Here is a 71,503-nt window from a genome sequence, read left to right as displayed (position 1 = left end):
TGTGCGACAGGTGATATTCCAATGTCTCACCTAATTGCCAATATTTGATTGTTCTCAGGCTTCAGATGTTCACGAAACACGTATTCAGCTGCATTTCAGGTTTCCACATCCTTGCGATAGAAGACATTCGCCTTTCCGTATCACACACATGTTCTTTAGCGAATCAGTTAAATGATGCTATGAATCGCTTACGCCATTTTACACTGGAATAAAGATTTATTCTCTCCCTTTCACACGGCTCTTCGTTCTTCTTCGACGCCATCTTGCTGCCACAAGTTGCGTCCGACAACACATTGCCAGGGAACGCAGCGTGTTGTGTACACTGTCGCATATCTGCCTCAATCCGTATTGCGCACGCGCGCTGCCTCGTACCGCTGTGAGGCGCGCACTGTCACGAACCATTTAATTTGCAAGCTTGCACAAATGAGCGAATTAAATACGTAGGTTAGTTTAAATGGCCTTTGGTTTCATGAAAGCCAGCGTCCGACTGCGGTGTCCGATTAAATAACCAATCATCATAGCATTGGCGCCACCTGAGGCCGCAAGAGCAGAAACTGCCGGACCATTCGTTTTAATTAAGTTTCTTCTTCTTCACTATATAACGTTTTAATTGGTGACTCTAAGAGGCATGTTGTGATTGCAACGTCACAGGTCCAGTACTCAAAAGAAGGGCTTTTGTTAGCAACCCTGCGCCTCGTGCAAGTTTAGATAAATACATATGCTGCTGCAGACGAATTGCTGTTTAGTTTTACGGCATTGGGAAACATGGAAACTATAGGTGGTGTTGTATGCACTGTGGCACTGCGACGATCTGCTAGAGAACTATGAGTCTGCAGCTAAGTACAAAACGCATTCACCACGAACTATCACCTTAACTTCGAACGCTAACAAGCTGAAAGCGAATAAGCTGCATTATCGGCGTTTCCAGCTGCCGCTGCATTTGTAACATTGGCTAAATTCAAGCTCTACAAAGCGTATGATGGGTGCACAACAAGCTTAAGCACCAGCTACGAATTGATTGAACATAGCTCTCAGCTGCGGTTGCAAGAAATAGGTGTTCTGCTGTGTATTTTAAAGCGAAGCTTTCACTGCTTATCGACCCATGTTTGGGGTAGCTGCGGCTGATTTGGTCGGTACCTCGGCGGATATCAGTGTGAAACATATAAATACGCCTGTATGATATATAAGCGCCTCGTCCTGATCATTGTCTGCGTTCTCGTCTTTGTGCGCGTTTACAGTTACAAGATGCAAGTAATGCAACTAGCCCAGTCATCAAAACTGTTATATATATATATATATATATATATATATATATATATATATATATATATATATATATATATATATATATATATATATATATATATATACATATATATATGTGTGTGTGTGTCCACTATCTCAAATTTGTCGTAAAGTTTACGAATTGGGTCTCGTGGGGGTGCGGGGACAAACCTCAAGACTTAAAGACGCCTACCACTTCATTAGAGCGGTGGGTGGTACAGTTTACCGGCGATACCCTGGCGGGACAAGAAGGTCTCGTCCAGCAAGTACGTCTAGCAGCCATGGCCAGTGGAGTCCTGGAATGAGGATTCTACCTACTCGACCTCAAGAGCAACGACCTCGATGGTCTAATAAATGTTTTCTCTTACGAATTTGGGCTACGAATGTTACGTGAAGGTTTAGGCAAAATATATCCTGCGGGTAAAAATTTCTTAAACAGGTTGAAATATGATGCGAGCAAGGTTGAGAAAAGGCATTGGACCGAGCTATCAACGATGTCTATTAATTTTGACATCCAATCCATGGCCTGTCCCCCATTGTGGGTATGCGCCACGGTACCACTAGGGTCAACAGCTGTAACGACGACAGTCCAAGCGTGCGAAAGTGTAAAGACGTCATGCGGGAGGCGCGTACTTCAGCCGGGCTTCTCTCTCTCTTGCTTCCCTGTGGACGCGCTGTTTTCTGGCGGGGCCTTCGTGAAGTCCGCGCATAACAAGTGGCACACACGCAATGACCCAAGATGGTGGCAAGGGCGCTCATTGAAGAGCGGCGCATTCCCAAGCGAACTGCCCAGATTGTTAGACTGTACTGCTTTCGGGATCGGCGCACGTTATTAGACTGCACTATCTCCGGGATCAGCCTATATTTATGTCCACTGTAGGACGAAGGACGATTATCCGTGTCCTGCGCCAACCGATTCGAATTAGCCCCCGCGAATTTTCTAATTTGATTGCTCCGGCTAGTCTTCTGCCTTCCTAGACTCATTATTCCAAGGATTATGTTCGAATTAAAAATACGTAAAAGAAATAAATTGCGATGCTACCTGCTTAAACTTCTTGTGGCAATGCAAAGCTCTCAAGAGATGGCTATTTCCTTCGGTCAAGTTGACCTGACGTGTGCTACATTGAAAAAGTCACTACACTGAAAAAGTCGCTACACTGAAAAAGAAACTAGGATCTAGATGAACTACATGCATCGTACGCGTCTGCCTTTGCTATGCCTACCTTGCTCCTCCTTATGTCTACGGCTAAACGTAAATAATCGTTAATAAAGTGCGTACGCGAATCACACAAGAAATGTGTGCTCATGGAAAACATAAACGAAACTGCCTGCTTCTTTCTCCCCTTCCCCCTGCCCTCTATCCCTTTGTTTGCCACGACGGTAAGTGCTATTGCAATTTTGATAGTTCACAAGTTGGCAGGTACACATGTGTACGAAGGTTACGTGTGCGCCGAATGCAAGTCGGCGAAAGGGCTTGTAGAGCGCCTGCATGCTGACCGCCAAGTGCCATTTAGCGCACCTCTCTTAAGCGTAATGAAAAACCAATTCCCACGTAAAGCCTGAACTTATAATGTCGACTCGCAGACATCTGTGAAAGCACGCCGATTTCTTGAAGGAATAAGGAATCATAATTAACGGATTCTCTGATTGATATTATTTTGTGTGTCTCCACTCCATCTTGGCCAACATCATTCATAATGGGTAGGTCCCACTGTGACACAAGAGCTAGAGAGTCCTTAAATGTTAGCGATATAAGTGTCGTACTCCTCAGTGCATACACCCGTCACCACCGTTATTTCCTCGAGGAGCATTGCGCACAGCCTTCGTCTTCGTGACGTGGCTGCGTAGCCGTCTCGCACTGCGCAACCGCATGATTTGGTGTCTATGTTTCCGAATAGTTTGTGAGCTGTGTGGTGCGTAAAGATTAAAATTGCACGAGGTTAAAGTTGGAACCGTGGTCTTGAGTGAATATAAACATTCACAAGATTACACGTTTACATAAGATAAATCTAAACGCAAATATTTGAACCGCCATTAGTTGTATATAGCGTTTAACTAATCGCCTCACTACGGCTTCGCTTCCCACAGATTTCCGCAATCCGCTTAGCCATTTATTCTGATGATACACCTGACATGGATATATGCCGTCTCCTTGAAAGGGTTAAATGTATCGAAGGAATGTATGCAACCCTGTGACGCGGACAAGCGTATATATACGGTATATATACACCGGGTTGCCGTTTAATGCTGGGGAAATTCGTCCACAGCTTAAACGCATTTTGAAACAAATATCGCTACTGCTCAGAAACTGGTATTTCTCCCAGCGTGGCTGTGCCAAACGATATCTCTGGAAGATCAGCAGCACATATCGGTACACATCCAGCGAGCGCTGGAGCTGTGCAGAAAGAAAACGCACTGGGCTAAGGGCATGGTGTACTTGACGACAAATAAAGTTTTCATCACCGTCGCCGGTTACTTCGCCACGCTGGTCATAGAGCACTTCTTGCAGCCATTTGATATTCCTCCTGCGAATGCGAAACCACTTGTCGCACTGAAGTTGTACGCAATTCGTGTTTCTCGTAGAGCGAATCCGACATGCACGCTACATTTGCACAGGCAGAGAGAACTGATGCGCGACTGCGTAACGTTCGGAAAATGCACTCGTCTCCGGTAGAATGACGTGTGTAATAACGGTGAGCGTTAGGATTGATCGCTCTTCTCCTGTTAAGCGGGCACTATAGCAAACGTTCCGTCATAACTTATATGCCACGTCCCTCCCATCAGCGGAGTCCTTCGCACTGACTCGCATGTACTCTCACTTGATAGCCGTATTACTCCACGTATGTCCATATAAGGTCGCCCGTCATCCTCTCCTTCGCAACGTCATCGCTGGGCTCAAGTCGTGTGAACACTTGCATTGCAGCTCTAACTTTATCCTTGACCTTAAAGGACTATGCTGAAGCTGCTGGCCTATTATCTCGCTGGCCTATCAGTGGCCTTTACGCGTAAATCGTTCGTGTATACATTTCTGCCCTTTGTGACAATGTAAATGCACAAATTTTTAGGGCTAGTAATTTTTAACCATTGACAATTTTCGAAAGAACGTGGTATTATGTGTAAAAGGTGACCCTTTTAAATATGAAATGTAAGGCGCACAGGTGACACAGGATAAACCTTTGTATCGTCAGGCATTGTGCCGAAGGCGGTTGTCTTCGTGCCTTTGTGATAATTGTTGCACCTTAAAGAAAGTTTTAATACCACTTTGATCCCTGTTGTCACGACGAAGTTTCAGTTTGCATATACAAGTGTGCTTGTTTTTATCGTGGTAAGTGTGGTTGTGTTGTGTGTAAGTTGAGCATTTCGGGCAGTCTGTGTGCAGTCGCCGACTGATAATTCAGGCCCTATTCAAATCGCAAAACAGCACGGACCATGGAATGTCTGAAAAAACAAATTGGGCAAGAAAACACTTACCTTTTTACCTGTTGGAGCACTTGAGGCCAAAAAAACTGTTCGATGCATTGTTGAACGGTATTCTGCTTATGTAGTACCAAATATGCTTGAATTTGGGCAAGCGCCATGTCCTCACTGAAGTACAACGAAAGCAGGTCCCCATTCGATGGCCCTGCAGCGCATGGTACGCTCTCCTCAGAGTCAGAGTCATCTTGCAAGGGCGCGAGTACTTGATTAACAATTACTGCATCATTAACTTTGGCATAGGACACTTTGGCGTTGTCCATATCACCAAAGTTTCCGAAGTTCACTGTGGCTCGAATCGGCACACCGCTTCACAGATCTTCAACCATCTCAACTCCGCTCACGTCTGGCATAGTTGCCAAGGCTCCTGCATGGCGGAAAGAGCGGTGAATAGTGCCTGCCATCAGTTCCTTCTCTGTATCGACACGACAAATCCACACTGACTTTTGCCACTGTTGATGCACAGCACCATGTGACGTAGCAGGTGTGATCAGTAAAGCACTTACAGGTTCTTGATGATGTCCTGATCCTAAGCTGGAGGATCCTCATGGTGTTCGGTGGCAAAAATTTGATTTCCGTTGCCTTCAAATTATTCATTTGGCCATGGGAACTGCAGTTGTCAACAAAAAGCAGCTCCTCGCACTTTTGCGCCTCAAACATTTTATCCAGCCTGCGCACATAGCCTTTGAACAACTGATGTGTAATCCACGCTTTAGTGCTCGCTTCATACCACACGGGCACATTTATAATGGCTTTCAAGCATCTTACGTTTCAGGACTTTCCTATAACCAAAAGCGGTAACTTTTTAGTTCCGGACATGTTCACACCTAACAGAAGAGTAACCTTTTCCTTGTTATTCTTCCCACCATGGCGGTGATCTCTGGAAACAGCAAGTGTATTCTCTAGCAGAAGCCTGTAGAACAGTCCGGTCTCATCACAGCTAAGGACATCATCCGGCAAGTAGCGGCGGAGCAAGGTCTGCAGCTTGTCAGTGCAGTAATTTGCGACCAACGTGTTCTCCACAGCACCACATTCACTGCAGATTTTCTTGAAGACGAGGTCATATCGCTGCTTAAAGTTGCAGAGCCAGCCGTCACTGAACTTGAAGCTTATGATTCCCGTCCGCAGCGTGAGGGTCTTGGCCTTTTGCTTCAGCAGGTCACGAGAATGCGCTGCACAACCATGGTGCCTATCGAGATATTCAGTCTCTTCAAGTTGGGATTATGTGCCTTGGCGGAAGAGGCAGCCATCGCCCTAGCCATCGTACATACTTCAAGCATGCCGGCACCGGATGGACACATTACTGTGGTCACTGATTAACAGACCGCCTGCAGGACTTTGGCACAAGGGAGGGTGTCACCCTACACACACCACATCGTTACATCATTACACCCCACAGCGTTACCTGTGTGTATGGACACCTGGACACACCTCTCTACACGGTAATGAACGCGCTAATGCGGTAGCACGAGAGCTCTCTAACCGGGCACCATTGGAAGAGCTGCCCAACCCAGACGACGCACCGACAGAACCACTGAACTACACTGAAACTCTACAATATAACAGAGATACCAGGAGATACATCCATCCACGACATAATTCCGTTAACCGAGAAGATGCCGTCGCGTGGCGACTGCTACAAACTAATTAATTTTTCTGCCTCTTTTATCTTCACTTCTTCCACCCCACACAATATCCCTCATAGTGTCCCTACTGTGGACCAAATCCCACTGTATATTATTGCACCTGGGAGTGCCCACAACCTCCAGGTTACTCCCCTATTCCTTCACCTTCACCTTCCTCCTGGAAGACTGCGCTGACCAGCTCAGACCCGCAAGAGCAGCGATGGCTGGTCCGACAGGCACGTGGATTGGCGCGAGCCAATGGGGCCCTGAACTAAGGGCTCCACCCTACGAGGAAGTTAACCAATCTCATTACAAATAAATGTTTTCTCTCTCTCTTTCTCTTTCTCTCTTCTGGGCCGTAGCACATTTCTCAGTCGCTCCAAGAGTGTTGCTTTGTTCTTGACGTAGCCCAAGCTAGACTGCTTCGAAATGCCGAATTCCAGGGCTACATGAACCTGTGATCGGCTGTTCTGTACAAGCTGTACAGCAGCAGCTTTCTGTGCCATTGTCATCGTCTTGTACTTGCAGCACTTCATCACCGGTGCTAGCTACGAAGCGGGAGTTGGCAACACACTCCCCTTCTTGTAGATAGATACACACAATCGTACGTACTGTCAAAGTTACATAAACACTGCGTAAAAGACGGTGACGGAACCGCAAAACGATGATGATAGCGATAGCAATGACCTACTAACCTCAGAGATTGGAGCATCTTTGAGCATCTGCGAGGCTCTAAATTCACTCGACAGTTTCGTGGCATCGCTGGTGTTAGTTGGTAACAGCCACAATAACACGAAGTTTGGCATGGACGGAGTCCTAATAATCCAATGGCGAGCCCTAGATGGTCCAAAATTTCTGACTTTATGCATGGCATCTATGGGCAGAACGGTCATGCCGAAAAAAAGTACAAATTACCAAGCATGTCCAAATTTTTGGTCGGTGACTGTAGTTGTGTCATTTTCGCTTGTTGCACTTTTATTTGTGTGTTTGTTTGGAATGGTAATGAGTTTGTCACTATTTCTTTTGTGTCAGATTTCTTAGGTCATTTTCTGTATGTCTTCCATGCATATTTATTTTGTTAAACACTTGCACATTTTATTTTGACTGGTTTGCTGCAGTTGTAATAGGGTGCTTTAGACACATAAGTAAAGAGTTGTCCGTGTCCCCTACAAAGCAGGCAGTATAATTATATTGATCTCCTATGTGAGAAAACCTTCAGTCGCTCAATAATTTGTATGCTACCATGTATTGATATCTTTAAAAATTATTTCTCAAAAACGTAAGTTTATTTTTTCTTCCGGTGAAATACTTCTAGTCAAGGTCTTCTTGAAGTGATTGCATCACGGCGTAGTACACCTTGTCTTGTCACAAATTGGTTACGTGTTTTGTCGGTGCTTTTTTCGGTTTGTAAGAATCCGGTGCAGTAGTTTATTGAGTTGTGCAGTGTGTAATGGCCTACCACTCTTTTCAACTGTGAAATACTTTAAATAAAGGCGGTCTGCCTAGGACATTTAAAGGTGTTTTATGATACGGTTCTCTCTCGAAAGATGTCACAAATTTTGTCCAGAAATTGATTAGGAACATATTTAATCTACTTTGGAACTCCTGGCAATGATACTGCATGAAACAAAAATGTCCTTCACGGCACGTTTTGGGGGATGTATATCTCAAAGCTAGTGCTCACCTTAGGATTCTAAGTGAATTAGCACTGCCTGGCTTAAATTCTGCAGGGATCATAAGTCGTTATTGCAGTAAAGCTTAAGTGCTTAAAATGGCCAGTGTTGCCAGTTGCTAGTACTTTGCACACACTTCTTATGGTACGGCGTACACTGTCCACCCAATAAAATTGCCTTTGCTTTCTTTGTTGCCTTGTGGCAATACTACCACTTTATTGCCTATATTTGCCAGGATAATTGTGGAATGTATCCTGCAGGGACCCTGATAACCTTTCTGCAAATACAGGTTGTTAGCAAGTTTTTTTTTAGTCGGGTGACTGGTTCGTAATGTGCATAGTTTTGTTGTTGTTCAGTGGTTCACTTCTGTCTACCTTAAGAGAATAAGAATGTTTTGTTGTTTAAAGGGGCCCTGAACACTTTTCGAACATAGTAAAAAGGTGTTGCCGATCTGTAGAAAAGGCTCATGTGAACATGTGAGCCAAATATTATTGCACTGCATGCAGCAAGGAACTTACACTCTCGTGTCAAAACAGTGAAAATCTGCTGAACTCTTGCCTCCGCAATGTCGTCATACAGCATCATCGCATGCAGCGATGCCCATCAACAGCTGTTGGTTCGTTTCACTCATTGTGAGAACATTCTCAGCAATGCTTTAATGGCAAAGCTTTAGTTACATAAATGAAAATCATATATGTCTGTGATGTCAAAAAGAGAAAAATCATTTCGTGTTCGCACTGCTGGTCTGCACATGACTGTTGCACGTAGCGGCACCTTAGTTCAACAAAATTTCGACAAAGTGTAACTACCAAGTTTACGACTCTGTAGCTCTGCAAAGAAAAATGATATAACAATTCTGAAAACTACAGCTAATAATACATCTAAAGAGGACAAAATTGATATATTATACACTCCTGCAAAATGTATTTACCAATTCGTGAACAGGACTCTTGCAAAACTCTCGTAAACACTTTAAGAAATCATATTAGCTGTAAATTAATGTACCAAATTTATCTGCTTTGTGTGATCTAATGGATGCAGTTTGCAGATCTGTGATCTGTTTTTGTCGATGCAGAGCTGGGAATTTGTAATCATTGGCTTTTTTCCATGTTTTTCTCTTAGCAAATTTTACCAATATTCATAAAAGTATTCAGGTCCTGAATGAAAGTTTGGCCTTCTGCAGTCACTAGATTTGAGCTTTCTGTTTCAAATGCAAAACATTTCATTCAAATCGGTCCAAGCTTAATCTCAGAAAAACATTTCAGCGTTTTACGTGTAATTGAATAGGTGGCATCATAGTTCAGAACCATAAAATGTAGCGAGCTGCAGAATGGATTAGTAATTTCAAGTTCTTCAGTGACATTTGTCAATTTACAGAATGTGGACCGCATGCGAGAACTCCCTATAAGAATTTCAAATCTGTGAGCATCAATTTTAATATACTTGGAGAGCACCTGTTGATCTAGCAATTATAGAAAAATATGCCTGATGGAAAACGTTGTAAAAGCAATTAAAAAAAGTTGTCCCCAAATGACCACCGAAAGACACTGAGATTGAATACTTAATCGTCTACCTTCGAATTATTGCCTCGTTTTAGTAAAACCACAGTTATTTATTAAGAGACTTTGCTAAAATGATTTCTACAAATTATTCAACACTTGCAGTGCAGATACATCATGAGGAGATTCAAGACGTCTACAACACGCTTTAATTTTTGTTAGTTTTATATGTTTTATCTGCTTTTGTTAGACGTCTAGATGTATAATCGCATAACAACCAACTGGTGCTTTAATTGCTTTTTGACAGCAAAATCACTGATGCGTAGTTGTTTTTTTCTTTTTTTGTTGAAATCAAGAGTTCGACGACAACTCGTCTCTTCAGGATTGCTCACAATCAAGGGCCATAGTCAGACGCTGACCAAATACATTGAAAGAAAATAAACTAAGACGTTCTGGCTCCCATACGGGGGCCTTGTCCACAAATCATCTTGTGAATCTTGTGAACAAGGCCCCTGTATGGCAGCCGAAACGTCTTGATTTCTTTCCTTTTAATGTATTTGAGTGGCGTCCATTTTACTCTTGACTTTGATCTGTGTTCTGTGCTTTGAAATTTAGCTGTTCATTCTCGATCTTAACAAGCAAGGGCACCGAAAGTTAATTAAGCACGAGCGGTGCCTTTAACTGCACATGCATATGCCGGAAAGAAACAAACAGTAATGCGGCTTGTCTAAGCTTCCTCTTCCTCGTCGAAATCACTTAAACAAAGTTCTACCAACACTGGACTTGTGGTTCCTGAGCTCCTTCACTGTGACGAGCAAGTTCTTGAACCCGCTCGCACCTATGGATTCTGCAGCCGCAACGCACAGCTAACGCCTCGATCGACACACAGTGGCTGACACCTCGGAATGGGTTTAAAATTGTAATGGAGGCTAGTTCGTTTACCGCTTGAGTGACATGCCACATTTTCAAGCAGCAAAAATAGTTCACTGAAGAAATAAGACAGACGGAAGACGCTGGATCGCAAACGGAATATACAGAGAACAGAGCGAGTTGACTTTTCTCTGGGGATGGTAATGAAGAATAAAAGGAGAGGATTATTTGCCAACGGTGCTGCCATTGTCTGTGAATCGGGCTTCACCTGCAGCAATCGCACATTTGCTACGTGCACTGGCATGCTGCACTTCCCCTCGCGGCACCCAATCTGGCTCAATCTCGAGTTTCGCACTTGCCGTTGCGGTGCATGGCGAGAGTGCCACGTGGACCAAAGTTGAGAGCTTTTAAGCGCTCCGTGCTGCTAGTGCCGCACCGCGGAGGAAAGAACTCCATACATGCGTCACGCCAGGCACAAACTGTGCTATACTCCCCAACAACTTTTCTTGGCTATGAAGCGAAGGCTACGGAAACTAAGCGCCCCTCTTTCTCCACTGCTAGAAGCAGTCCCAGAATTTTCTTTTCATTTTCTTACGTGGGAAATAGAAAACTATACATTTTGTTTTTTTGCGCACTTAATTTTAAACAATACGTAACGTTCACCAGTCAGATTTCGGTATTTTATTTTATTTTAGTTTGCTCATTCAAGTTTTTGCACACCTGAGACCTCACGTTTTGCACCTTCATCAAAGGCAAAATGATGCCCGTGTTTTCTGGTGAGTGTTCGGCTCTTGATTAAGCGACGAACACTCCCCTGAAAGTCTATCGACCAACTTTAACAACAAAAGAGTGTTGGAGCACACAAAAAGTTTTTCCAGCGTCTGTGCTGTAAATCGCAACCATCGGCATGTACAAATGAGTGAGCAAGCTAACTCTACCGATGCCAGCATCGGTTGCACATTGAATTCCTAACCGACGCCATACAGCTGCTTCGGAGATCCGACGCAGGCTGCAATGCTCGCTGTTCAGAACTTGGTACACATTAGATGTGAATAAAAATTGATTCACGCCAATTTCATTGTATTTGCCTTCACTGAAGAGGTTGTGCAAGGTTACCGAAGCCAGTGCCGAGCGTGCTCGTACTACATTGTGTGCAAATACAGTCATCTGCAGAAGCTCCGCCCCCGTAGCTTTCGCTTCATAGCCAAGAAAAGTTGTCCACGTGTATAGCACGACTGGATCACTGTTCAACTTCTTTGTTATATACGCCTCTGCCATGGTTTTACAGAAGCCACTTGGACCACCTAAACCAAAGCTCTTTAGTGTAGCGTCAGCGACGCTGTGATGGTCAGAATCTGAATTCTGCTTGGGTCAAGTAATTCTGAACTCTTTCTGTGTCTTTAGCCCACCCTGCCATTAACGTCGCCTAAGTTTGGGCAGCCTATTTTTTAAAGCTTCCTAAACATTATTGTCCGGGTATAGGTGTACACCTAGCCTTATTCAATGAGCTCTTTCTTTCTCATGAGCATTCAATTGGAAAATAACATTGGCTCACTGATGTAGTTAGGCCATAGCTGGTTGTACTTGAATAAGGGGGTACCAGCGAAATACAAAGGACGCGCACACAAAGAAAAGGCGTTAGACACGGACGGACGCTGAACTTTCAACTGTGCGTTATTTTTTGTTTAATCTAGTTGAAAAACTGGTACTCTTTTGCCTAAGAATTTGCTGATGCTAGTTCTTCACAGCGCACTGCTGGTGCGATCTCATATTTTAGCTTTTGAAGGGAATGCACGGCACCATCTCTCTGTATCGCTCTGATTCACCGAAGTCAATATGGTTATGCCAAGCGTGCACAAAATGGTGCATGGTCCAAAACATTGCTGGCCACGGCAGCTTTAGTGCACTCCGCCAAAGTGTGGATGATGGACCAGCTGTGTATGACATGCATGTTGTTCACATGCTCAGGCGTGCATCAAGGAGGTTGAGTGCGTCAGAAGTTCTCAGTCTACGTAGAAAGTTAAACTTATTTCTGTCTGTCGCTTCTTTTTCAGAAAACAAGATCATTCGTCATGCCAAGTTCGCCATGCCGTCGTCTTGCTGCGGTATTCACGCACATGACCGCACGTACACATGTTACTCACCTTGTACGAACACGTTAGTCCACCTTGTAACGTTTTTGCAGAACCCCTAACAATGCTACATAACAAGCAAATTGGAAAATGCTTTGCATAACATCGATTTCCACAGTGCGTGGAGTCTGTGTAATTTTCACCTCAAACATCTTTCACTTCGCTCAACATATAGGGTGTTGCCTGTTTAATAGTACATGTAATGAAAACATGTCATGCTATCATCGCTTATCTATTTGCAACCGAACTACATGCGCGCCTTACATTGGTATTTTGGGGTAGAGGAAAGAAGCCATTGCTCAATCATGCATGGCTCGCATGCACAGAAGGCACCGTTGTCGTTCCACTCATGATGCAATCGGAGTTAAATTTACTTTCTCGCTCGGCATTCAGAGAGGCATAGCCCAGCAGTAAATTTGTCGATCCTAGTGGGAGTGCTCGTGTTTGATAGTTAGTGCTCGCTCAGCCACGGTATAGCATATATATGTCGTCCATCAAACTCAAAGCTGTTCTCATGAGGCATTATGAGGCTTACTAGTGTGCAATCGTCCGCTGAAATACGACTGTAGCTCGGCTATGGCGTCACCGCTTTCGTCATGTAGAATCTAGAAATTACGTGATGAGACTCGGAACAACAAGACGGATGGATGCCTGTTTGCTCCCACAACATTTGATCATGGCGGGATCGCTAAGCATAGGGAGTGAGCACGATTGCAAGATTAGACCATAGGACCTCAACTATCTGTATTGTAAGTTAAGCATGTAAGCTTTGTAATGCATGAATAAATAATACTTGCGCATTTGCTTACGTCATTGTTGTACCCTAGTGTCGATGCACCCCAAGCACCATGCACAAGACGCTTCACGTCGTACCCCATGCGACTGCGTCCCCTGTACAGCCTACAAATTGTGCGTGCGTGTGTACGTCAAGCATTCGTGTGTGACGCAAGCTTGTGCATCACAAGAGGAGCAAGAAGGCGGCGATGACTTCATTATGTTGGAAATAACACGAGTGATCTTTCTCACTACGCCAAAGAAGCATTAGAACCTGTTTCATTACTAATAAGGCCTATCCCGAAAGCGATGCAATGCAACAGAGTGTCTCAAAATGTTAAATGAACCACGAGAGAAGAATGTGAGAAACTGGTGCTCGCTTTTATAGGCAACTTGTTGGTATGTGCCGTGACGCATGGCACAAGTATTGGCAACATTGATTGTCAGTTGAATGCTTTAGTCGAGCCACAAGGGAAACTGGCACATGGTCCGGGCTACCTCCAGGCTTCCCGGGCTACCGCGCGCGCCCTCCCAGGGCGCTGTTTTTTGAAAGGCTTTTTGAAAACCATATGCGACGCCGTCAGAGCCCGTGCTGTGCTGTGTTGTCGCGGCATACTTCGCGTACGAAGGTCAATTCGTACGAATTCATCAATTCGCATTCTGTGCGAAGGTCAATTCGCTCGCGGCTGCTGCCACGATTCCTCACTCCAGCGTTTTGACAGCGAGTTTCCACTGTCATCGAATGAGACGTGTTCACGTTGGCTTATGCGCGCGTGACAACATGCTTGTTAATTTCTCTAGTGCGCCTATATGTTTACATGTTTGTACGACCCATAAAAACTACCATCCTTACGTCGTACAGCTGTCCAGTGATTTGCTATCGCAATCGATGCTACGCCTTCCAGGCGAAACTGTGACTTTTTGCGTTGGCAGCACCGGCAGCGTATACATACCGGAACCACAAATTTAAATAGCTCTTTCGCTACATCCTTCTTTGCTAAACAGGTTGAAGTTCGGGGCTTTTCAAGGGATTTCGGGGCTGAGAAGACCGAATACAGAGGTATTGAAAGTGAGAAAAGTACAAAACCTGTAGTAAATCTTTTGCTTTTCAGCCGACATAAAAAAAAATGAGCACATATTTAAAGGCGTGCATGTTCTGGGTTTATGTTTCTTCCACCACGATTATGCATGCTGAACCTTGCTTCTTTTTTCCTTCGTAGTGGCAATTGTTTTCTTTTTTGCGATGTTTCAGTTTTAATGCGGTAGTTTTTCCATTGAGCAAAGAGTCGGTGAATTTGGCTAGAATTGCTTAGCCAGCAACAATTAACGCACGTGACTCTTTAGATATGTTAACCTTGCTTCCTCATGTTCTGAATAAGATAGTATTATTATAATGTGCGTTATTAAAGAAAAGAAAGAGACCTCTCTTATAACCAAATGCTGCTAGTTTCAGCCTTTAAGCTGTCATCCAATCAGCGTATGTTATAATGAGCATTTCCGACTCACAATAAGTGAAATCACTTTTTCTGAATATTAATAACCCTTTTCTTGTAAGTTTCCTTTTAAAATTTTTTAACGTCCTTTTTTCCTGAAAGAATAACGGAAATAACTTTTTTTTTGCTGTGGTTGAAACATTTATTCAGCTGAGCTATGTTGTGACACCGCGTAGAAAAAAAAAATTGCTCAATTACCCAATTTGCTCAACTCGTCATTACCAGGCTGAATGAACGAAATGCGGATTAGTATAAACGCAGGCATTGCTCGGTTGCACAATTATTTCCGGGGGAAAATAAAAGGGTTCTTTAACCTACACGTCGAAACTGTTTTACAGTTCAGCGCAGCTATCGTTGTCAATTGCATTCGATTTCTCATGAATGTTGCAAAGAAACAGCACGATGCAGCAGACATGCAGAAATACATTTTTACATGTAGACATGTAGAAAAAACACCTTTTAATGCAACGGAATGATGCAAAAACGTGCAACCTTCATTTTGAACACATCGCGGCCAGAAATGTCTATATCTCGCTACAAGTTGCAACTCTCGCGTTGATGCCGTTCTGAGACATATCACCGATTCTACCTGGAACCACAGTTCCCGCGACCCTCGAGCCGTGTTTCCGACGTTCCGAAACCACTATATTTTTCTTCTCGCTGCGCCATATTGCGCTTTTGAAGGAGAAGTTTCGGAATCCCACGCTGACTGGTGACGACAAGCATTGCAGACGCACGGACAGCAGGGTTACTATTGTGCTTTTTCTGTTGCTTCATTGCTCCCCCTACTTGACATGATTCTATGCCTGAGACAGGGAAAAAGAATTAAGCAACACAACATAAATTCTCAAATGAAGTTGGATTTACATTTAAAAAAAAGATCTTTATTCCTATTTAAATGACACATCGATCTCGCCGGGAAGGAACGTCGGCTACGGCGACGCGCCCACGTCTCGGCGCACACCTCTAGTTGTATGTCTCGTTGTACGAGTCTGGAATTCTGCTTGGCGCTTGCTTGACTAGAAATTTCCTGTTGCATTCGATCTGGATGCCGCTCTCCAACGCGACGACATACGACCGCGGCCGTTTTGCCCGCTGACAGACGACGCCTTCCCGCCTGCAGTCGTTGACCCAGACAGAATCACCGGGTGCCAATGGGACAAGGTGTCGGGCCGCATGACCGCGGTCAGAATCTTGCCGCTGCTCTTCCCGGACAACTGCATCCTTCTTCCGTGCCTCTTTCAGGTTGGGTGTCTTTGGTACCAGCTTGTTCGGATGGAGAGGCAGGGTTGTACGAAGCCGCCGCCCCATGAGCAGCTCCGCTGGCATCTTGCCTAGTGGTCCCGGGGGTGTCCCTGTAGGCTAACAGAGCCAAATAGGGATCATGAAACCTTAGCAGTAGCCCTTTTACCATTTTCACCATTCGTTCTACCTCTCCGTTTGCCTGCGGGTACCGAGGGCTACACGTCACACCTTTGAATCCATAGGCCTTCGCGAACTGTTTAAATTCTTCACTGACAAATTGAGCACCGTTATCCATGACAAGCACTTCGAGTATGCCGTGCCTAGTGAAGACGTCTTTGACATGACCAACAACACAAGTGCTGGTGAGCGATTCCAGTAAGCACAATTCTGGAAGTCAAGATAGAAAATCCCCTAAGAGCAAGTAGTTACGGCCGTTGAGATGGAAGATATCTGCTGCGACCCTTTGCCAAGGTCGAATAGGTGTCTGGGTTGGGATCATTGGTTCACTCGGTAGTTCTCGGAACTGCGAACACAAGCTGCAATTGACAACCAATGAAGCTAGTTGAGAGCTCAAGCCCGGCCACCAAACAGACTTCCTTGCTCTCGCCTTGCACTCACGATACCTTGATGACCTTCGTGAAGCAGACTTAACATTCTATTCTGGAGCGAGAGGGGCACAACGAGGCGAGTGCCATGCATGAGAATCCCTTTACACACGCTCAATGTTGCGCGATACTGCCAATATGGCCTCATAACGCTTGATAGCGAAGTTGGGCCCGGCCAGCCTTCACGAAGGTAACGGCACAACGTACGGCAGGTCTCGTCCTTCGCCTGCTCTTCGGCGACCAGTCCAAAGTGATCAGATTCACCCAACTCGGATAACGCACCAGTAACAAAGGAGTTCACTTCATCCACAGAAAGGAAGTACTTGGTTTTTTTTTTTGCCCTCGCACTGGCGCTCTAGAAAGTGCATCAGCAGTTTCCAAATTTTTCCCAGGAACATATACGACATCAAAACTGAATCGCATCAGACGCATTCGGAATCTCTGAATGCGCGGCGGTACCAAATCTAGGGGAGTCGTTCCTAGCAAAGTCTCTAGCGGTTTGTGATCCGTCTCCAGCGTTATGTGTAGTCCACGCACATAACTTTCGAGACGCTCAGTCGCCCAAGTTAGAGCTAGGGTCTCCTTTTCAATTTGCGCATAGCGCATGTCTGTTCGAGTCAGTGATCTTGAAAGAAATATAATTGGCCGTCTTTCTTTGTTTGGTTGTACCTGAAGTAAAACTGCACCTAAACCTTACGACGACGCGTCTGCAGAAAGAATGGTTTGATTCCGTGGATCAAACTTTGCCATACACCTGTCAGAACAGATAGCGCGTTTTATGCTGTCAAACGCCATCTGCTGAGGCGTTGCCCAAATCCACTCACTGTGCTTGTGCAGCAACTGACGTAACGGCGCAGACTTCTCACAAAGTCTGGAATAAACCGCGAGCAATGATTTGCAAGACCAAGGAATCTCCGCATATCGGCAACATTTTCAGGTGGTTTCATATCAGTGATCGCTACAACTTTTGCATGATCTGGCAGTATGCTATCTTTGCTCACTCGGCATCCCAAAAACATAGCTCTTTTACAATGAACTGACATTTTTCACGATTCAAAGTGATGCCGGCTTCCGTCAAACGTTCTAAAGTCTGAAACAATGGCTCATCATGCTTTTTCTGTGAAGAACCAAAGACTAACACATCGTCCATTGAGTTTACGACCCCCGGCATTCCATCAAGAGTTTCACACATTTGCCTTTGAAAATATTCAGGAGCAGAGGTTATGCCAAACGGCAGGCGTTCAAAGCAATAACGTCCAAAGGGGGTAATAAACGTGGTCAATAGCTGACAATCCTTGCTTAGCTTTACTTGATGGAATACCGAGTTCGCGTCAAGTTTAGAAAACACAGCTGCTCCGCTTAGTAACCCGAGTGTCTCATCAACAGTGGGGAGCACAAATCGCTCACGTTTCACCCACTTATTGAGTTGGGTTAGGCCAACACATATTCGCACTTGCCCGGAGGGCTTCAAGACGGGCACTATGCCAGCACACCACTCGGTTGGCCCTTCGACTTTACGAGTGACCCCGTTCTTTTCCATTTCTTCTAGCTCGCGTTTCACGCCGTCCCTCAGCGGGGTGGGTATACGACGAGCGATGTAAATGGTATAGGGCACCGCGCCTGCTTTGAGATTAATACAGTATTCTCCTTTCATGGCACTCAAATCGCAGAACAAAGAGGGGAAGCACGTTTGTACGGCTTGGTGGATCGAAACTTCGTTTACAAATTTCACTATTCCCAAAGCTTCTATTGCTGGCAAGCCTAAAATGACATTACTCCCCGAGTTAATGACGAAAACGTCCCGCCTAACCAAACATCGTTTCCACAGAATGTCTGCAGTGAACTGTCCTTTCAGATCTAACGCTTCATTGCCTGGCCCTTTTAAAATTACGTTGGAACGATCTAGTCTTGGGTACGCCAGGAAACGATGCTGGAACAAAGTTTACCTCTGCTCCTGTGTCAATCTTAGCAGACACTGTGGCCCCATTAATAGTGACCTGAACAAAACGAGCTCTTGCAATTGTACCAGCTAAAGTCCCAACAAAATAGATGGCACACTCTGTTTGCTCACTCTATGTAGCTGTCCGGGGAACACTGCACAAATCTACCTCGGATGTGCTTGCTTCGGCGATCGTGAAGTTCCGCTTTTGTGGGCAGACCGCGGCGAAATGTCCCCGTCGTTGGCACCTGCAGCAGATTGCCCCCCTTGCAGCGCACGATGAGGTTAAATGACGGGCCCTGCTGCAAGCCGCACACTTTCGGACGTCTTCTTTGGCCCATTGGTCCTCTGGACGTCCCTGGCTTGCTCGTTGATGAATTCCGTCAACCTCTACGCTGGCTGGTTGGTGGTATGGACTGCTGTGAAGTTCCTGTTGTTGCTGTACCGCTTCCTTCATCGTTGCCTTTGTCAGTGCCGTTTTCAGAGTCAGTGCAGCGTCCATTTGTAGGGCCTCTGACAACTTTGTGTCATGTAGTCCAACCACGAAACAGTCGAGGATCATCCGTTCTTTCATCACACCATAGTCACATTTATCTGCCATGTAGGGCTGTTACATACTGGTCCATCAATTAGCCTGAAACTTGGTGTCGACGATAAAAACACGCACTTTCGTAGACCACATTGCGCGTGGCAATGAAGTGGGCGTCGAAACGTTTTTTTCACCACTTCATAGTCCTTTGACTGTTCTTCCCATAGCTCAAAGGTCTTGAATACGTTGCGTGCCTGCCGCCCCATGGTATACAGCAGCGTGCGTACCTGAGACTCTTGAGTTCGCTCATTAAGGCCGGAAGCAAATCGATAATAATCGAATTCTTGCAGCCACGCCGGCCACTCTGATGCCTTGTCAAAGTTGAAGCTCGTTGGTGGCTGTACCGGAAAAAGCTGGCACGAAATTCTTCACGCGCCATGGCTCGAAGCTCTTGTTCCGTTATCGTGTCCGAGCCGAGGACGCCAACGATGAAGGTCAGCCGTACGTCGCCCGTGGTTCCACCCAATTTGCGAATCCCACTTCTGACACCATGTCGTGTTTCCGCGTCGAACGACACCGTCTTGAACATGAACGGGAATGAACCCCCGCCTTTATTGCTCCCTAGTATATATACATATGTGTGGATGTCACGCATGCGCAGGGCATCGCATCAAGGGCCGTGGCATGACAAGAACTAGATAACACAGCAAAGATTATGGCGCAACAACGATCTCGCCGAGAAGGAATGTCGGCTACGGCGGCGCACCCACGTCTCGGCGCACACCTCTAGTCGTGGGGAAACAGCCACGGTAGCTTATATAGTCACAGACACTTTTATGGCTTAGTGGTTATGGCTCTGCACTGCTCAACATGAGGTCATGGGTACGATCCTGGCCGCGGCGGTCGCATTAGGATGGACGCGAATTGCAAAAACGCTCGTGTACTTAGATTTTAGGGCACATTAAATAACCACACGTGATCGAAATTAATCCGGAATCCTCCACACATGCCGTGCAACATAATGACATCGTCATATTGGCACGTAATATCCGAGAATTTAAGTACTATTTTGTAAATTTGAAGATGTAGAAATGCTTAAGATTAAGTTACACATTTACGCCACTTGAAAATGATGTTTTGCAGGACATTAACTTTGAAAGGGCATGTTCTTTGCACGTCCCCTCTTCCGAAGCCTTCAGAATATAAAGTAAATAAGGGTTCTAGATCACAAGACACTGTTGAATTGAGACTGAAGCTACGTTTAGTACGCAGGCACAACTACGAGGGGGTCCTTATAAGTTTTGAGACTTAGCCAAAAAAAATATTGAGCTAGATGTCACGGTGTATCAGCTAATTAAACCATATTGAATGTTCAAAAATTAGCTACCTATATTTTCGGCTCATCATTCTCTCATTATCTCCAAATTGAAGATGGCAGCATGTCCAGAAAAGTGCTGAAGAGCATAGGACCATAATCAAGTTCCTGTTTCGCCAAGCATAATATGTGCCGAAATTTGTGCCGCTATGGTCCTTCATGTGCTGCCAATAAACGTTGCATTGTCAATGTTAAAATAAACAATTTCGGTGTTGAAAGTAAAAACGAGTGCGAGACCGAAAATCAGCCAAAAGTATTGCGATGCCTGGGAATACCACGTGAGTTGGTGCCGTTATCTATGACGACCTAGAACTGTAAAAAATGTTGCAGCAAAGTGGACCCTAATACTTTTGACAATTGAGCAAAAGAGCAAATGCCTAGACACATCGGCGGCTGTTCAGGACATTTTTAGAAAATGATAGTCCGATTTTCTGAACAAACTGGTAAAACGGGAAGGGATATGGACATCCTGTTATGTCGGTCGGTTGGTCGGTCTTTTATACAAGGGCGAATCAGAAAGTCTTCACCCATATTTTTTTACCTGCAAAATAAGGTATACATACAAGAAATTACAAATATACGTACTATTCTGCATACATTACACTATTTTCCCACAGAGTCCCCAACCCGATCCAATCGCAGCACTGAATTTAAGATGCCCTAGTCGTCAGTCAGCGACGGACGCGGCCTCCCCGAATGCTGATTGTCACACAAGTGTTCACGGCCTTTTGCGAACTCGCAACACCTCAGTCTTCTCGAAGCGAGACACTTTATCCATACGTGGGCTACATTTCCCTGTGGATTTCGACGGACGTTCGTCCCTTGCTCCACAGAAAACGCATCACACTTCGTTGCTCGCACGCCGTGGACGTGTGAAGCACAACCGCCATCTTCGATGGATGGATGTTGGATGGATGCTATGAGGGTCCCCTTTGGAACAGGGCGGTGGGTTGCGCCACCAAGCTCTTGCTATTGTACTGCCTAATGTACTACTTAGGTTGAGTAAGAAAAGGAAGCAAAACACGCACGATGAATTCCCATAACCAAATTTTCTGACCCCTGTTGTGAACTTTCTTTTTGTACGTCTCCGTGTTTTGCCCTTTCCCTACTTCCTCCAATTTTTCAATCGCCTCTTACTGATCTTTACTGCGGACATGTCTACTTCCCCCTGCTCTCGCTGAAGCCAAGGGCTTCAAGGAGTCTAGTAGTGCGTAAATCGACCACTGGGCAGCTATCTCCACATTCTGATAAAACATGCTCCATTGTTTCTCTAGCTTTATCGCAGCAAGCACATACTTCTTCTTCATTCATATATCTTGGCTTATAGCTGTGCGTTCCAAGGCAACGTGATCTCGCTTCGAAAGGTAATGAGCTTCCCTTTGAGTTATCATAAATTGTTTCCTTCCTGATTTTGTTTTTTCCTCTTAAGTAGTTACTCATGGCAGGTTTCTTTCCATTGCCGCCACCCATGAGATTATTTCGGCCTCTCTGACTTTCCGCTTGACGTTCTTCGTTGCTGTGTTGCCCAACCTACAGGCCGCATACTTGCTGGTAAGCTTTCTAGTTCTTTTCCTCCACTGTGAATCAATGTTTTTCCTGTACAGTTACCTCAACACTCTCCCAACCCATTTACTTTCTTCCATATTCCTCAGTCTTTCTTCATACTCAACATTACTGCGAGCTTCCGTCACTTCAAAAGAAGTCCAGCCCATATCACCCTGCACAACTTCCTTTGTAGTCTTCGCGTGAGCGCCCAATGCGAGGAGACCCACTGACCTTTGGTTCACATGGAGTCCTGATTGTAGCCCTGATTTCAAACAAAACCGCATTTCCGCACTTCAACAACTGACAGCAGCGCCGTGCCGCGGCACTACCGGCAGATAAGGCGTGCCCGGCCCAAGAAAGGTCCACCGCTGGGAATGGATATACGTTGACTTCGCATTTACAATCGTAATATGGCTGAAAAAATAAGGGCAAAAACTTTCTGTTTCGCCCTCGTATAATGCTTACACTCAGTATTGGGAGTGACGAAGAATCTAGTAGGCTTAAAAGTATAATTACCCAAGTCTAAACAGAATAAACACGGATGGAAACGTTTCATAATATCAAAGGAAAAGGTACCACAACGTAGCGTTTCAAGAATTTAGCAAGGAAATTATTTTTTTGCTTTTCATGGCTTCTGCGAATGCGATGCGCTTGAAACTGACTCAAGGGCGAAGAGGACAAGGCGTCGCACGAGGCACGAGCTCTGGGCTCTGAGCTCTGAGCGTTCATTATTTCGGTTTTTAAAATCCCAAAAAATTATTCCACGTCCCTTGAACTGGGAGTCGGTAGTTTTAACCACAAGTGAAAAAGCTGACACTCTAAATGTAATCGCGCAAGGGTTAGAGACCCGCTTCGCTACCTCTCTTCCCTTCTCTCCTTACGCGCAGGGCAATTCAGAAGATTTCGAAGAGTTTTCCATGGCAGAATTGTCCCAAGCCGTTTCCTGTTTATCAACTGCAGCCCCAGGTCCCGATGGAGTCACTACCAAGATGATTAAGCTTCTCTTTGAAGTCGCTCCTAACGGCTTGTTAGATACCATAAATTACTCAGTACAATATGCATGGTTCGCTCCTGTGTGGAGAATTGCGAAGGTGATTCCTCTGCTGAAAGACCAAACCAAAGGGTATGTCCTAGACAATATTCGGCCTATTTCTCTCACATCAAATTTCGTAAAATTAATAGAAAGATTATTAAACGCACGTATGGTTCAGTTTGTGACCACAAGAGAATTATTGAGCCCCTGCCAAATTGGATTTAGACCTGGGATGTCCATTTGGTGCGCACATATCGACCTAGAAAGCCGAATTCAGTTGGCTCGTTACCAAAAACAATATGCTGCCCTAGTCACATTAGACATTTCTAAAGCATACGATAGTGTGGAATACCCTTTATTAATAAAGAGGATGCAGGATATTGGATTGCCAGACTACTTCGTGACGTGGACTGCCGAGTTCTTGCAGGGCAGGGAGTTTTACTGTGCTCAAAGCGGAATTTCATCGGGAAAATTCAGACAAACACGCAGGGTTCCTCAAGGGGTAGTTTTGTCCCCGCTGCTGTTTAACATCCTACTCAGCTCTATTCCTCATCATCAAAATGTAAGCACGTACGTTTACGCTGATGATATAGCGTTTTTTGCATCAGCAAGGGATATTCAGTCTCTGTACGAATGCTTACAGGAATACTTATGCGAGCTAGAAGCATGGCTGGACAGTATTCGCTTGTCCCTTAATGTAAATAAGAGTGCCGTTCTTGTCTTTCCTCTACAAGACCCAGTTACTATATCCCTTTCATACCGTCATTCCACTATCCCACAAGTGGAAAAGGTCAGGTACCTTGGAATTATTTATGATAGTAATCTTGATTGGCGTCAGCATATTGACCATATATCTTCGAAAGCTTCTCGTGCAAAGGGGATATTACGAAGGATAAGTAATTATCGATGGGGCATGCGCAGAGACACACTCATAATGATTTACCGCATGTATATTCGACCTATAATAGAGTTCGGTTGTGTGTTATTCTCCGGCGCCGCGGCTTACAAGCTACGCCCACTAGTTTTGCTGGAACGGGAAGCGCTTCGCTTATGTCTGGGGCTACCAAAGTTTGTAGCCAAAGCTGTGCTCTACAAGGAAGCACGATTACCTTGCCTTGAAATGAGATTTAAAATAATTACCGTCCAAACATTTATAAGGCTCTATGAATCCCCACTAAGAAGATCCCAGTCCATCTTCATCAAACAACGAGTCCAATTTTTTGGAGTCAGATGGCCACGGTTACACACGCCACAAGTCATTGTATCGCAATCGTTATTGAATCCGTTAGACGTAAATATAAATGACATAATCACGGAAAACAGCATCTCAAATTCACTAGTTATTACTTATGATGACCTATACCCTAATAATGCAAAGCAGCTTCCCTCGCATATTCTTAACGGCTTACTCCAGGATCACTTGAATCAACTCCACACTAACGTAATTATAGCAACGGATGCTTCGCAGAGTGTAGAAAAGGCAGGAGTTGGAATCTTCTCATCATCATTGGACTGGTCTTTTTCTATTCGGCTTCCCGACTTCACTCCAATATACCTAGCGGAATTCCTAGCTGTTGTCCTAGCTTTACGAAAGCTACAATCTTCCAGGACAACGGCGGTAATAATCACAGATTCTTTGTCGCTGTGCACCTCACTTACTGCTCCCGGCGAGTCACACATATTGAAAACTTTTTACTGACTGGCTCCTAGTCATTTGAGAAGTTTACGATTAATATGGGTACCTGGGCACAAAGGCATATTTATGAATGAGGTGGCAGACAGCTTGGCCAAGGCTTCTATCAGCGGCCCAGTGCTTCCCCTTCTTCCAACGATGGGTTTTATCACGTCCGCCAGGTTTAGAAGATACATCCTTTTAACATCACAATCGAACCTTAAATCATCCTTGGAACTACGCCACTTACAATTCCCTTGGAGCAGGAAGTTTTGCAAAACAAGACAAACGGAAGTTACATAACGAGACTACGTTGTCGAGTCCCATCTCTAAATTTTTACATGCACCGATCTGGTCTGGCAATATCCCCATTGTGCCATTTTTGCAATGCATTAGAGACGATTGAGCACTACTTGCTGGAATGCCGGCGTTTCTCCTCCGTGAGGAAAATGACATTATATATTACAGTGCGACAGCTTGGCCTGCCATTGAACACTCCGGTACTACTGTCTTTCGGAGCGTCTGTGCTTGGGCACTCACACAGGAATGTGTGCTTCGCCTTAGAAAAATTTATTATTGAATCAAACCGATTTCATTGATGACCATGTTATTCTATTTATTCCTCCTGTATTGCCGCATTGATATATTATAGATAATTTTTTTTCCCTCTACGTAGCATGACAGTCTACTGAACCGTTTCGATTTTCTCTCGGCTAAATTCATGTAACAAAATTTTAGGTTGTTACCTCCATTTTCTGCACACTTAAACAAAGTCTGCCCGACTCTTGGCCAATCCCCGCGAGTGGGTAAGCGCCAAACTCATCAAGGACATCATCATCATCATCAGAGGACGAAGACGACGGCGAGGAGCAGAGAAAAAGACATCTAGAACTTCCGTTCGCAAAATTAGGGTTAATGTTATCACCAGAAATTATACTATCTTTCGGTGCGTCAGTTATAGGGGGCAGCCACAGGGACGTTTTTGATGCCGTTTACAGTTACATCCAGTCAACAAAACGAATAACTTTTTAACTTTGCCTTGTTTTTGTATGTTTTCTTATCTCTCTTTCGTTAAATTTTTTTTTCTCATCGAATAAGTGGCACTTCAAAAGAATAGGTGAACGTTTCAGCACCCAATTCTTGGCCAATCCCCCAGTGTGGGTATGAGCCATAACATGAGGCCATCATCATCATCATCATCATCCTCATCAGAGCGCAGCGTCCGCCATAATTATTTTCGACCATCGAGCTCGCAAGTTACGCACTCAGCCGCTCCTCCGCCGGTGCCCCTGCCTGTCCCCAAGAGACTGTCCGAGACTGTCCGTCCACGCGAAACCGTAGCGAGATGGCGATCAACATACCGGGCCTGGTGGCCATCGTATTCTTCTACTTCATCATCCTGGTGGTGGGCATCTGGGCCGGCCGCAAGAAAGATGCGCCGCGTCGAAGCACTTTATCAATAAGCATGGACGAACAATCCAACATCATGCTCGCCGGCAGAAACATCGGGCTGTTCATCGGCGTCTTTACTATGACCGGTAAGCGCCGCTGAGATGCCAGTAAATTTTGATCGTGCGTCGATTTCACTGTCTCCGTCTGCTGGCGCCAGCGGCAGCCGGAGACAGACGGAGACAGCCCCAAGTCTATAATTATGATAATTGTTGGAGGTACGCGGCAACAACTACTTTAATGTGGCGCCAAGAAGTGTGTGTTTCCGAAAACACTTCCCAACAAAGTGTTTCTCTATAGCGAAACCGTGCTAGAACTTCAATGACGGGACCTGTGAGAGCGCTGAAGTTCTGATTGGCTGGCCTTGGGTATGCCTCAGAAGGAGACAGGAACCACCTGCCAATTAGCACTTCAGCAGCGAAAAAAAAAGGACAGGTCCACTAGGTAGACACATACCCCAGGGGCGCAATCTTCTTACGGTTCGGAGAATGAACCGTTCGCTTGCCCTCGCATGTCTGGTCAGCAAAAGCCCCATTCTGACCAATCGCAGGACTAAAACGGCCCGCTTTCCGGACCATTATAATATTGCACCCCTAACGTTAAGAACGAAAGAGCAGATATGGCACACCTGGCGGGGGTGTTAAGAAATCAGTCCTGGCCTGGGCGCTCGGATTAGCGATGGTAGTATTGCTCATACGCTTACCTTTTCTTTCTCGCGCAAAAGGAACCATGTAGTCTATAGCAACATTGCGATTGTTTGATATGCTTGAAGAGACATACGATACCATAATGTTCCAAATCGCAATGAGACACCTGTGAGGTCAGTTCTTCACAGGGGCAATTTGATAGCGCCCGGTACCGTGAAGGTAAACCTGATGGTGTTAAATATTGTGTCAAATCTACAAAAGAAGTGACAGATAAACTGCCGTTAGAATTCCATGTATGCACTGAAGGCCAAAAGAGTGAGGAACGATTTCCCTGCCACTCTGTGATTCCAGGGAGCATTAGTATAACTTCCACAGCTCTTGGAACTTCTGCAATTGCTTCGCAATTTTTTTAGAAGTGCCTTACCTGACACAGCATATGCATAATTAGCTTAATTGCTACGGCGCAGTGACATTTCTTCTCTTGGCGCTTTGCTGGTAACCTGAATTGGTGCTCTCAGCTGGCGGGTTAGTTTTCAGAGCTGGCCTCAGAAGCCCAATAAAGCGCCTTCCTTTTTTCAACCACTCATATATACTATAAACAAGGACTGTAATTGGCATGTGGTGATAAGTATTGTACTGTGGCTGGCACTGCCAAATACGGCGGCGCTGCGAATGCTACTCGGTGGAACGAGCCCATAAATTATGTTACTGTGCTTAGACGTAGCGATCGCTGTCTACTACCAGGACGCGTATTCACAAGGTAAATGGTTCTTATAAACGAGTGCCGTTTCTCAGAACAGGCGCTGGTCAATCTAGATGGCCACAGCGCCTGCAAGTGCGACAGTCTAATTTGGTTTCACACAGTTTATATGGGAAGCGAGAAGATTTGCTAATTTAGCTTCGCGTTCCGCGGGACCCACCCTATATTCACCACTGAAGTGGCTCACTTGCGATAGAAATGGACGCTCGAGGCGCGTGGACGGCTCATTCGTAGCTTGCGCGGGGAGGGTTAGAGGGGTTTCGAGAGCTGAACATTGATGGTGCGTCCACTTTGTCGTACCAAAAGCCAAACGCTCTCGAGTCGGTTTCGCTGCAAAAACGACAAATTGGACGCGCCATCAATGCTCTATTCAAGCGGCTCAAACTGTTCAGGCCGGGGTAGATCGTTTTGCCATCCACTGCGGGCATTAACGTTGTCTGCACGCGCAGCTATATAAGTGCACTACAGCATTCCTGCGAAGCATGCTGCTGTGTGCGTGCACTGGTCCGAGCGTAACAGACAGTAAAAGTCAGGCTAATAGGGTGGTGTTCCATTCTGCACAGCAGCAGTTGTTGTGCGTGCTACGTCGTGCTAACACGTAGCACCCGCGTCACGTAGTGCGTACAGTGTCCGAGTAGTTAAGGCACAACGCTTGGTATCGCTGTCAATGCATCGCCCTTCGGGTGGAAGTGAAATTTTAATGGTGTGTTTCCGTAGCGCGAGAAAGAGGTGCCGGGGTGATAAGCTTCTAAAGTGCTACAGGGTATAATGTGACCCTACAGCTGCAGTGTTGACATGCATCTGAGCCTTTCTCGTCACTTTAGCGACCTGGGTTGGCGGCGGTTATATCAATGGTACCGCTGAAGTGGTCTACCTCAGCGGGCTCGCCTGGGGCCAGGCGCCCTTCGGATACGCCCTCAGCCTGCTCATCGGTGAGTTAAGCTGATCGGGTCGTTCGGTTCGCAGTAGGGCGCCATCGGTGACCTCCTCGTCACGTCTGTTTGAAGCTTGGCGCATGAATATTGACACAAGTACGTTCTTCGTAAAATATCAAATGCAAAATATCTTTTTGTTCACTACTGTAGGTATTCACACAAAATCGCATATGTACAGAGGCAGACGCACCCAACATAATCTCGAGCGCATATACACACATAAAGAAACACTTGACACGCACGCGCACGATCTGATGTGCACTTGTCGCATATTTTTATTAAAGAAATACTTTTCTATGCAACACTACCGACTTCAACAAGGAGATACAAAGAAGCAGGGAAAGACCTGTCACCACGGCCCTGAACTTCTTGTGGTTGCCATAGTAGATACTCGAACAATAAGCTTGGCGGAAGTCACGTGGCAGTTCCACACTTCCTTGCGTATTTACCGTGGCACAGTGCATCGTAAATAACGAATAAATGCATGGATTTTTATGCCTAAAGATCAGTTACGGCCAAAGAAATTCAGAGCCTCGATTTGCTTACTGCGTGGAATCGGTGCATATATTATAGGGTTCAAAATTCGAACACGACAGCTTTCCCGAGAAACACATATGCAAGAACAAGCACCAACATGTCGCTTGAAGCGCGTTACGTTTCAGGTGCTCCTTATGCTCTGTGCAGGCGGATACCTGTTCGCGGTGAAGATGACGAAGGCCGGCTACAAGTACAAGACAATGCTGGACTCTTTCCAGCAGCACTTCGGCGCCCGCATGGGCTGCTTGCTCTTCCTGCCGGCCCTTTGCGGCGAAGTGTTCTGGTCGGCCGCTATCCTCGCCGCCCTCGGTAAGATGACGCCGGTCGGTGATCCCACGGCGCTATTTGCAGATGCTTTCGTAGACGAGTTACAACTTGCTCTTTTTGCCATCATTGTACGGAAATATATTCGGTACTTGCATGGGAAATTTGGGCTGTATGCCAATACTAGCTGAGGACAGCTAAGTAGATGGCTAAGCGAAAACAGTATCGAAGTCAGAAATGGGGCAGGCTACTTTCCTGTCCAAACAATATGGCGACTGAGCAAGACGCTTGGAAAACCGACAGGAAGGCTGTCCGTGCACAAAAAAAAACGTAGACACGCTATCATACGCCCTTAATGTAAGCTACGTCGTGTTTTTTGTTGGTTTGCAGGCGCAAATACTTAAAAAACAGAAATAATGGGTGCTTTTCTCAACTTTTCCTTGTCGCCGAAAGGTGACGTCACGTCGCAGAAGCGTCTTCCGTGCGTCTTCCAGACGGCTAGAAACTCGTTCGATTAAATGGCCTCAAAGCTTTCTCGGCTGTCTCCTTAGATGTCGACGTAGACTGGCTTCGATGCTGGTCATAAATGGAACACACTATAAATCTCACTAAGTATACTAACAACGAAGGGACGGAACAAACGGAAGCTACGTTCGAAGGACTTTAGATCGAGGCAAACTCCGATACCGCTTGTTCAGATACATGTAAAATGTAGAAATGCTTTTATGAGACGACGCCTGGGCAGATTTGAATGAGACTTGTTCCACTTGAGAGAAAGAAGGTAAATTCTAATGACTCTAGGAAGCAAAGTCTTGATTTAGGGCCTGGAATAAAGAAACGAAAATTGAGTCAATCTAGCATACACTAAAGAGGATGAAGGCGAAAGCCGGCGTGCTCACGATACATTCATTAAATTACTTGACATTCTCATACTGATGCGTTGTTACTTCCTATTATATGTTTTCCCCCACAGTCGTGGGTTCGATTGCCCTAATTGTGCCTTGCGTCGCCTTAACACCAAAGGTCACTGGTTCGACCCCTACCAATGGTCGTCGGTACGACCACCAATAATGGCAACAGCAATTTTAGTGCCACTGAATTTCGGCCCCACCAAAGGTCGTGGGATCAACTCCAACTAAAGGCCGTGGGTGCGAGTGCCTTAGTTAACGTTGTCTTAATGAACACCAAAGTTAGTGGGTTCAGGTCACACCAGTTGTCGTGAGTGGCACCATCAATGTCGGTGACATTGAATTTTGGTGCCGTAACGCCGCGCGGTCAGTTTTTCGATACCGATGGAGAATGCATTTTTCGACCCATAAGCCTCTTAAGGCTATCACCTTACAAGAAGTACCAAGTTTACAATACCGTATCTCCACACCAAAAATGGATATCATAATTCTGTAAACAGCATCCGTTATAGCATCTAAACAAATTTGATATACGAGGGCGAATCAGAAAGTCCTTGCCCCCCCCCCCCCCTCCCCTACCACCCTACCATTTGTTTTTAGCCAAACTACGGCTGTAAATGCGACGTCAACATATCCATTCCCAGCGGGGGACCTTTCTTGAACCAACCCGGCCTTATCTGCTGACAGTTCCGTGGCGCGGCGCTGCTGTCATTTGTTGTAGATGACGACTGTGCTTCACACCTCCAGGGCGTACGAGCAGCGAAGTGTGATTTGTTTTCTATGGAGCAAGGATCCACAGGGCCGTGCAACCCACGGATAGGGAAAAGTGTCTCGCTTTGAGAAGTGTGAGGTGGTGGCGTTGTGAGTTAGGGCCGTGAAGACTTGCATGACAATGAAAGTTCGGGGATGCCGCGTCCGCCGCTGACTGACGACAGGGGCATTTATAATTTAGTGCTGCGATGGGACAAATGGTCTGGAGCGGTGTGGGGACTATGTGAAAAAATAGTGCAAGGTACGTTTAATAGTACGCATATTTGAAATGACCTGTGTGTACGTTATTTTAGCTAATAACAAATAGGGGCAAATAATTTCTTATTCACCCTAGTATGTATTTGCAGCTTAACGCAAATGGGTACAATGTTTTCCAATGCTTTCGCAGTAAATTTCTTGCTGAGTTTTTGTATTGTGTATAAAGTTTATAGCTAACCGTATTCGACCAACACTGTACGTCAGGCAGCAAACGTCATTTCTTGGCTTAGAACAGGAACGCAGGACGAGGAAGATGTCTGTCACGCGACTCGCTTTCCTTTAAAGGGCCTCTCGCCATGCCCCATAGCAAATTTTGGTTATACGCTGGAACTTGTTACGTGTCCTCTAGGAAGCGTCCTGCCGCAAAATTTTTTTTTCACATCGGCTCATTAATAGCCGAGATAGAAATATTTCAGGGTCGCGAACTCATGATTTAAACAGGGGAGCTCCACCACCAAGCGAGACACTCTTTCCACTTGCCCCGTCTAGCCTCCTCAAGCGAAATTCTTTTCCTGCGTTCTCCCATACCGTACCTCGAGAATCGCTTGGCGCATACGGCACGGGCCCCGCCATCATGTTTTTTTTTCTGCTCGCGTTGCTTTTTATCCTTTCTTTCTTTTTTTCCTTCCTTTCTGTCTTTCTTCGTTTCTTGCATTCTTTCTTCTATATTTCTTTTTTTTTTTGCGGCGCTCCGCGCTTATGCTGAAGGCGTTCCGCGCGAGCTGTTGTGATTGTCTCGTTTCGCGCAGCGCACAATTTTGCGCGCTGTGCACGAGGCCACATGACTAGCGGTATAATTCAGTGCTACACGAATAGTGAAGCAGAACACGTGGAGCGCACAGCTTGATCACGCGCTGGAACACGGTAGAAAATGGCATAGTTTCGGTACCTGCGCACGTGACTGCACGACCGTAGGAACAAGCAGACGAAGCGGAAGTACATCTCTCTTGCTTTGGCGCGATATAAACAACAACAAAAAAAACATGCGGACATCCCGTTTGTGTATTTCATTATTTCTCTAAACTTCAATTCGTCAATTCAAGCAACAGATCACACAAGTAACAGATGTTGCCTTGAATAATTCTCGAAGTCACGTGTCACCGCGAGCGACGTCACGTAGGCGCAGGGACACGAGTACGTCACCGTCCGGCTTGAAGCGCGGTCGCCGCGAGAGAAAAGGAAAACGGCCTTGGGTTTGAAACTTCGGACCATTCCGCGGCGCGTAGTGATGTAATTCTTTGCAAAGACGATCGTTAGCGCGAACTTTTTTGCTGTGCGCTTGTCAGCTCAAAATGGCCAGGCCTGGTGAGGGGCCCGGTGAGATGAGAGAGACCGACGCAACATCTCCCGCTGCAGTGGTGCCACTCATGTGATGTAAAGCAAGTTAAATGTACACCTATTTGTCGCATATGAGGAGGGCTTCTATAAAAATAACTCAATAAATCCTTAGGGGCATTGGGGTGAAGCCCACTTCCAGATTTCTGCCTGCTGTTTCACCCCTATGGCTGAAAAACTTGCCGCAAACTATTCTTAAATTCCGTTGAGTAATGCTTGTTCTCGATGCGCTTTCACGTTTCGATAGAGCATAAACTTTTTTGCGCGTATTGGCCCTGGACCACATTTATCGAAGTAAGTCGGGAAACGCATTCGAAGTTAATGTAGCGTATTTCAGAAATGTTTTGCCGAAAAATGTACTTCACTTCGTTCAGCAGAAACAAAGTTATTGCCATTCAAACGTCCCCTGCGCAGTGCTCTCGCTCCTTCTTCAATGTATTGCACTGCGAAGGCTACGGTGGAGTGGAGCGGGCCCACAACGCTCTGGCTACTGAGCATCACCGTGGCGCACAGTTCAAATTTAATTTAGGATGTTCACGTAGGCGCCACTACTTCCGGTTTTAGCACCCACGAGTTGCCAAAGGTAGGGTGCCTGAGTAGTCTGATCCCGTGGCGTTCGCGGTATTTACGCTACGTAGAAGACCGCAGCTATGCCCGTAGATTCAACAGTAGTGCGTGTGTGCAGTGTTTGCTTTGTGCACGACAGGGCTTGAGCACGCGCTCGCGTCCATACGGGATGCGGACCGGCTTTGTCCTGCACCAGCTTGACCGACAGATAGTTGCTGCATCCAACTTGCGCATCTTGAAGCGCTTTTAATAGTTCAAAACGAAGTGAAGTCTGCAAAGGCGTCTAACCAGGCGCGGCAAGGAATGAGCGCGCCTCTTATCTGACCTTAAGTTTCGCGTAGTTCGAGGCTAGAGGGCTGTTCAAAAAGTCGAAACTAGCGAGACCCAACGACTACAACATCGATATAAGCAGGGTGGCCAAAGTTTTATTTCCTATGCGGGCGGCCACGGCAGATCGTGAGCAGACGATAGTCGGCTTCTTCCGGAGGTACGTAATTATTATAGAAATTCGGAAGCAACAGATCCTCACTTACTTCAGCCTGTTTATTAAAGTGCGTCAATAAATATATACGATAACAGTATGAAGAAGAGCGTTGATACAAATACTCTTCTTGAGTGATGTCAGCCATAGAGTTTTTCACCATATTACCTATAGGAAAATCTGGTGCTGCCGCTCCGTGGTATGGATGGGAATGTCGGTATATTGTGGCTTCGGCTTGGCATCGTCCTCAGAGAGCCAGGACACCTCGAAAACGCGCCTGGCAAGCACCGTTCCCTCTGTCACAACGATTCATTTTCTACTAAAACAGCACGTAAAAAGCTGTTTTAGCCTTATTATTACACAAAAACATGTTTTGTTTAACTATGAGAACTTGTTCTTGCATGTATAATTATATGGAACATAAAAAGTATCCGCGGGCCCGTAAAGTTGGAGGACAGACGAAAAGATTCGCGCTCGCTTTGGAACACTTTGTCGTCTGTTCTTGCTTTTCTTCGCTTGGTTATACATTGTAGGTGAGTAAACTTCAGTGCAAGATGTAATATGCGTGAATGGAAACATTTTATAAAGATTTTACTTGAAGAAAGCGGTATTTGTGTAGCCATATCTACATTTTAGACGAAGCCTCTTGCAACACCAGCCAGCACAAGCCTCGCAGACACATATACCGTCATTCTCATGACGGCACAGGGCCCCTTAGGAACCTCCCATAGACGATGGCGCCAGATTTCCCTCTAGGTGTTATAGCGAGAAACTCTAGGATGTCAGCTATGGGCCAATAGCAGTCGCATATGGGAGTGCGCTATATCACGAAATAAAGCGTCGAGAAAAGAATGAGGAGCACACTTATGTTCATAAGTAAAACACTTGCTTGGGCAAGTTGGTTCATGCTTGAAGAAGTAAAGTCAAGGCGCAGAAGACCAGGACTCAAGAAGAACACAAACGACAGGACCGGCGCAACAATATGTTATGTTCAATGTGTTATGTTCATAAGAGAACGTTTGAGAGAAAGATGACTTCGCGCTCCGTTTGCGAGCTCCAAGCGTCGCGCACGACTGCGAAATTTGGCTGAGATGTTCAGACCAGCCTACACTATCCACGCACTGTGTTTTTTCACCAAGGCCGAGCGTTGGTTCAGGATCCCTTTGGAGGTGTGCCGGCTGAAAATATTTTCTATTCTTTATTGCTCCTTTGGATAGCCGTCGATCCAGTGATTGCACTAGAAAACCTCAGTTCCCTGAGAGTGCGACAAATAATTTCCTTATCTGCGACGAGTTCAAAACGCGCGCCAAAAGCAGCATGGCCTGGGACGGGTAAAGGTGACCTATCACGTCACCGAAACTACGTCACGCGAAGGCGATCGTCGCAGAGGAAATCCTCTGATGAGTCTCCTTTTACACGTCCGCACCCATGCTGCGTTTTACCCGCGTTTGGAACGGATCGTACAAAATGTGGTGTAATTTATCATTTGTGCTGCTGTCGAGAAATCGAGACTCCGCATGGCAGTTATGGAGTGAACCGATAATTAAAAGAAGGAAAACAATAAAGCAGGACACAAGACTTTTTGGGTCAGTACTCCCTTTATGGCCACGTAGTAAATTTTGTTTCTACGCTGGAAATTGTTACGTGCCCTCTAGCGGGCGTTCTACCGCAATAATTTTTCGAATTGGTTCATCATTAGCAGCGATAGAAATATGTGAAGTGTCGCGAACCCATGATTTCAGGAGGCGAGCTTCACTGTCAAAATGGACGCTCTCTCCACTTGCCCCGTCTAGCCTCCGCACTCAAAATTCCTTCCCCGCGTTCTCCCGTACCGTAGGCGGAGGACTGCGTCACCTACGCGTCACTGAGCCCCGCCTTCTTTTGCGCGTCGTACTTCCGGTTACAGTCCTGCGCACGAGCGCTCTAGCTGTTTCGTTTGTTTCGTTCCGCTCTGTGCATGAGCTTCCAAGCTGTGCGCGATGCACCTGCGTTGTTGTCTGGCCGCTGCTGTGAACTGGATCCGTCAGTGTGCGCACATTTGGAGAGGCTGGCCCGGCTCACGGATCTTTACCGCGAGACGCCGTGTCATGGTACCGCTGGCACCTGACTAGCGGTATCTTAAATCAGCGCTACACGAATACTAGACAGACACAAGCGGATCACAGAGAATGATCGTGCGCTGGAACATGCAGAAAACGGCATACTTTCGTTGCCTGTGCGTGCGACTGCACGACGTGGGAACGACCAGACGAAACAGAAGTGCACCTCTCTTGCTAAGGTATGAAGTAAAAATAAAACCAAAAAAACACGCAGACATTCGGTTCTTGTGTTTTACTATTTGCCTAAACTTTAACTCGTCTATTGAAGCAACAGGTCAAACAAATACTTGCTATTGCATTTACTAATTCTCAAAGTCACGCGTCACTGTGAGTGACGTCACAGCAGTGCCAACTACGTAGGTTCAATTGTGCGAATGACGTCGACTGGGAGCGCGGCACCCGCGAGGAGAAGCGAGCAGGACTTTTGGTTCGAAATTTCAGCCGTTTTCGTGAGGCGTAGCGGTGTAATACTTTGCAGGCACGATTGTAATCGCGAATTGTATGCACCGCTCGTGCCAGCTCATAATGGCCAGCACTGGTGAGAATTGGTCCGCAAAGGAAAACTGAAGAGAAGAGTGATTTCTTCTGTATTTGAGTAAATCACCCTTCTACAATGCCACAGTCACCACTCGTACCACGATAAGACGCTTGGTGAGCCAGAAAAAGTGCAATAACAAAACACGGGTGCTGACGCCTCCTTGAAGTTCCCGCAACAGTTCACTGTGATGTCATGGATTTTGACACTGTCTTCTATCTTGTCTAGGGCATAGTTAATTCTACATTGTGTTCTCATGGAGCCAGGGATTGAACATGGCGAGTTTCGGAAACCTCTGCTGAGCAAAAGTGGCCTGAATATGAAAAAAACACTTTCGTGTCGACACAGTGACCTACCGCCTTTCGGAATTCGGCCCGAAATTCAAAAAATTCGACCGTCATTTTTTTCTTGTAGTAATCAGCCTATTCCTAAATTAACGACAACAATCTCTTCAAAAACGTTCTTTCCGTCTAAACTGAATTATTCTTTTAATGTCCTTTAAGCTTTGTACAGCCCCTCGAATATTGCATACGACACCGTAGCTTTTGCGTGAATCGTGTTCTTATAAGGGAAATGTGTACAAGTTTGAAAGGTTTCCATGAACGCCTTCCTGTTCGTCAAATATTGCAGTGGTTGCCGATAAAACTGATTTCTTTTTCTGTGTATTTAAGCAGGAGCCCCCGCTTCCTGTTAAAGCGCAGTGCAATCCAGTGCCCACATATTTGCAATACGCGGCACCTATATAAGGGTCTGGATGCTCAGACCTTTCGTCGTTCACCAGAAGACTTGCAGTTAACGAATAATGTTTAATTAATTATTCGCAAGCTGTTACATTTGTTGATAATATTGGAATTAAACGATTGCATATATTATTCGGTTACGCTCACTGCAATTCAGTTACTATTTTTCAATAAGCAATTACATGTAAATAGTTACTTTACTGACGAGATAAGCTCTAACACATGACGCAGCTTTAGGAACCTGAATTTGGTGGCAACTGCAGCACACAACGTCCGAGATTGTGCCGCGCAGCACCCTCGCATACGCGCATGCTAAGACGGGCAAGTGCGGGAGCTCAGCATCTTTCTCGTGTTAACGCTCCACCAGGCGTTGTCCGCCAAATCGAACCGGAGCTGGCATGTCTCGATAGCGACTACCACTTGGGACGTTAATGCCACGAAATCGCCCACGGACCATTTGTACAGCTTCTCATTGGTCCAACCGGTGGCGTCTCCTTGTAAGACCAGCAACTATGAAGCAATGAAACGCCTACACATAACAGAGGACCCAGCTGCTGAGTAATGACAGCCTTGTGCGCAAGATGTCCGCATGTTAGAGCACCGACCCAGCGTGCACATTTGAGCGACTGTTCATGATCACAGCTGATTCCGATGTTATAAAAAGTTCAAACGGAAATAACATAAGAAAATTGATTTATTTTGATTATTTCCGTATTTATGTTCGTCGTAGCGCTTGATCACGTGTCCTAGACCTTCGAATCAGCAGCCCTTGCTCGGGTCTCGCGCTGCAGCGGTGGCAGTCCGCACAGCGCCACATGCATATTACCCACTACAATTGCCCCCGCGGCGAATGAGAGCCATCCTAGCTACCTAAGATGATGAATCGATAAGCGGGTCGTGGTACGGCTTCAGGCGGCTGATGTGAACCGTCTCGCGGCCACGGCGGCGTTTGTCCGAACATGGCGTCACCGGTTCAACCACCCAATTTACAGGGGACGTACACGCGACGATCTGGTATCGACCCTGATATTTCGGTGCAAGCTTTGGTCTAAAGCCTGGAGCTTGGAAGGGCGGCCGGAGCCAGATGTGACAGTCCACGGCGAAGGACTGTGTGGGCTGCCGGTTGTCGTGGCGATCTTTGTGGATTCCTTGGGTATCCGACGTGAATGAGCCAGCCAGTTGGCGGCACTCTTCATCATGGCGAGCAACTTCGGAAAGAGGGGTGAATTCAGAGGCATCCGGATGATATGGTAGTACGGTGTCGAGGGAAGTGGATGGTTCACGTCCATAAAGAAGGAAAAATGGTGAGAAGCCTGTGGTAGCCTGAGCGGCGGTATTGTATGCGTATGTCACAAAAGGGAGGACATCGTCCCAATTGGAATGATCAGATGCAAGATACATGGTGAGCATGCCACCAAGACTGCGGTTGAATCGTTCCGTTGGACCGTTAGTCTGTGGGTGATATGCCGTAGAGATGCGGTGAATAGTGCGGCACACGGCGAGGAGCTCATTAATAACTTCGGACAAAAACTCACGGCGTCAGTCACTGAGCCATTCTCGCGGTGCGCCGTGCCGTAAGATGAAATGCAATAAGATCAATGCGGCGACGTCGCGAGCATCAGCCGAAGCAAGTGTAGCAGTTTCGGCATATCTTGTCAGGTGTTCTACGGCGACAATTATCCAACGATTTCTGTTAGCAGCGCATTGAAGAGGCCCATAAAGTTCAATTCCAGCCCCAATAAAAGGACTTGCAAAACACGGTAAAGGTTTCAGAGGGCCTGTCGTATGAGGAGATGTCTTGCGTCGCTGCCAGGCTGCACATGACCGATTGTATTTGCGTACATAAGAATACAATTCCGCTCCAGTAGTACCGCTGGTATAGCCGCTCGTAGGTTTTCAGGACGCCAGCATGAGCTTGTTGTGGGTCGGCGTGGAAATACGTGCATATGTCGGAACGCAAATGGCGAGGGATGACTAGCAGCCATTTGCGACCGTCTGGCTGATAGTTTTGGCGGTACAAGATGGTGTCCCGCAGCCCGAAATGGGTGGCTTGGCAACGAAGGGCTCGAGGGCATGTAGCAGTTGAACAACTCTTAAGAATGTCAATGAGAGAGACAATCCACGGATCTTTTCTCTGTTCAGATGGCATGTGAATAACAGCAAGCGTAGCAACCGGGCAGTCTATGGATGAGGGTGGCGTTTCGTTGATCGCATGGGCGATCGGGAGAGCGCATCTCCATCAGAATGTTGACGCCCGGATCGATAGATGACTCGAATGTCAAATTGACTCACTGCGTCACTGGCTCGAATGTCAGTGACGCAAGCCAGAAGAGCGCGTGGTGGTCTGTCACAACGTCGAACGAACGGCCATACAAGTAAGGGCGAAATTTTTGTAAGGCCCAAACTATAGCCAAACATTCTTTTTCCGTGACCGAATAATTGGATTCTGCCTTCGTGAGGACACGAATCGCATATGCAACCACATATTCCGGATAGCCAGGCTTGCGTTGCGCAAGGAAGGCTCCAGGACCAACGCCGCTGGCGACCGTATGAACTTCGGTCCGTGCACTCGGGTCGTAGTGGCGTAGAACAGGCGACGAGGTAAGCAGACGAGGTAAGCAAAGTGGTGAAGGCTTGGCCACATGCCGCAGTCCAATCGCGAAGGTCACCAAGACCAGCCAGGAGCTTCATCAGGGGAGCGATGATGCAGCCACAATTGCGCACAAAGCGTCGAAAATAAGAGCAAAGACCGACAAAACTGCGGAGCTCTTTCACTGTAGTCGGCCGTGGAAATTCTGCGACAGCACGAAGTTTGTCAGGGTCGGGTAGGACGCCGTCATTGGAAACGACATGACCAAGTATGGTCAGCTGGCGGGCTCCGAAGCGGCACTTTTTCAAGTAAAGTTGAAGGCTGGCGGTGGCAAGTCAAGTAAGGACTTCGCGTAGACGAGTGAGGTGAGTGGTGAAATCAGGGGAGAAAACTACCACGTCGTCTATATAACAGACAAGTCTTCCATTTTAGGCCTCGCAGAATGTTGTCCATCATCCTTTCAAATGTCGCGGGCGCATTGCAGAGGCCAAATTGCATTACTGTAAACTCACACAGGCCATCAGGCGTAATGAAAGCTGTATTCGAGCGGTCCGATTCATCCACTGGCACTTGCCAATAGCCGTATCGCAAGTCCAAAGAATAAAAGAATTCGGCACCTAGTAGACAAACCAGGGCGTCATCTATGCGCGGTAGAGGATAGACATTTTTTCGTGTAATCTTGTTGAGGCGACGATAGTCCACACAGAAACGAATCGAGCCATCTTTTTTCTTAATGAGTACTACGGGAGACGACCAAGGGCTGCAGGATAACTTGATGACACCACGTTCAAGCATGTCTTCAACTTGCTCGGTGATGACACGACGCTCGGTGGATGACACGCGGTACGGACGCTGGCGTAATGGTGCGTGATGTCCCGTATCAATGTGGTGAGAGACGGTACTTGTGTGGCCTAATGATGTTTGGGTTCCAGTCAAAAGAGGCGCAAAAATCATTTAATAGAGTATTAGCCGCTCACGTTGTGTCGGTTCGAGGTCATCGGCAATAGAGCGACAAAAAATGTCCGGTGATACTTGGTTAGTTGGCACATGGGGTGTCAGTGGTGTTACGTTGGCAGTATCCACGTCGTCGGCAACAGCGAAATGCACAATAACGTCAGCGTCCACAGTCTCGATGGTACCAATAGTCTCACCACAGTGCAAAGCCAAAGTGCACGAATTTGGGTTCGAAATCAGTATTTCTGCAGCACCATGGTGAACCGTGAGGAGGACGAAAGGCAACAATATAGGCTGGCGGCGAATGAAGACAGCAGCGGGTGTAAACATGACCGTCGCTTCGGCAAGCGATACGCATGAAAGAGGGACAAATAGAGCACTGTGAGGAGGAAGATCAGTATCTGAAGCTACACAGATCCTGCTTACATAATGAACTTGAAAATCGTGAGATGGCAAATCGCACAGAACGTAGAACTGAATCTCAGCACGTGCACAGTCAACGACGGCATGATGGCGCGACAGAAAATCCCAACCGAGGGTCACATCGTGGGAGCAACAAGTTAACACAAATAAATCAATCGAATACAAGATGTTTCGAATCAGCACCCTGGCAGTGCACATAGCGACTGGATGAACTTGTGCTCTGGCTGTTCTAAGCAATGGTGTCGAAGGCATCATGGTCACTTTCCGTAATGCACGACAAAGCTTCTCACTAATCACGGATACAGCAGCACCTGTATCGACAAGCGCAAGAGATTTGATGCCATCAACGGACACTTCAATAACGTTAGCGGGGGGAAAACGAGGACTTTGACGTCCCGACGATGACGCAGTTCGTGCCTTGGGAACTGCGGAAATCAGTGCCTCAGGAACTGCGGAAATCTGTTTACTGCCTCAGTAGTACTGGCACTGGGCCTACGACGCATGGGTGAGAGGGAGCGCCGACGAGGCCAAGGTGAGCGACGAGTACCGTAGAGCTGTGACTGTGGTGCTGGTAGGTCATCAGCAGCGTAGACTTCCGGTGGTGGTCGTTGAGGCATAGGGTATGGTCAGAAGCCGGAGTCGGGTGGTCGTGGGGTGCCCACGAAGGCCGGAAAGCGCCGGAGGCAGAAGCGCGCTAGATGTCCCTGTGTACCGCAGGCATAGCATATTGGGCGGTTGTCAGCAGTGCACCGAGGATTTGTACCCTGCTGCTGTGTACTGCAAAAGGGTGCCGCCTGCTGGCTAGGCGAAGGCGCAGGAGAGAGCACCGGCGGGCGAGGCGCTGAAGGCGGAGGAGAGAACCCCGGCAGACGAGGCGCCCGTACAACGGCTTCATCATACGTCATAGGCGCGGCCACGAGAGCCGGCTGACACGCAGGTGGAAGAGCTTCGGTCCCTTGCTCTTGAATTACCTGTCGGATCGCTGGAGCCAAATATTGAGAAGGCTTCTCCGTGGTCGGCAAAATCGAGAGCTGTCGCGTGACCTCCTCGCGCACAAATTCTTTTATTTGCGTCAGCAAAACTTCGTGGTTGTCGCCGAGCTAAGATGCGTTGTTTCGGTAGCTCGTCAAAACTTTGGCACAAATTGATAACTTCAGCCACGGTACGCGGATCCTTCGCTAACAACATTTGAAAGGCGTCCTCATCAATGCCTTCCATAATGTGTTTTATCTTGTCCTCTTCTGCCATTGAAGGATTCACGCGCTTACACAGGTGAATGACATCTTCGATGTAACTTGTGAAAGTTTCACCGTGATGTTGCGCACGCCCTCGTAAGCGTTGTTCGGCGTGAAGCTTGCGCACAGCAGGGCACCCGAACACTTCTGTGAAACTTGTCTTGAATGCGCTCCATGTTGTAAAATCGCGTTCGTGGTTTCGGAACCAGAGATTCGCGACGCCGGTTAAGTAAAACAGCACATTGTGCAACTTGGTGACGGCTTAACTATAACTAGCTTAACAATGTGTTTTATTGAGCCCTATTAAAGGCGTGAGGCTTTAAGTTCGAGGCATCTGTTTCTATTGTTTCTCCTGGCGGTTGTCGTTACAGCCCACTTATGCCATTGGCGCTTCTGCCTACTATTGCGACATGTTCCACACAAAGCAAAACAAATCATCGTTTATTCGGACACACTCGTTCACGATGTTGAAGACAGTGCCTTCCTTAGCGAGTCACCTCCACTTTTCCGTGTCTGGTTTCTGGGTTTCTAGCATTTTTCGCTGACCGATACCGAAGAAAGTGCAATCTGAAAGCGCGGGCCAGTGCCGAAAGTAGTGTAGTCTAAATTGGGGCGTTCTTGTGGGTATCTAGAATAAAACTAGGTGCAGTAAAAAAAAAATAGGCACTCCTACTCACCTCCTACTCTCCCCACGTGAGCGCTGAAGCTGTAAGCGCTGTGCGCAGTGACTGTTCCCATTGTCACCCCAAACTTTCTCAGGAAAACCTTGTCTTTGATGCACTTCCAACTAGATGGTTGAATCGCCTTCCAATTATTCGCACAGAGTCGGTGGTCGCGTCGGCGTGCATCGCCCTTTTCTACACTTTCACGGGCGGCCTCTACTCGGTCGCCTACACGGACGTGATCCAGCTCCTTGCCATCTTCTTCGGCCTGGTATGTTGTCCCTTGGTTGTCTTTCCTGCTCAACATTCTCCATAAGTGATACTGTGTGTGACGACAGTTGGAGGCATCTGCATAATCTAGGACCTCGTAAGGTCCTAGATAAGGATCTAGTATCATGCCTTAAGGCACGGCGTTCTGAAATTGTTTTCTTGCTAACGTGCCTTCAGAAGCCGAAATTTAAGAAGGGAGCTGTCACCTGAAGTTTCACACTTTGGTAATGAAGTTGCGTAAACAGGCCTCTAGTGCCTAAGAAAGGCTGGCTAACATTTCGATAGGTGGACCTATCTAGTCGAAGGCGGCCTTGTCATGGTCGGAGGGTTGACAAGACACCTTTGACAAAGATAAGTCCACCTACTGGAACGTTGGCCAGCTTCTCCGAGGCGCTTTTTCCCTGTTTATGTAACTTCTGTACCACAGTCTTCCGCAGTGTAATCACGATTTCCTATATTGATCATGTGGCACATGCCTGATGGCGTGCCTTTTCCCTTCGTCACTCAGTGGCTGTCGGTGCCCTTCGCCATGTTCCACGAGGCGGTCGGCCCGATCTCGTACCCGAGGAACGACTTCGTGGGCAGCGTCGAGTGGAAGGACTTCGGCAACTACTGGGACTCCATGCTGCTCCTCATGATGGGTGGCGTGCCCTGGCAGGTTGGTGGACCATGTGTCCCGAACCGACTTGTCACCACTCGTGTAGCCACCTCCTTTACACCTGTACCCGCCTAGTGCACTACCCTCCTGCTGCAATAGAAACGCAAATACCCTCTAGCATACCGCAGAAAATATTGTTGCTGCGTGTACTTTTTACCGCACGTTTTCCAATAGTGCAGGGACCTGTGAAAGTGTGGCTAATGGCTTTTATGTATCGCTCGTGAAAATCGCTTATCTTCGCACTGCGTGCTCGAAAAATATTGCATTAAAAGAAGTGAACTCAGTGGCATAGACGCTGCGCTAGAGACATGGACAGATAGGAAAACCTGTTATATGTGCCAATCTGTCTAATAAACGGCCGAGTGAAGTCCTCGCCTGCTCTAGCGCTGCTTGTGCAACGTGACAATTCACCGACTAAACCATGTTTCCCTGCTAAAAGCAGCCCGCCGCCTCTATCCTTAATACCTGTCGCTCTGCAACACGCTCAACGCGGTGCGCACGCAGGTCTACTTCCAGCGGGTTCTCTCGAGCCGCACGGCCGAGGGTGCCGAGCTGCTGTCGTACATGGCGGCGTTCGGCTGCCTGTTCATGGCCATCCCACCCGTCGTCATCGGCGCCGTCGCCAAGGCGGCCAGTGAGTGCAGCAATGCTACGCAGGGGAAAGCAGAGTGCGCGGCCAGTGCCAGGGGCTTGTAATTGCCAGAATCACGGAGCAGATAAAAAGGCCCCAAGTGCACTGCACTACAGAATTGGGTCTCATCAATCAGCCCTCCCGGTGCAGTGTCAAATACGCTTCAGCTGTCAAGGAAATCTTGCATGGAGAGGGCATTCATAACCGATGGACATAGCTTGTAAGGATATGCCGCTCGATGCCCTACGTGACAGGAAACGCGTGACGATCACAACGAACGGCACGTACCGCTCGTCGGAGAAATAGCAGGCCCCATTGTGCGGGGTTATCGCTGCGGCCATTTCAAGTTCGTCCTTTGAAGCTGAAGCTGCCATGCTCAGATAGAATTCGAGACGTTATGCATACGCCGCGGAGAGCGGATTTTTCCGTTCCTGATCGGTTCTTGCCCCATGCATGGCTCGCCTTCAGCGACGCGTATTCGCACCGCCAACTCTTTTCTGTGCCCTTGCGTGCAGACTTTACGAAAGCGGGCTACACGAAGGCCGTTCCACTGACGGGCGAGGCGACGTCGCTGACGTTGCCGCTGGTCCTGCAGTACCTGACGCCCGGCTTCGTCTCCGCCATGGGGCTGGGCGCCGTCTCCGCGGCGGTGATGTCCTCTTCGGACTCGTCCATCCTCAGCGCGGCCTCTATGTTCGCCTGGAATATCTACAAACTCGGCATCAGGCAGAACGTGCGTGCTCCGCCCAGTCCCTTTTTTTTTTCTACTTGGCTAACAGGGGTGGGCTAGCGTGGAGCTTCGTTCTGTAGCCAATAGTGCAGAACGTCACAGGGCACTGTGGATTTACTGCGGTGGGTAATCACAGAAGGCACAGGGTGCACACAGGTGCAGCTGCCACTACGGTTCGCTCAATCTGAAAAGTTGGAGCATAGAATGTGCATTTCAGATGAATGGGCACTGCCACAATAATCACGTAATAATGACGCAGCGGATTATGATATGTAGAGGCGGTGACTATACTGACTTCTTACAGGAATCAGTACGTACCGTTTGAAATGAGAGAATTCTTCCCAAAGGGGTTATCGCTCCTTATTACAAGATAAAGGCAGTGACAGTGACCTTGGCCGATATTTCCGGATAAAGAAGCCATATCTGCGAGGAGACCGCGACGTCTGACGTGACGCAGCGACTCAGTCCTGGTGCCACCGTCTTTACGTGAGGGTAATCGAGAATACGATGATTGTTTTATTTATTATTTTCGTAATTTAAGAATATTCATTTCAAAGAAGACATAATTACAAAAAGAGGTCTCAGAGTCAAAAGATGTAATGTGCGAGACCCCTTGGTAATGCTTACGTCAAAGAAAAAAATTCATCCACAATTCACCGATGCTCCTTAATGCGCAGGATACTCCTACACCAGAATTTGTAGCATACTCGTACAAATTCTGGTGATCTGAACACACATCGAGCGTCGGCATTCCCCCAGACGCTCGCAGCATGAATGGGCGCCTAAGAGCTGCCCTCTAAAATACGTATACAATGAACAGCATCAGGCTATTCAGAACATGTAGAGCAGCTTTAACAACATGCACTGTAGAGCACCTTTCAGTATATACAACGACGCGAAAAATCGGAATTATGAAAAATACGATATTCATTTTACATGTCTAAACATACAGAAGAACTTTGCAAATAAATAGAATAATGGAAAGTTAACTGTCTGTTTAGCACATATAAACGCAATTTTTTTTAAATGAATCAACAGAACCATCTTTTATACCAGCCGACAATGAGTTCCACATTGGAACACGTTAAATATGTGCAGTGAGCTTACTGTAATTAGATGTGGGCTTACGTATTAAGTAGTTATCTTATTGTGGCAGCGGTGGCGTAGAGGTAGAACACCCGCCTCGCGTGCAAGAGGTCCGTGGATCGAATCCCAGTGCCGCGAAATTTTCCACCAGACTAAAAAAAAGAAAAAAATCCGGCTGTTGATAAAATCGCATAAACAGGCCTGGAGTGTGGTTTGATCCCCGTGACCAGAACCGGTAACGCATTCCCTCACCAGAGCAGGATTGCCCACCCTGGTGCAGTACTTGGCCACAACCTCCTATATGAACACAACAATCAAACACCGGCCCCTTAGTCCCCAGCAGCTCCGAAGCAACTGACCATGGCGGCGGTGCTAAGAATCCCTGGCTGCGTACAGGCCGCCATTGGAATATGAACCTGGCAACGCTTAACGCTAGAACGTTAACTAGTGAGGCAAGACTAACAGTGCTATTGGAGGAATTAGAGGGCAGTAAATGGGATATAATAGGGCTCAGTGAAGTTAGCAGGCCAAAAGAAGCATATACAGTGCTAAAAAGCGGGCACGTCCTGTGCTACCGGGGCTTAGCGGAGAGGCGAGAACTAGGAGTCGGATCCCTGATTAATAAGAATGTAGCTGGTAACATACAGGAATTCTATAGCATTAACGAGAGGGTGGCAGGTCTTGTTGTGAAACTTGAGATGTACAAAATGAAGGTTGTACAGGTCTACGCCCCTACATCCAGTCATGATGACCAGGAAGTCGAAAGCTTCTATGAAGACGTGGAATCGGCGATGGCTAAAGTCAAAACAAAATACACTATCCTGATGGGCGACTTCAATGCCAAGGTAGGCAAGAAGTAGGCTGGAGACAAGGCTGTGGGGGAATATGGCATAGGCACTAGGAATAGCAAGGGGAGAGTTAGTAGAGCATGCGGAACAGAATAATATGCGGATAATGAATACTTTCTTCCGCAAGCGGGAAAGCCGAAAGTGGACGTGGAGGAGCCCGAACGGCGAGACTAGAAATGACAGAGACTTCATACTCTGCGCTAACCCAGGCATCATACAAGACGTGGACGGGCTCAGCAAGGCGCGCTGCAGTGACCATAGGATGGTAAGAACTCGAATTAGCCTAGACCTGAGGAGGGAACGGAAGAAAGTGGTTCATAAGAAGCCGATCAGTGAGTTAGCAGTAAGAGGGAAAATAGAGGGATTGCAGATCAAGCTACAGAACAGGTATTCGGCTTTGACTCAGGAAGAGGACCTTAGTCTTGAAGCAATGAACGAAAATCTTGTGGGCATCATTAAGGAGTGTGCAATAGAAGTTGGTGGTAACTCCGTTAGACAGGATACCAGTAAGCTATCAAAGGAGACGTAAGATCTGATCAAGAAATGCCAATGTATGAAAGCCTCTAACCCTACAGCTAGAATAGAACTGGCAGAACTTTCGAAGTTAATCAACAAGCGTAAGAACGCTGACATAAGGAAGTATAATATGGATAGAATTGTACATGCTCTCAGGAACGGAGGAAGCCTAAAAGCAGTGAAGAAGCAGCTAGGAATTGGCAAGAATCAGATGTATGCGTTAAGAGACAAAGCCGGCAATATCATTACTAATATGCATGAGATAGTTCAAGTGGCTGAGGAGTTCTATAGAGATTTATACAGTACCAGTGGCACCCACGATGATAATGGAAGAGAGAGTAGTCAAGAGGAATTCAAAATCCCACGGGTAACGCCGGAAGAAGTAAAGAAAGTCTTGGGAGCTATGCAAAGGAGGAAGGCAGCTGGGTAGGATCAGGTAACAGCCGATTTGTTGAAGGATGGTGGGCAGATTGTTCTAGAGAAAGTGGCCACCCTGTATACGCAATGCCTCATGACTTCGAGCGTAACGGAATCTTGGAAAAACACTAACATAATCCTAATCTATAAGAAAGGGGACTCCAAAGACTTGAAAAATTATAGACCGTTCAGCTTACTGTCCGTTGCCTACAAAGTATTTACTAAGGTAATTGCAAATAGATTAAGGAACACCGTAGACTTCCGCCAACCAAAGGACCAGGCAGGATTCCGTAAAGGCTACTCAACAATAGACCATATTCACGCTATCAATCAGGTGACAGAAAAATGTGCGGAATATAACCAACCTTTATATATAGCTTTCATTCATTACGAGAAACCGTTTGATTCAGTCGAAACCTCAGCAGTCATGGAGGCATTGCGGAATCAGGGTGTAGACGAGCCGTATGTAAAAATACTGAACGATATCTATAGCGGCTCCACAGCCACCGTAGTCCTCCATAAAGAAAGCAACAAAATTCCAATAAAGAAAGGCGTCAGGCAGGGAGATACGATCTCTCTAATGCTATTCACAGCGTCTTTACAGCAGGTATTCAGAGACCTGGATTGGGGAGAATTGGGGATAAGAGTTAATGGAGAATACCTTAGTAACTTGCGATTCGCTGATGATATTGCCTTGCTTAGTAACTCAGGGAACAAACTGCAATGCACGTTCACTGACTTGGAGAGGCAAAGCCGAAGGGTGGGTCGAAAAATTAACCTGCAGAAAACTAAAGTAATGTTCAACAGCCTTGGAAGAGAACAGCAGTTTGCGATAGGTAGTGAGGCACTGGATTTGGTGAGGGAATACATCTACTTAGGGCAGGTAGTGACCGCGGATCCGGATCATGAGACTGTTATAATCAGAAGAATAAGAATGGGCTGGGGTGCGTTTTGCAGGCATTCTCAGATCATGAACAGCAGGTTGTCATTATCCCTCAAAAGAAAAGTTTATAACCAGCTGTGTCTTACCAGTACTCACATCCGGGGCAGAAACCTGGACGCTTACGAAAATGGTTTTACTTAAATTGAGGACGACGCAAGGAGCTATGGAAAGAAGAATGATGGGTGTAACGTTAAGGGATAAGAAAAGAGCAGATTGCGTGAGGGAAAAAACACGAGTTAGTGATATCTTAGTTGAAATCAAGAAAACGAAATGGGGCATGGGCAGGACACGTATTGAGGAGGGAAGATAACCGATGCTCATTAAGAGTTACAGAATGGATTCCAAGGGAAGGGAAGCGTAGCAGAGGGCGGCAGAAAGTTAAGGCACGTTTATAGTCCGACGTTATCGGCGCGCGGGCGAGCGCCATTCGCGGTCAGTCACGCTACGTCGGTTGCGCTGCGCCAGCCGAGATGCCATACCCTCTATACTTCAACGAGCGAAGCCTCCAAAACTGAGCGTCGGCTCTACCCCCCACCCCATCCCTCCCTCGACAATTATCACCAGACACTTTGGAGGCGGCTCCAAACACGCACCTTACCCTCCCCTTATATACGCTCGCTCTATCACCACGTCCACACCGACCCCTCCTGTACCCTCTGCCACCACCCCAAAGCCACTCTCGATCACATTCTTTTCCTCTGCCCGGCGGATCCTCCCCCGCGGGGCCTGGAGCACCTTACTACTTGGGAGGCTTGGGAGACCCTACTGCGCTCCGAGGACCCGGCCAAGCAAGCCATCGCCACAGGCCGGGCTGCCAGCGTCATGAGCCTCCGGGACATGAACGTTTGAGTGCAGTGGGGCCGTGCGGGGGCCCAAGGACCTGCGTGTCCGCAACTCCCCTGTGTACAATAAAAAGTTATCACCACCACCACCTTCGGTTGCTATCTTCGGAGCATGCGCAGAACGTTCAACAAGTCGCGCGCCGTGCGCAAAAGCCGTCTGCGGAGTAGCGTTGGCGCCTTTTTCTTCGCGCGCAATGCATTGTGGTGCGTCTGGTGCGAGAGTTCCGCCGACGCCGACGCGCGAATGGCTCAGGAGCCATATCGGCGCCGGGCCCGTCGGGGCGCGTCGGAAGCCGCCGGTTACGTTGGCTGCGCCGGTGCGCCCGGCTATAGAGGGGTCGTTTTCGCCGACGTGACGTAGCGTGCGCGCGCGCGGGCGTTGCGTCGGACTATAAACGGCCCTTTAGGTGGGCGGATTAGAGTCAGAAGTTTGTAGGGAAAACATGGCCACAATTAGTACATTACCGCGGTAGTTGGAGAAGTATGGGAGAGGCCTTTGCCCTGCAATGGGCGTAACCAGGCTGATGATGATGATGATAACAATAATCATGATGATGATGATGATGATGATGAATTACTTTATGTAACAAGAAGAGTCGATGAAACATGACGAAATTAACTAGGATGTAGCAAACGAAATGGAAGCTTTCCGGACACGTACTTAAATATAAAAATTCCACTCATGCAGTGTAGAGCAGCTTTCAGTATATACAACGTTGCGAACAATCAGAATTATGAAAAATACGATACTCATTCTACAAGTCTAAACATACAGAAGAACGTTGCAAATAAATAGAATAATGAAAAGTTAACAGTCTATTTAGCCCATGTAAACGCAAATTCCTTTTAAACGAATAAACAGAACCCTCTTTTATAGCAGCCGGCAATGAATTACACTTTGGAACACGTTAAATATTTGCAGTGAGCTTGCCGTAATTAGTCGTGGGCGTAAGTAATTAGTAGTTATTTTGTGTAACAAGAAGCGTCGATGGAACATGACGAAATTAACTAGGATGTAGCAAAGGAAATGGAAGCTTTCGGGACACGTACTTAAACATAAAAATTCCACTATGCCTTTTCAGGTTCTGCATTGTTAAAATGTTAGGCGTAAAATGTAACGAAGGAGTCTCAGACATAAAACCGCTAAATATTATATGTATTACTTGATTCTGAACATCCTGAACTGAGGATAAGTGAGTAACGTTCGTGTTGTCCCATGATGGGATGCAACAGGTTATATGACTAGGGGAGCGCTATGTTTTTCCTTCTTTTTCGATTTATTCTGCAGTATACGTATACGTGTTCTTTGGAATCTCAATATTCCCTTCCAGCGTGATGCAATTCTTGTCGTTACAGTGTCCGTTCAATTGGCATTCCGTGCTTCGCAGGCCACGGAGAAGGAGGTGATCGGCGTGATGCGCGTGTCCATTGTGCTGGTGGGCGCGCTGGCCACCTTCATGGCGCTCACGGCCGACTCCATCTACGGCCTGTGGTACCTCTCCTCGGACCTGGTCTACGTGATCCTCTTCCCGCAGCTCGTGTGCGTGGTCTACCTCAAGGAGCACGTCAACACGTACGGCTCCTTCGCCGCCTACGTGGTCGGCTGCTTCCTGCGCGCGGGCGGCGGCGAGTCCATTCTCAAGATACCACCCTTCATCAAGTACCCATTTTACGACTACGAGGAGGCCGTGCAGCGCTTCCCGTTCCGCACCTTCTCCATGGTCATCAGCTTCCTCACCCTGGTGGCGGTGTCCGTCGTCACCTCGTGGCTCTTCGCCGGTGGACGCGCGCCCCTGAACTGGGACGTTTTCAGCTGCTTTCAGCCCGACGCCAAGGTGCTCGACAAGGCGCCCTTGGTTGAGGGCGCGGAATTGAAGGCGCCTTCCGCTGTGGGCCCACCGCCCGCTGCCCCCGAGCCTGCGCTCACGACGACCACGGCGGAGACGTCTGCGATTCCGGGCGGTAGTGTGTCAGCGTCGACTACGCCTCATGACGCCGCAGGGATCACGCCTCATAGCACCTCGGAATACAAGCTGTCACCAGTCGACAAGATTCCCAGCCGCATATCGCAGCACTCGTAAGTGAGCCGGCGAAGAGTCTTGTTTTTTTTCCTTTATTTTAGAGCGCAGCTCTTAGTAGACGCCCGTTCCTGCGGCGAACGTCGGCGTGACCGAGCGAACGAGCTCCGCGAATAATGAAAGCGAACGCGGAGTGCAGTGGGAGATGCACGAAATGCGATGGCGCAGGAGGAGTGTGCCGCGGAACCATGACTGAGGCGGAAAGGGGAGGAGGACCGGAGGGATAAGGCCTGTGCATGCGCTAAGTTGCCGACGGCCCGGGCAGCCTCAGCCGCGTGGGCAACCTCATCAGCGCTTCGGGGGGGGGGGGGGGGGGGGGGCAGGGTGCCGTGGGGTGGGGAGGGCTACGCTCCTCCGCGGCGTCAGATGCTGAGGTCAGTCCGGGGTATGTGGCACGGGGACCACTGCTCCTGCAAGGGACGATGCCGAGCGGCTACGAGTGAGGCTTGGTGTCATGCTTCCTTGGAAGTTGTCGCAGCTGACACTGAAGACACGCCTTCCCCTCGACGAAGAGCCACTGTTGTCGTTGGTGGCACGAAAGCGAAATAATAAAAGCATAGTGTCGCGCAAGACGGCCTGTGCGGCTACGATGGCTATAGCGTTATGGCGCCAGTGTAGCACACGCCGTCTTGTGGTAACAAAGCGCTGCATGAGCGAACGTCTGTCTGCGGCGGCTGCTGTGAATCCCACCCACGCGCTGGCACCACGAGCTGGCTCTCGTGATCTCCGGATTAGTGATGCAGTGGCGCCACACTTTGCTCCGTTTGAAACGTGCCATACGAGACTGATTGCCTGCGCCAGCCAATATATCGCAAAATGAACAAAGTATCGTAATCGTCGGTGATCTTATTTTTGCTCGTACAATCGGCAACCATGAACGCTGAGTGCACTTAGTGGGTTCCGTCTATCAAGATCGAAGTGCGCGCTCACTGACGGGACATATGGACACAGAAACGATCGACTACGATCAACCTTGATGCGCGCGCAGATATCCGAACGATTCGAAAACATCTCGATCAGTCTAGGCGCCCCTCCGCAACCCAGCGCTCTGGAATAGTGGTCATATTGTTCTTGTATATGGCTCACGTATACAAGCACTCTATTCGCCTCGTTGCCTTGTACATCTGATATCTACAGGGACACCGTTGCAGCTCAATTCTCCACGTTGTTGATGGCGTACTTCGGTTTATCTTGGACATAATGTCCGAAATAAACCGGTGCTCTTCAGAGCTGCGTCGGAAAGAGAGGCGCAACTCTGAGCATATGCACAGGGACACTATTCGCAACAACTGAAGATAAGAACTCCTGATTTCAAAATTATCCGAATTCGTACCAATGACATAAATCACATAATCAGTGATGTAGCACAATTAAACAAGTGCGTCATAGCGGGTGTGGGGAACACCAATGCAGTCCACTTCGTAATATTGCAAAGCTGAATCCGCACGCTCAAAGCTGCTGTACCACTGAGTTGGTTTGCGCTTTTTGGCGAGGGACCGCTTGTGCCTACACACTTGCGCTTAATTGATATTATGCATAGAAATGTGCTACTCCCGAAAAATTCCCGTTGATTTTTTCTTTGGTCCGAAGAAATTGAATTAAACTCTGGTATTTTACACCCCATATGCATGATTTGATTATGAGGCACGCCGTATTAGGAGACTCCAGATTGATTTTGACCCTCTGGGGTTCTTTATCGTGCACCCAATGTGCACCGTACACTGGCTATTGGATTTCACCCGCCCCCCTTCGCCCCATCGAAATGCGGCTGCCTCGGCCGGCGTTCGATCGCGCGCCCTCGGTCTTAGTAATCCCAACGCAATAGCCACTGCGCCACAACGACGGGTAAAAAAAGAACCGAAATTCGAATCCTTAAACTATGTATACAGCTACTTTTGCGCCAGTCAGCGCAAAGGAGTTGCCCGTTTCCAAGTTTGGCGAATCACATCGCATCGATACTTCGCGTGCGCTTGGCCAAAAAAATTCGGCAGCAAAAGGCAGTGCCGTTGCATGCTTCACGTGCGGTCTGGGCGTGTAAAACAGGGCCCGTGTTCACAAACACCTCTTAGGCTAGAATTGTTCGCAAGAAAAAAAAAAATCGGCCAATCCTGATGCTGAACATACCATTAGCGAAGGGCGCCAACCAAGGGCAGAGATCACTGACAAAATAAAAGGTTTGTGTGAATTCGGCCCCAGATTTTCTCGATTACACTCAGGCTAGTCTCCTCGTCAAGACATTCGCAAAAGAAAACGAAAAAAAAAAGACGGCATTGTAAATTTTTTTTTGCCGGCGCCAGTTCGCTTACTTTTCTACCGGCGTTATGCTGACAAAACTGCGAGTGTGCCTCCCGGGCCCGCATCTCACGTTCTAGTATCACGCACCGGTGATGCAGCAGGCCGGTAGCGATATATCTGGCCAATGGCGATACCGAGATTTGATATCCGGTCAAGAGTGTGGTGTCAGGAGAGAGCGACTCAGAACGGAAGAAATGCCCTCTCGCAGGTGTATTGTACTTAAGGGACATTAAAAACAAAACAAGGTAAATTATGCCCTTCCACAATAATGAAAAGGCTGTGCTGAAAGGCGCGTCCGACGTCTCCCTTCAACTTCTTTGACAGGTACGTTACACGGGCCCGGCACTGTTTTTACGGAAATACGTCCGACGTATTTTTCGTTTTTCTTTAATTCTTCATGTTAAGGTACGTCGGCCATAATCACGCTGGACAGTTAAATAAACGCGTCCCTCGCGTCAGCGTTCATTCTGTGCGCGTTGTTGTGCAGCCCGCGCTGATCAGCATGCTCGTCGTTGCAGCAACAAGGGCCGCATCTGATTCCAGAACGGAGATGTGCGCTTTCGCAGTGAGAGAGAAACGCATTCCATTCGCCCGGTGTGCTCCGACGCAATATTATGCAAACGTGTGCTTCAAGCAAATCGTAAGAGGCGTCATAGTTACTCATACGTTTCAAATTTCGACTGCGTCAGTTTCAACACACTTTGATGCTGTTTCATCTACTGATTGTGCTCTATAGAAGGGGTTCTGCGCAATCGTGATGAAGAATATAGATTCAATAACTCGCTTCGATGATACTGATTGTCAACGTGGCTGAGCGCTTGCTTTTATACCAAAACTTGCAATGACTGTTTGGGTTCAATACGGTGTAACATAATTCGGTTTTAAACAAAATGGGCTCCATTTCACGTAGCGAAGGTGGTTGGCCAGCGAAGCTGTGGTGTCACTTGATCGTATTGACCAATTAGACGGAGCCTATTACTGGGTGCTGCCGAGCCTGAGCGCGAAGCCGTCGTGCACATTGACGTTGTTCCCTTCGGCGTTCATCCTGTTCCCGCTGCTCTTCAGGAGTGCTATATGTGCGTGGCTCACTTTGGGCAGGAACCACTGCAGCCTGCCTATGGCCTGTGCACGACGTCGTATAGTGCATACAGACGTCTGTTTCTGTCGCCGCTGCATAATGTCACGTGGTGGTTACGTTGAAGGACACGGTAGCAACACAACACAGCACTAGCACTAGCACAACACTAACACAACACTAGCATAAGCTGCAGTTGCCGCTTCGCGGCAACTGCTGCTTATGCGATGACTTCTCCACCTGGAAACGCTATGCGCGAAGGCGAGTGGGCCGAGCTTTCTGGTTCTTTTTTTGTTTCCCCCGCACGGCTGGCTGTTCTGTTATAGCGTTGCGGTAAACTGCGCTGGGTACCTTGGTCGAATATCAATTCACAAATATTCTTTTTCTTTCGTTTCTTTTTACTCCAGTATTGCTTAACCTTGCGAAAGCCTTTTCCCCCCTTGCATCTTGCAAGACAAGATGACAGGAAGCAATGCGTCCTCACCACTCACTGCCGGACAGTCACACCCACCGTCAGGTCACGCGATTGAGTAACTTTGCGCCGTTATTACTTGCGCTACAGAGCACATTTAAAAACACCAGCATAACGTAGTGCAGAAACGGAGCAGTAAACGCACTTATACGCGTGACGCGGCGGTGCGGCAGTGAGGGCGTGCTGATCGCTGTTATTTGCCATTAAGAGATCTAAGTGGCAAAATGATTTTCGCCACGCTAGAGAAACTCCGCAAAATAAGGCATTTTTTTTAATATTTGCGAAACAACAAAGTAGGGGCCACAGGGATTTGAACCCCGGCTCACAACATGGGAGTCAGTGACGCTACCGCTGGAACTTGCCGAACCGTTTTTTTAAATTGTGTTGCCATAGCAATTATAAGGACGCTCAAGGCAAATTTTCGTCGATGGTGACGGCGTCGCCGTGATCCGTGTAAAGTCGAAGTTCGGTTAGATTGCGGCGATACGCTTTGCTGTAGATGCGAGAGAAAGCTTGCGAGGGTGAGCCGCGAAGGATAGTGGCTCGATGCGGCGGCGGCTTCTCGCGCGCGCTATAGGGAAGAAGCAGGGGAGGTTCGCCCCGTCTTCTCATGAGTGCAAGGATGGGGCGGGTGGGGGGGGGGGGGGGTTAGGTTAGCGCGCATCTCCTCTTCTACACCGTGGCTGCGGTGGCTGGGCGTGGTCGGCCGCGCCCTACCTTAGAGTTAGTCTGCGGTGGGTTCGAAGGCCAGGCGATCCGAGATTGGCGATTGCCTTGTGTACGCTGTGCTCTCGCGTGGCTAGTTCACAGTGAAGAGAGATGAAGTACGAATGCGAATTCGCTCGCCGCTGCTGCCGCGCTTTTCGCCACGCCAGCATTCGGACAGCGAGTGTCTGTCGTCATCGAGAGAGATATGTTCGTATTTGCCTGTGCACGCGTCACAGCGTGCACAATTAGTAAGCGAACATTTACAGCAGTTTATGCAGCTTATAAATCTACCAACCTTACTTTGCATAGCTGTCCAATTTGCTGTCGCAATCAGTGCTTCGTCTTTCGGACGAAACTGCGAGTTTTGTTTATTAACCACAGCCTCAGAATCGCCTTTCGGACGAAACTGCGAGTTTTGTTTATTAACCACAGCCTCAGAATTGGTTGAGCCTTTGCCGCATTACCTTTTTTTAATTTTGGCGTTTTGAAAGACCGGTTATTGTGGACTTTACGTGCATTGCCCTAGCCTTTTATGCTTTACCACATTGAACACCTGGAGCCACTTTTTATGACTTTTTCTCGTTATTAACCCTGCACCGCACTATTGCACTGATTGCTGTCGAAAGGTGCTAGGACTCATAGATTTTCTCGCTCGCGTGCGCAGGATTTCACGTAGCATATTTTATGAAGGCAAAGTTAGCCTGTGTGGGAAGGAGCTTTGCATGTTTTCTAACGACTGTAATGTGAAGGTAGCGCGAAGGTCCGACGTAGTCTAAGACATTTCGCAACCGAAACGTTACTCTAACCTCACCACGAATAAAGCATGAGTAAGCAGAAAAAAGCGCGAGGATGGTGGCGACGCCGCCTTCAAGTTTCCGCACAAGCTCGCGCCGTGACTTCACAGATAGGCGGCGCCTTCTCGGGCTCAATTTGTTATCGGCAAAAGTGGAGTGCATAGTATTATAAATGAGGCAGAGACTACAATTGGCAAGATTTGGGAGTTTTTACTGAGCCATGACGGCCAAATATAAAAAGTTAACTTTTATATCGATGACGTCACACTGACACATAGGCGCTGGGTTATCAACATGAAAAAAAAAACATGAAACGGTACTTCAACCTTATTTTCTCTCCGAATGATCAACATATTTCCGCGAAATAACGAAAATATAGTTTTGAAATAGCTTATCGGGACTAAACTTGATTTAGTGTTTCCCTTCAAGTGTCACTTTAAGCGGGGTGATTGCACTAAGTAAGCGGTCCCTCCTTTGGTAGGCGACGTAATGGACTCTAGTTTGCTGCGATCGCGGACGCGACAGTTGCCGCAGACAACCTGCTTACCTTGCGGATTTTGTATTGCCCTTCATTGTGAGCTTTCTGCCCACACAAAGTTTGTACGCTCGATATAGCGGACACGGCTCGACCTTAGATCAGTGGAACTTCGGGGAAGCGAGGACCTGTATCTATGGCATTTTAAACCCTGTTCGCGAGCACCTCACCTATGGGGCAGTAGTACGTCAAAGTATGGAAAGAAAAGCTTGGGGTGACTGAGGAGTTGCACCGGATTTGACGAAGCGGTTGAAAAGTATGAGCCGGTTTTCATTTCTTTTGATTTCCGCCAATATCTCGTTTGGTTCTCTTGCACAACTTTCCTTTGCGCCTCACTTCAGTATAGCTTGGTTGTCTTTAACGTACGACTTGTTTCAGTTTGCCTTAGAAGTAGTGAATGCTGGGCGTGTTGGTATTCCATAATTAAGAAAGAATGGCGCGACCACACGTTGACGAGAAAGAAAAAAAAAATGAGCGGCGCTCGTTCGTGTTTTTCTCTCGCATCCCTGTGTGTTTGCGCCATCCTTTCATGAGTATTCAGTTAGTGCGTACCTGAGATTTCGTGTTTCTCTTGTAATGGATAGCTGTTCTTGTAAAGGTATTCTTGCTCTTGCATACAGTCTCCATTTTCTCCTAGGAACCAACGTGCGATGCTTGTGGATCGAAAAAACTATCGAACACTTGTTGTGCCCTTGCTCTCAGCACGACATCTTTAATGAGGCCTCTCTCTCGTGGCAACCTTAAACTAGCTAAACTCCGTAGAATCTTGGTGTGAGTTAGTCGCTGCAGATGTCATATTTCTGGCAATGAAAGGCGCCAAAATAGACGCGTGGTATGTCTCTTTCTCCGCGTCTACCTTGCGCCTTTGATTTCCTGAAACAAGGCTCCGTACCATTTCCTGAGACCAAACTACTGCGACAGCGTGCCCACCTGTCGATGGCGTGAAATATTCGTACAAATGTGCAGATGAAGTGCAACTGCCTGAGTGACCGGTTAAATAGTCCTCATGTGCCTATTCCGCTGTGCGCGCTCGTCATGGTCGACCTCCCTGCCTCGACTCGCCTTGCTTTTTGTCTCCCCTCCTTGCCAATTGAGCGTCGCCGCAATGGGTGTGTCTTGCAGAGCGGAAATTACCTCCAAAAGTCACCGGTCACCAGCGAAGGGTGACGTCAGCAAGGACGCGAGCGATACGTCGACCAGCAAGCGCAAGCGCAAGAAGCACCGCCGCTCCAGCCAGGAGTCAAGCAAGTCGGCGCAAAGCGTCACCCCGCAGCCGGCGCAACCGTCGGCCGCGCACGAGCCCACAACCGAGGCGGGGCGCCACTGAGCTGGCCTGGTGCCGCCGCATTCGCAGCGAATGCCACGTTGGTCGTGGTGGCAATGATAAAGAGAAAAGGCGCTCGTCTCTTGGCAACCTGTTCGCCTTGGGTATTTATGTACTCAGCCGATCCTCTCTAACTCTTAACCACGCATTGTAGTATGCTTCCAGCGCTGTAGAGGTAAAGGTCCAAGAGGAAGCACGCAAGTAGCTGCAAGATATGCGCAGCCGTAATACGTTCCATAGAGGTGTCCGAAGTCAACAGATGCGTACACGAAAACGACCCATGGTGAGACCGCATGTCCACAAAGTTGGTTTGTGCGGGGTAACGCGTTAGAGGCGCTGTCGCTGCTCGCCGGCAGTGTTCCTGTTTGCAAGCGTCAGTGATGCTTCTTTGTCTGGACGCACAGAATATACTAGTTGTTCAGGGTTGACGAGGCGGGACGGATTGAAATTCGCTGCTTACTTTATCGGGCCGTAGTTATCGGGTGTGAACACTATAGCACATGAGATGAGAACGACGGATATCCACAAAACGAGGCGCGGCTGCTAGAATTTTCATTTGCACAAATTTACTCTTCTAGCGCAGCACAGAAAGGCGCAATGGTTCTTGAACTAACGACCTGTAAGTGGAACAAGTCGAGTGATGAAATTAGGCTTTGTTTCCTGATAACGTGCCCTGACCCAGTTTGTTTTAGAAGTTAATTCATGTTTCATTGATATGCAACGGCAATGATGATCGGCAAGGTGATATTCCAATTTCGCACCTATTCGCCAATATTCAATTGTTCTTAGGCTTCAGACGTTCGCGACAGACGGTATTCACCTGCTTTACAGGTTTCCGCATCCTTGCGATAGAAGATATTCGCATGTTGACATGTTCTTTAGCGAATCAGTTAAATGATGCTATGAATCGCTTACGCCATTTTTCACTAGAATAAAGACTTATTCTCTCCCTTCCACACGGCTCTTCGTTCTTCTTCGACGCCATCTTGCTGCCACAAGTTGCGTCCGACAACACATTGCCAGGGAACGCAGCGTGTTGTGAACGCTGTCGCATATCTGCCTCAATCCGTACTGCGCACGCGCGCTGCCTCGCACCGCTGTGAGGCGCGCACTGTCACGAACCATTTAATTTGCAAGCTTGCACAAATGAGCGAATTAAACACGTAGGTTAATTTAAATTGCCTTTGGTTTCATGAAAGCCAGCGTCCGACTGCGGTATCTGATTAAGCGACCAATCATCATAGCATTGGCGCCACCTGTGGCCACTACAGCAAAAACTGCCGGACCATTCTTTTTAATTAAGTTTCTTCTTCTTCACTATAAAACGTTTTAATTAGTGACTCTAAGAGGCATGTTGTGATTGCAACGTCACACGTCGAGTACTCAAAAGAAGGGCTTTTGTTAGCAACCCTGCGCCTCGTGCAAGTTTAGATAAATACATATGCTGCTGCAGATGAATTGCTGTATAGTGTTACCGCATTGGGAAACATGGAAACTATAGGTGGAGTTGTATGCACTGTGGCACTGCGACAATCTGCTAGAGAACAATGAGACTGCAGCTACGTACAAAACGCATTCACCACGTGCTATCAGCTTAACTTCAAACGCTAACAAGTTGAAAGGGAATAAGCTGCATTATCGGCGTTTCCAGCTGCCGCTGCATTTGTGAATTCAAGTTCTACAAAGCGTATGGTGGGTGCACACCATGCTTAAGCGCCAGCTATGAATTGATTGAACATAGCTCTCAGCTGCGGTTGCAAGAAATGGGTGTTCTGATGCGTATTTTAAAGCGAAGCTTTCACTGCTTACCGACCCAGGTTTGGAGTAGCTGCGGCTGATTTGGTCGGTACCTCGGCGGATATCAGTTGAAACATATAAATACGTCTATATGATATATAAGCGCCTCGTCCGGTCCATGCTCTTCGTTCTCGTCTTTGTGCGCGTTTACAGTTACAAGATGCAAGTAAAGCTATTAGCCCAGCTATCCAATCTGCTATATATATACGTAAGCTATCTAGAATTTTTCGAATTCGGTTTTGTGGGGGTGCGGGGGCAAACCTCAACACTTAAAGACGCCTAGCACGTCATTAGAGTGGTGGGAGGTACAGCTGACTGGCCGATACACTGGGACAAGAAGACGTCGAGCAGCCATGGCCAGTGGAGTCCTGGAATGACGACACCAACCACTCGACCTCAGGAGCAACGACCTCGATGGTCTAATAAATGTTTTCTCTCTCTCTTACGAATTTGGGCTACGAATGTTGCGTGAAGTTTTAGGAAAAAATATATCCTGCGGGCTAATATTTCTTAAACATGTTGAAAGATGAGGCGAACAAGGTTGAGAAAAGGTATTGGGCAGAACTATCCACGATGACTATTAATTTAGTCATCCAATCCATGGCTGCAGTCCCCCACTGTGGGTGTGCGCCACAACACCACTCGGGTCAACAACTGCAACGACGACTGTCCAAGCGTGCGAACAGTCTAAAGGCATCATGCATGAGGCGCGTACTTCAGCCGGGTTCCTCTCTCTAGGTTCCCTCTGGACACGCTCTGTTTTCTGGCGGGGCCGTCGTGAAGTCCGCGCATAACAAGTGGCATACATACAGTGACCCAAGTGGCGCATTCCCAAGCAAACTGCCCAGATTGTTAGACTGTACAGCATTCGGGATCGGCGCACGTTATGAGACTGAACATGCTCCGGGATCAGCCTCTATTTATGTCCACTGCAGGACGAAAAACGATTATCCCTGTCCGGCGCCAACCGATTCGAATTAGCGCCCGCAAATTTTCTAATTTCACCGTTCCATCTAGTCTTCTGCAGTCCCAGACTCAGTATTCCAAGAATTCTGTTCGAAATAAAAATGCGTATAAGAAATAAATTTGGATGCTTCCTGCTCAAACTTTTCGTGGCAATGCAAAGCGCTAAAGAGATGGCTATTTCCTTCGGTCAAGTTGACCTCACGCGTGCTAAATCGGCAAAAGCACAGTCACTTAAAGTCACTATGATCTAAATGCACTGCATGCATCGTATGGTTCTGCCTTTGCTGTGCCTATTTTGCTCCTCCTTATGTCTACGGCTAAACGTAAATAATAGTTAATAAAGTGCGTATAGGCATCACAAAAAAGGTGCGTGCTCATGGAAAACAAACGAAACTGCCTGCTTCTTTCTCCCCTCCCCCCCTTGCCCTCTCCCTTTCTTTTGCCATGACGGTAAGTGCTTTTACACTTTTGGTAGTTCACAATTTGGCAGGTACACATGTGTACGAAGGTTACGTGTGCGCCGAATGCAAGTCGGCGAAAAGGCTTGTAGAGCGCCTGCATCCTGACCGCCAAGTGCCATTTAGCGCACCTCTCTTAAGCGTAATGAAAAATAAATTCGCACGTTAAGCCGGAACGTATAATGACGACTCGCAGATATCTGGGAAAGCACGCCGACTTTTTGAAGGAATAAGGAATTATATTAAATGCATTCTCTGATTTATTTTGTGTGTGTCCATACAATCTTGGCCAATATCCTTCACAATGGGTAGGTCCCACTGTGACACAAGAGGTAGAGAGTCCTTAAATGTTAGCGATATAAGTGTCATACTCCTCAGTGCATACACCCGTCATCACTGTTATATTTCCTCGAGAAGCATTGCGCATCGCCTTCGTCTTCGTGACACGGTTGCGTAGACGTCTTGCACGGCGCAACCGCATGATTTGGTGTGTACGTATCCGGATAGCTTGTGAGCTGTGTGGTGCGTAAAGATTAAAATAGCACGAGATTAAAGTTGGAGTCGTCGATAAACGTAAACATTTCACGAGATTACACGTTTACATAAGATACAAGTAAACGCAAATACACGAATCGCCATTAAGGCTTCGCTTCACACAGATTGCAGCAATCTGCTTAGCCATTTATTCTGATGATACACCTGACATGGAGATATGCCGTCTCCCTGAAAGGGTTAAATATATCGGAAGGGTCTATGCCGTGTTTAAGAAGCTTAAGCAGCGGTCATCGCGCAGCCAGACACTTACCTCCCGGCAACGTGCAACCCTGTGACGCGGACAAGCGTATATGTACGGTATATATACACCGTGCTGTCGCTTAATGCCGGGGGAAATTCGTCCACAGTTTAAATGCATTTTGAAACAAATATCGCTACTGGTCAGAAACTGGCATTTCTCTCAGCGTGGCTGTGCCAAACGATATCTCTGGAAGTTCAGCAGCACATATCGGTACACATCCAGCGAGCGCTGGAGCTCTGCAGAAAAAAACGCACTGGGCTAAGGGCATGGTGTACCTGACGACAAATAAAGTTTTCATCATCGTCGTGGGTTACTTCGGGTTTCATCACCGTCCTCGGTTACTTCGCCACGCTGATCATAGAGCACTTCCTGCAGCCATTTGATATTCCTCCTGCGAATGCGAAGCCACTTGTCGCACTGAAGCCGTACGCAATTCGTGTTTCTGGTAGAGCGAATCCTTCATGCACGCTACATTTGTACAGGCAGAGAGAACTGATGCGCGACTCCTTAATGTTCAGAAAATGCACTCGTCTCTGGTAGAATGGCGTGTGTAATAACGGTGAACGTTGGGATTGGCCGCCCTTCTCCTGTTAAGCGGGCACTATAGCAAACGTTTCGTCATAACTAATATGCCACGTCCCTCCCGTCAGCGGAGTTCTTCGCACTGACTCGCACGCACTCTCACTTGATAGCCGTATTGCTCCACGTATGTCCATATAAGGTCGCCCGCCATATCCTCTCTTTCGCGACATCTTCGCTGGACTAAAGTCATGTGAACACTTGCATTGCCACTTTAACTACATCCTTGACCTTAAAGAGTATGCTGAAGCTGTTGGCCTATCATCTCGCGGGCCTATCAGTGCGCCTTTACGCGTAAATCGTTCGTGTATACATTTCTGCCCTTTGTGACAATGTAAATGCACAAATTTTTAGGGTTAGTAATTTTTAACCATTGACAACTTTCGAAAGAATGTGGTATTATGTTCTTTAGAAAGAACGTGGTATTATGTTCTTTAGAAAGTTGTCACTGGGTAAAAATTACTAACCCTAACACTAATTACTAACATTACGAGCAAAACAAAAGCAAGCATAAGACACTATGAGAAAAGTTTCAGCAGTACATAAATTTACATCAATTCCCAGTGCGTTATCTGACGTCTGTGGATGAATGTAGCTAAGCATTTGGCGACCACAATTCGTTCGCGTTTTAGGTACAAACCACGTGAAGCCAGTGCGGGTAGCATACTTAAGTTCCTTGCATTTCAAATTTGCCAGGTCTAACATAAGTCTATTATTCTGTCTTATGCTTGTTTTATATCGCCTTAACAGTAAATTTTCATGAAGTTGGGGAAGGGGGGTGATGCCAAGTGACGCAAAGATCGGTGCGGTATGTTCAAATCTCGAAGCATTAACAATAGTTAGAACAATTCTCTTCTGAAGCATGTGCAGCCGTCTGATATTGGTCAATGACGTTGTGCCCCAGACCAAGATATATTAATTAACGACTGAAGAAAACAGTGCATTGTAGAGCATTTGCTTAACACGGTTCGGTAGGAAATATCGCAGTCGGGACACGATACCAACAACCTTTTACAACTTGCCCCCTGACCATTTCAACGTGCTCGTCCCACGATAAATTTTCGTTAAAGAAAACACCCAGACTTTTGACCACGGGAACAATTTCAATGGACGACGAACCCATCTTTAAGCAGATCTGCAGAGTAGAAGCAATCTTGTTACGAGGCGTAAATAATACAGCTTAACTTTTTTTCGTGTTTATGATTAGCGAGTTCGATTCAGACCATTCATGAAGTAGGCGCAGACACTCTGTAGCTTGCTGTTCAAGATCTCGTACATGTGCTGCTCGGAAGAACAGAACGGTATCATCTGCGTAGATCACAAATGTTCAGATCTTACTTAAGCAGACTATGTCGTTGACATAACGGAGGAAAAGTAGAGGTCCCAGAACACTTCCCTGCGGAACGCCAGAAGAAATATGTTTAACATCTGAAAGTTCGTTGTTTACTGTTACTTGTTAGACGCGAGAACTGAGGTAGGATCTAATTATATCAAGACATTTTCCGCGAAAACCGTGGTGTTGCTATTGCTATCCGCTGTTGCTGTCTGCCAGAGACACGAAAAAATCATTAAATTTTTCGGCTAATAATTTTCCACCCAGTGGTATGTTGTCTACTAAGACATCAAGCATGCCGCTGGCATGTGCACCTGAATTCAAAATTTCATTTATTGTTTTCGATACAAGGTCACTCCTTTTTAATACGTATGGGTTGAATAACTTTTCCATATACTCTTGTTTTGCTCGGCGAAGAAAAGACGTGACTTTGTATGAAAACGTCTTAAAAACGCGCCAGGTTATCCTGTGATCTGCTTTTGATGAAGCGGTTATAAAGATCGTTTCTTTTTTATCATTTGAAGACATTCGGCGCATATCCAGGGTTTATGAGCCTTACGAGGTGGAAGTCTCAAGTGGAAGGCTTTGCTCATAAACAGACTTAAATGTGATAATGAAGGCATTATAAACGTCCTCTGGATCGCTTTCACGGAGCACAGTACTCCAGTTTACGCCTGCAAGCACTGACCGAAAAGAATTCGTTGTGTTTTGGTTTATGCGCCGGTATAGTACCGCAGGAAGCATGCGCTGTTTTTGAGGAGTTAAAGAATCTACAAACAAAAATATCGGCAGATGATCACTAATTTGGACATTAATGACTCCCGAGTGAAGACAGTCAACTCGACAGTTACTAATGAAGACATTAATTGCCGTCGCTGTCTCTAGCCGTGTCGGTTTATTTATGACATTAGTAAATCCATTGCTGTGTAATGTGCAGTCGACTTCACATTTACGCGCCGAAGAAGAAAAGAAATCAATATTAAAATCACCACCAAGAACTAGATTAAGGTTGTTTTCTGTGATCCACTGCATATATCCATCAAGAAAGCAACCAAAATTCGAAACGCTACCTCTGGGTGGTCTGTATATTACAAGAAAACACGTTACTTCCACTTTGTAATGACAGAATTGCGTAGTCCTCGTGGGTTATAGTGAAGTCGACAAGAATGTTGCATTTGAAAGTCTTTTCGGTTGCTATCATGACGCTACCACCTCGCTTATCAGTACGTTTCTGCACATATGTACTGTAGCCGGGTAGGTGCATAACATCGCTATTGCTTTGTCACCTAGTTTCAGTAATCATTATTACGTTGAAACGGAAGCTCAGTGTACAGAAAAATGCTTCTAGCTCACCTCTATTTCGCCAGGATTGCGCATTAACCTGAAAAAAGGACAGAGCTTTGTTTTTCTGAGTAAACGTAGCACAAAGGTCAGAAGGCGACACGATGGAGCACATGTTAAAGCGCAGTTCGTCAGTTAGTTGTTAGAAAAAAAAATACCTTGCATCTACGCTATCTTATCGAGGTATTGTACGCAAGTGATGCGCGCAATCGCCGACGACTCAGTTTTTCTATCCAGAATGTGCCCATTTTGCGTCCTCACAAATTTCCACTTCTGTCCTTTTTTCGTGCCACTGACATTCCCAGCAATTTTTTGAGCAGTGGACACAATTGTTCGTTCACGTACACAGAATCTGAATCGCTATATCCAAGGCTTTCTGCTACGAGATTGGTTTTCTTCGCTTTCGCTAGCACAGTGTCACGCTTTGCTCGAGTTTTCAATTGGACAATTACATTTGTATTTCTCTTGTTTTTCGCTTGAACCCGGTGGCAAACGTCTACAACACTTTCCAGTACCGGCTAATCGATCACTTCGCCCGTTTTTTGCAACATGTTCGGAAGGCTTTCATTTCCCTTTGCTAGAAGTCTCATAAATTCAATGTTTTTATTCCGGGAATACTGTCCCACACCTGTCAATCTTTGTTCAAGGTCAGAACATCGCGTCTTCTCGGATCGCGTCTTCTCGGAACATCGCGTCTTCTCGGCTCGCACTCGGATGACATTGCAGCGTTCTCAGATTTTAGTGCCTTATTTTCCTCTTGTAAGGATGAAATCTTAGCAAGTAAGTAATCAAACTGTTCGCTGCAGTGCTTAACACTTTTAGGTAGTTCTCTCAAGTCGTTGCGTAAGTCGTGCTCTAGTGAGTTGAGCATAGCTGCAATCTCCTTTCGAAATTCTTTCCTCAGCCCGTCTCGAACTTTTTCAATTTCATTAGGCATAGCAAAAAATGCACTAGATAACTTGTACAAGCAGCAAATTTCAACAAAGCAGACAGCGCAGTGTCAAAGTCAAATTCAAATTGGCAGCAGTGGCAATAATAAAGCGTAACAATTCGTACGGAACAAGAGTATTGTAAACCAACCTGTGTAGGCAAAGTATATTGTAAGCGACTGTTCGAATCGCCGCCACTGCTGCCAAGAAGAGGGACCGAGCAGGGGAGCGCCTTTTATACAGCCAAGAAGCCGGTCAGGGCGCTGGTGTGGGAGACCAAGGCGCAGGCGCAGATAACAGGCAGAGACGGTGACTGGTGCAGACTGCTTTGTAAGCAGAGGGGCTCCGGGGCAGCTGCACAGGCTTCGGTAGAAATGCTCGGAGGAGGCAGAAGTGCTGTAAATAGGCAAAGTATGTTGTAAGCGACTGTTCGAATCACCGCCACTGATGCCAAGAAACCCAAATTCGCGAGAAGTTCATTAAAAAGCGGCACACGCCCAATACAGTCATGGCGCAGCTCGCTGTAGCAGTGGCGTGAAATGCGTTCATTGAAAGCGGCACATACCGGATGCATTTTCGGCGCAGACTGCTGATGCGTCGGGTTGCTGTCCTTGAAGAACCATTTTGGCGAGCAGTTGATTCCGCTCAGTATCGGATAAATATAAGGGATCTTTTTCGTCATTGTAGAGCGCCACATTCCGACTAGCGCATATCTAGCTACCCAAGTTGGCGTCAAGCGTATGAACTGAAGAGAGGCACGCAGCTACTGAAACATGCTGAGGGACCCAAGTCGGCATCAAAGAGGTTCACTGAAGACCAGCACAGACCGAGAGGCACATACCCATTGCCTCTACTCGGCGCGAAAAAGGTTCGTAGAAGAGCGGTATATGTATCTACGGTACATTGCCATATACTCAGTAACCCAAGTTGGAAAAAGGTTCGTAGAAGAGCGGTATATGTATTTACGGTACATTGCCATATACTCAGTAACCCGAGTTGGTCCGTTGGTTGGTTTGGAACCCTGTTCCTCGGAACAGCAACCTGATGCGCTACCCATGCATTCACCCGGCCAAATAGGCGTGAAAATGGTAAATACAAGCACACATACATACAAATTAAACTACATTAATAGATAGTCCCTGGAAGTGTGTCAAGCACACAAAGAAGGCTAAGGCATTAACACGGCAAAAAATATGAATGACTCATCCAGCAGCCGGCCTGCCACATGACCTCCTTCTCGCGCACGATCTTGTCTTGCCTTGTCTTGTATCCTAAACAGTGGCGCATACCCACTATGGGGGATCGGCCAAGAAGCAGGCGGTTTTCCATATGCGTAGAAGTTTTCCAAGTGTTACGGGGCAATGAATAAAGGGAAAATCAGACATCCACCCGTTAACGGGTGCATGTCTGATTTTTCCTTTATTCATTACTTCTCTCCACCTTGCGGGTTTCCGCAGAACTACTACGGGGCAATGTTCAGATTTTGTCCAACGCCTGCGATCATTTTGTTAATGTCTCAATAGCAATTAAGCACACGCCATACATTATTATCCAACTTTTAGATTTTAATAATGTATTACTCCATAAAAGTAAATTTAAAGCTTTGTGCTGCCTAATCAGGCATTCTGTAGCGGGTAAACGTGATTTCATGGAAATAAGATCACTCTCGGACAAGTTGTAGCAGATACAAAAAAAGGACACATTTCAGGAACATTATGCGGGCGTATTATGTATCAGTAACATTAACACGGATATTTGTTATTGTGGTGGCCGTAAAAAAATGTGATGATATGATCAGCTTAAGACATACTGCGTTCGACGCTGCAGTGTTGCCCGTCTCCGGAGTATGCCACAAGGAAGCGGAGGAAAAAGAATTCTTTCCACTCGCGCGCTTCCTCGTGCGTTGCAGCCTGCAGCAGCCACCGGATCTGCATCTACCGAATACTGAATCATCTGAAACGGCAGCCTGCGTAGCAGCACCATGAGGAAGACGACCGGTGCCTCTAAGAATCCACCGAGGGCCTCGACACTGACCGCCTTGTCGAGGGGAAAGGACAGCGTTGGAAAGAATGTCGCGAGGCAGTCGGAGGTGTCAAAGGTAGACGGCGACTACTCGCCGCCGTGTACGCGCTCGCAACCCGAGCGCTTCGCGAATCAGCTCAAGATCCAAGAAGAAATTGAAGAACGCCGTGTGTCCATCATGCGCCAGCGGGTCGATGACCGCTCCGTGCTGAAAGACATGGAGAACCTGCGACTGAGCGAGGTTGGCGAGGGAGCCCGTCGAAAGGCGGCTGTGACCAAGAACGACGGCGGCGACGGGAAAAAACAAGCGGCTGCTCTGCAAAAGGCGACGAAGCCGAAGAGTGGAGCAGTGTTCGCGACTGCTGGCGATGGTAGCCAGGAGGAGGGCTTCAAAAAGCCGAAGGCCAAGGCCCCTTTGAAGAAGGCGAGCAACACCACAGCCTGAAGTGGCTCTCGCATTGCTGCCAGTCGTCTGGCAGGAGTCGGCCGAGAGGAGCAAGGAGGTTTTCCAGGAAGTCCCGTCGGCTAGAGTGTCGACACCCGCCTCACGTTTGTTGCAAGAGCCACGGACTAGAACAACGCTACAAGCAACATTCCTCTTCGCCTCACTAGCGTCTCCTTTCTTTGCTTTCCGTTCGCCCAATAAACCGCGTCTTACTTTCTTGAGCACAGTTTGTTTGCGTCAATAATTCAACTGGCTCTCTATTCGCGACAGAAGCCGATCGAATCAGTAAAACTTCAGCGATATCTTGTCACTTAAGTAACTTAAAGACAAGGGTTAAATTTTTATATATACAGTACCACCAGTTCATGGGGTAAAAAAAGGGTGGACAGGTGGTCAGCTTTCACCAATCGCGAGTAGAGTGCAGGCATTCGGGGTACTTGACTGCAGTTTATACTTGCATGAACGACACGAGAAAAGGAACAAGGCAACGGAACTAGCTGCCTACAGTGCGAACACTTCCTTGGTTCTGCACGCGTTTGTTATTGGCTCCCGGGAAATTTACACCTCGTTCGTTTGGTACGGGTGCTTAACCACAGAGGTCCAGTCATAAGCAAATATTTGCCGATTCGTTCGCTGTTGCATGCCATGATGATTATGCTATCCCTGATTTACCAGCGTTATCGTACCTAACGCGTTAGCGTCAGCATGCATCATCACGCCATGGTGAGATTATCCTCTGCTGATGATGATTAGTAATACAATCGTCCCCAGGGTGGAGTTGGGGCTTAATGTGCGAACAGTGGTCCGCACATTAAGTGGTTCGCACATGGCTCTCCTGTAGTTCCGCAAAGGTAACCGGGACATCCATCTCAGCGTTGTCCTGGCCTTTGTAGGGTGGTTGCTATTGAGGTGTTTGTGCGCCAATGTACCTGGCGGTTACGTCCCGTAATAGCTGAGCAGCTGAACCCGGAGCCAGATGTTGTGGTTTCTGAAGGTTCTGCCGTTGTGTAGTTTTACTGGTGCGATCACCGAGGAGATGCCGGAGAATACTCCAGATTTTCTGGAGGTGATATTGCCGTTGCATACCGTCGCATACACCATGACATTGCTGATTGGTGAACTGATGCGCATAGTACTCGATATCCCAGTTTAGTAGCGCGATGCGTTTGCGGAGCTTACGGTGGAGTTTCTGATTCTGGTACCGCCTTTGAAGTCCCTCGAGGGCCTCTAACTTATGCAGGAGGCGGTTGTCGAGTTGCTGTAGGCCAGCCTCTTCAGAGACAGTTTCGGTCGTTTCCCGGGCGTCCTCGAATAATCTGGCGATCCGGACCTCAAGAGCGGGCGGAGGGCTGCCCGGAAGGGTGCGCTGTGCGCACCGTGCCCAAAATGCATATTCCAGTGCGTGAGACTGTGTGGCCGTGTCCAACCCGTCTACTCAGACCGGCCGTGATCTGAGTCTGTAGGACGAAGTGGTCACTGCCGAGAGTGTGTCCGGTATTGTACCAATCTGCGGCGGGAATACGCTTGATCAGGGCTAGATCCAGCGTGGTATTCCTGGACACGCTAAAGTCCCTTGATAATTTGAAAGTACCGCCACTCTTTGAACTCTGCCGCCGCCGCGCGACCTCATCGCCGCTTGCGCGTCCCCCCCCCCCTTCCACGGCAACCAGTTTTGCCCCCGTTTTTCTGCACGGCGAT

General features: G+C 47.2%; 1 protein-coding gene and 1 pseudogene across 1 annotated transcript; one reads left to right on the top strand and one right to left on the bottom strand.

Moving 5' to 3' along the window:
- Positions 1-15,790: 15,790 nt before the first annotated feature.
- On the bottom strand, positions 15,791-19,731 carry LOC142578415 (uncharacterized; annotated as a pseudogene).
- A 6,381-nt stretch (positions 19,732-26,112) lies between these two features.
- On the top strand, positions 26,113-51,663 carry LOC142578414 (high-affinity choline transporter 1-like; the record flags this gene model as incomplete). Its single annotated transcript, XM_075687803.1, has 10 exons — positions 26,113-26,305; positions 28,448-28,555; positions 29,243-29,404; positions 33,174-33,188; positions 36,495-36,523; positions 43,081-43,188; positions 43,696-43,845; positions 44,350-44,479; positions 44,992-45,209; positions 51,247-51,663. Coding segments are annotated over exons 1-10 (1,530 nt in total), but the record flags the coding sequence as incomplete, so codon positions are not given.
- Positions 51,664-71,503: the final 19,840 nt, after the last annotated feature.

Source organism: Dermacentor variabilis, chromosome 4, assembly GCF_050947875.1.
Source record: "Dermacentor variabilis isolate Ectoservices chromosome 4, ASM5094787v1, whole genome shotgun sequence".
Classification (NCBI taxonomy): Eukaryota; Metazoa; Arthropoda; class Arachnida; order Ixodida; family Ixodidae; genus Dermacentor; species Dermacentor variabilis.
This window is presented reverse-complemented; position numbering and strand designations above follow the sequence as displayed.